This window comes from Lactuca virosa, chromosome 8 (assembly GCF_052849685.1).
Source record: "Lactuca virosa cultivar CGN04683 chromosome 8, Lactuca_virosa_CGN04683_v6, whole genome shotgun sequence".
NCBI classification, from domain to species: Eukaryota; Viridiplantae; Streptophyta; class Magnoliopsida; order Asterales; family Asteraceae; genus Lactuca; species Lactuca virosa.
In genome coordinates this window covers 28,792,857-28,864,945 of record NC_136433.1, presented here as the reverse complement: position 1 = coordinate 28,864,945, position 72,089 = coordinate 28,792,857, and the positions used below count along the sequence as shown (strand labels likewise).

At 37.8% G+C, this 72,089-nt stretch overlaps 1 protein-coding gene across 1 annotated transcript; it reads left to right on the top strand.

Annotated features, from left to right (window-relative positions):
- The first annotated feature begins 61,999 nt into the window (after positions 1-61,999).
- Positions 62,000-64,912, top strand: LOC145133248 (uncharacterized). The gene is made up of 5 exons (XM_079068170.1): positions 62,000-62,659; positions 62,939-63,050; positions 63,136-63,250; positions 63,326-64,303; positions 64,454-64,912. Exons 1-5 carry the CDS (start codon positions 62,458-62,460, stop codon positions 64,709-64,711), a joined length of 1,665 nt encoding a protein of 554 aa, XP_078924296.1. The 5' UTR covers positions 62,000-62,457; the 3' UTR covers positions 64,712-64,912.
- Positions 64,913-72,089: the final 7,177 nt, after the last annotated feature.

The window sequence follows — 72,089 nt, the reverse complement described above, 5'->3', positions numbered from 1 at the left end:
GATGATTATGAGATATTGTGCCATTGGTATACCAATAGTTTGGACTAGAATTAATGGATGGGCCTTAAGGAAAGACCATGTAGAGGTCTGGGCCCAATTTGTAAAATTGGGCCATATGTTGGGCTTTGGCCCATTACTTGACTATTGCGCCTTTAGAATGTGAGTTGGACCTTGGGCTTGGAACCCAATTATTAATTGGGTATTGTTTGATGTTGGCAGTTCGGGAATCTGTCAACCAGCAGCTGGAGTTTCATCCGCGGGACTTCAGCACTGCCAGGTGAGTTATCCTCACTATAATAAGGGGTCGAAGGCACTAATGCAGGCCCATTGGATTTGATATCCCAATATTTAGTTGATTACGTGTTGAGTATGAGATAGCTATACATGCTAGTTTGCAATGCCGGTTTGGTAGACTTGTAGGACTACATGTGTTACTATTTGATTATCAGTATGTGCAATTAGCTGTATATGTAGACATGTTGTGTGGGTAGGGTTGAGGTTGCACTGCTTCGTGACCAACAAACCCTAGAGTATGCCAGATATGAGCTGAGGGCCGGGAAGGCATACCAGACTCATACTGAGGACTCATTAGCATACCAGATACGAGTTGAGGACCGAGTGGTATGCCACACTTGTACTGAGGGCTTGAGGGTATTGGAGCATACCAGATACGAGATGAGGACCGAGTGGTATTCCAGACTCGTACTGTGGGCTTGATGGTATTGGAGCATTCTAGTTGCGAGCTGAGAGCCAGGGGAGCATGCCAGACTCGCACTGAGGGCTGATCCGTTACAGTCCAGTCGTAGGACTGAAGGGGGCAAGCCAGTCATAAGTTGTGGGCTCGAAAGAAAACCAGACTTATGCTATGGGCTCGGAGGCAAGCCAGATGTGAGCTGTGGGCCCGGAAGGCAAGCCAGACTCACATTGTGGGCCCAGGGGGTAATCCAGTCGGTAGAGCTGTGGACCCATTACATGCTGTTATTATGTGCATTATTTGTTATGTATCGGTCTTTTGGGGGAACTCACTAAGCTGTGTGCTTACGGTTTCAGTTTATTGTTTCAGGTGCTCCAGATGTTTCGGCAAGGCGAAGGCATGATCGTACACATCCTCGTGAATTGGACTTATGGTTTCTGGGATACTCTGATATTAAACTATTTTGAAATCATTTTCGTAATAACTAGGCTTTTGAATGTTTGAAAAAGTTTTAAATTGGATTGATTTTTATGGGTGTTACAAGTTGGTATCAGAGCCTTGGTTTAAGTGAATTGGAGGAACACTCGTGTGAATCCAGTCTCAAACTAAGGAAAATATTTTCAAAATGATTTTTTTAAAAATGGTTTTCAAAATAAAGAAAAGATGATGCAGAGGGTACGATCAGCCAGAGCCAGTAAGTAGACCCCAAAATACCATACGATTATGTGATATTGTGATATGTTAGAACAGCATAATAGTACTAGGCTAGGGATTTCAGGAATTGCATGATAGAATTGCCTGATAGCCTAGAGTTTTTCCTTATAAGAAATTGACATCATTACTGTAGTTGCTTAGTGTATGCATCACGAATGTACATAATTAAGATCTTATAGCCTGAGAATGTTTGGTTTGGCCTTATTTCTTGTTCTTGTTTGATGAAGGGCTTAGGGTAGGATCAGGTATTCGAAAGTCTATAGGGTCCAGCATTATGTATGACTAGCATACACGAGTGTTGCAGGGTTGGTGGAAGTTTCATGGATGGTTGAGTTGTGCGAGGCCGGTAGGCTAGCTATGAGATATTTAGCATTCCTCTAGGAGTGAGGATTGAGCGCTCGCCATGTTATGTATATAATTAGGGCGTTGTGGTGATACTTGAGACAAATATGGGTAGGTGTGGAAGGTAGTATGGGCCCGTACTACTGAAAGCACAGGACCCATACGCGTATCAAGGAAGTCACAACCCCTGGGGTTTAGTTGGGAGTTGGTTCCCTGTTATTATATGGATTATCCGAGACCTCTCTGGTGTATTATCAGAATGGTGGTTACGAGACGTTTTGAGACCGGATCTGGGTCAGGATCGGGAGCTGGCAGCCATCATAGGCCAGTATTGTCAGAGGATCGTGTCAGTGGGATCATCCGGGATGAGGTGATCGAGATTGTCCGAGACAGTTGCCGGAGATGTTTAGGTCTATTAAGACCGCCATGGTTGAGTATTTCGATGAGCGTTATGCAGCCCTTGCTGAGACGGCTGCCGCAACAACTACAACAGTTGTAATGATGGCAGGGGGAGGAGCTGGTCGAGCTTTCCACTACCGGGACTTGTTACTGGAACATATTCTGATGAGTAGAGGGTTGCAGTTACTTGGGATCAGGGAGATGTTTCGTACTCGTTACATTTCGCGGGTTGAGCGGGAGAGGCTAGCATAGGAGTTTCTAGATTTGAGGCTTTGGGGCTTTTGCTGGAGGCCGGGATGCGAGTCGCGGGACTCAGGAAGGGAGGGATGACTATGATTAGCTCGAGTTTTGCAGCTAGGAGTAGAAGGATTGATTGTACGATCTATTGCACTTCCGGGATTAGGAACTATGTCTTGGGAGTAGTGGTAGCCCGGTTTAGGACAGAGTTTGCTTCAGCTACTACTGTTCAGATGTGTATGATTGAGCCGGTGAGTGAGTTAGGGTGCGAGACCCTGAATGATATGATTTCTAGAGCCTGAGAGTGAGAGATTTGTTTGGAGCACTTTGGGAAGAAGGGTATTATGTGGGAGGTCTGCGGACAGGGCCCCACAGGATGGTTATTCAGCATTGTCAGGATTCAGCGGTTTTAATAACCGTTATTGATTGGCGGATGAAAGCGCCAAGGGAAATAACTCGTTGCTGAAGTATTAGTTGGAGCATCTATCTTTTGGTCTTCAAGATCTGAGTGTGGGATCATTCAAGCATCAGGGACTGTCGGTTAAGTTATGTTTGGGTTTCACACCAGTGGGTGGTGGTTAGTGTTCTAAGTGGGGGATAATTAGGAATTTTCAGGTTGAGCGTCAGCCATTGAAGGTTTTGTCTGTTGTTGTTCATATTATGGTTTCCAGAATGGTCGGACAGGTGTTAATCGGTGAACCCCTCAGGGAGCGGGAATTCTCATAATGAATTCAAGAGGCGACAGTTGAGAAGCTAGGAACGCGTCACCAATTCCCTTATGCATTGTGTTTATGTTTCCTAAGTCTTTGGGGTATGTTTCCCCTCGATGATGGAATATAATTTTGATTCGTATTGGACTCGGATTTCGGTAACCTTCGGGATAATCGTGGAAGTCTTCTCGGACTAGTTCTGTATTAGTAGAATCGGATCAGTCTCGATCTAGTATGGGCTTTGTGGTGTGTGAATATGGAGTTAGGGATTCCCCAAATATGTGCATGGTAGTGATTCTTCGTGTGTATCTGTGGGTATTCAAGGTGGCAATAGGGTTGGTTCGGCTTACGTGTTTGATCAGGTCTAAGTTATAGTCTACAAACTAGATCTAGAGTCTGACTATCATCCTATTCTAGGGTCATGAGCATTCCAGTCATGAGCTGAGGAGCTGGTCGAGCTTTCCAGTACCGGGACTTGTTACTGGAACATATTCTGATGAGTAGAGGGCTGCAGTTACTTAGGATCAGGGAGATGTTCCGTACTCATTACATTCCGCGGGTTGAGCGGGAGAGGCTAGCACAGGAGTTTCTAGATTTGAGGCTTTAGGGGTTTTGCTGGAGGCCGGGATGCGAGTCGCAGGACTCAGGAAGGGAGTGATGACTATGATTAACTCGAGTTTTGCAGCTAGGAGTAGAAGGACTGATTGTACGATCTGTTGCACTTCCGTGATTAGGGACTATGTCTTGGGAGTAGTGGTAGCCCGGTTTAGGACAGAGTTTGCTTCAGCTACTACAGTTCAGATGTGTATGATTGAGCCGGTGAGTGAGTCAGGGTGCGAGACCCTGAATGATATGATCTCTAGAGCCCGAGAGCGAGAGATTTGTTTGGAGCACTTTGGGAAGAAGGGTATTATGTGGGAGGTCTGCGGACAGGGCCCCACAGGATGGTTATTGAGCATTGTCAGGATTCAACGGTTTTAGTAACCGTTATTGATTGGCGGATGAAAGCGCTAAGGGAAATAGCTCGTTGCTGAAGTATTAGTTGGAGCATATATCTTTTGGTCTTCAAGATCTGAGTGTGGGATCATTCAAGCATCAGGGACTGTCGGTTAAGTTATGTTTGGGTTTCACACCAGTGGGTGGTGGTTAGTGTTCTAAGTGGGGGAAAATTGGGAATTTTCAGGTTGAGCGTCATCCATTGAAGGTTTTATCTGGTGTTGTTCAGATTATGGTTTCCAGAATGGTCGGACAGGCGTTAATCGGTGAACCCCTCAGGGAGCGGGAATTCTCAGAAGGAATTCAAGAGGCGACAGTTGAGAAGCTAGGAACATGTCACCAATTCCCTTATGCAATGTGTTTATGTTTCCTAAGTCTTTGGGGTATGTTTCCCCTCGATGATGGAATAGAATTTTGATACGTATCGGACTCGGATTTCGGTAACCTTCGGGATAATCGTGGAAGTCTTCTCGGACTAGTTCTGTATTAGTAGAATCGGATCAGTCTCGATCTAGTGTGGGCTTTGTGGTGAGTGAATATGGAGTTCCTAATCTCCTTTCAAGAAAAGAATTATAGGTAGCAGTGTGTGATTTGTGATTGTGTTTTCTCGTGGGAACCTCAGGTTATTAGCAGTTGAGTAGCCAGTTGGGAGTTAAGTGCAATGAATTCGGCAATGATCCAGTGTGGGCGGTCTGTCAGGGAGCCAGACCATCTCGAGACTTCAGATTTCGGATTGAGTAAATATGATCATATTGCAAGGAATTAGTTTATCTTCAGGTTTCAGAACCCTGCAAGGATTGGTTACGGTTGTCTTGGAAAATCTGGGGTATGCTTGGGATTGTGGCCATGTAGTTCAAGTTGTCTAGCGGGTAAGGAATGGTGAGAAACGATTTCGAGGACGAAATCAAATTTAAGTGGGGGAGAGTTGTAACATCCCGTTTGAAATATAATAATTAAATAATAAACCAGTAATCCCGAGAAGTAATTATTATTATTATTTTACATTATTATTGTCCAAAATTAAATAATAATTAGCGGGGTGTTGGTTTCGGGAAGCTATATAATATGATTTGGATTTTTGGGGGTTAAAGTGTAATTCCGGGATTTAAATTGTAAAGAATTTTGAAGACTGAGGGTTGCTTGGTAATTAGTAGGGCTTATTATGAGAGGAATTATGGAAGCAAGGGGCTAAAGGGTAATTTTGGGACCTAAGTTGAAAAGCTTTTGGATGGCTGGGGTTAAAAAGGTAAAATGTGGATTGAATTTTTAAAGAAAAGGGAAAGGAGGGACTATATCTGCCATTATGGAAACTAGTTAAGGGATTGGGTATATAACCCATCACCCCTTCCGGAACCCTAAACCTAAATGAACAACAGTCGCCGCTCTCACTCCCTCAATCTCCGGCGCCGCACCACCACCTCCGTTGAGGTCGCCAACCGTCGGATGCCGACATAGCGCTGTTGTCGGACGTCTTGGGTCGCTGAGACCGAACATCGAAGCTGTGATCGGAGCCCGCTGCCACCGCTCCTCCGTCTCGCCATCGTAGCGCCACCACAGTCGATGGCTGAGGGCTGCTGATTCACGTCGTCTCTTGCGTGTGTGACATGTTGTTGGGCAGTGAATCAAGAATCAAACCGCCGCGGTGGTGGCTTTCATCACAAAACACTGCTGCTGCAGCCTTCTTGTCCCAATTCTGTAACGCCCGCAGATCCGGTCTAGTCAATTTAGAGACGATGAACATCAAAAATAAGTTTTTGATGGAAGATTATTTAGAAGGATTAATCTTAACCAAGGTTTAGTATATGTTACAAGGGTTCCGTACATATAAAGAACGCCGAAATCCGAGTTATAACGAAGAAGTTATGGTCCGTCGAAGTTTTACGGCAAAACCGGCACGGCACTAGGAGACGTAAATATTGAATTTTTGGTAGAAGACTTTTTACCCTTAGTGATCTAAACAAAATTTGTAGTATATGTTAAACCGAGAACATACAAAAAAAGAATTTGTCTAATAAATAATATGTCCAGTACGGGAGAAGTAAACTTTCGATTCGTAGAAAAAAAGAACTTTTGATATAATCCATGAAGTTATCCCATCGTCTGGCATTTCCACCACCAACCGAGTTGATGCAGAATTGATGATTGAAGATATACATGGAAGAAGTCCTGGTAGAGTTTAGGGGAAAATTTTGTGATTGTTTGGACACATTTGTATGCGTTAAAACTGTTTTTGTGATAATAACTTGGAGAACTGCGAGACAATACTTGGGACGAGTATGAGTAGGTGTGAATGGTGGTAGAGGCCTATACTACCGGAAGCACATGACTCACGCTTGGATCAGGGAAAGTCACAAGGTTACCAAGGCACTAGTAATTGATTCTGTTTTGCTCATGTCTGTCGTTACCATCGTTTCGGTAATGACTAAGAATATGATTGTTAATCCGACCCTAGTGGTCATATCAAATTGAGACCGACTACACTGAGTATGTTATGTGGTTCAGAGAATCAAGTTCGATGTAGCATCTGACTTAAGACGGAAAATTGAAATAAAAAGCGATCAGTAGAGGTATCGTGAAAGGTTGCTTGTAGCTAGAAATGCTACCTTTTAAGATGATATTAGAACATGAACGAAAGTATAGTCTGTTCTGGAAGACTCTAAGAGACATGAGTCTAAGCGTTGCAATATACGATGATAGGTCATTAGAATATGACACATCGTTCCATTGTAGTAAAAAAAACTTATCCTATGTTCGTATCCAATGAGGATCGATATTGTGACTTGAAGATCATAATTTGGAGACTAACGTGAGATAGGGAGCAAGTGCAAGATCGAGCACCGCCTGCAGTCGAGAAGTCCAAAAATTAGATACTCATTCGAAGGAACATAGAAGTTACGATTATTACCTAGGATAAAGAGATAACATACGGAGTCATTATACAGCCCTGTTTCGTTGATGATTCCGGGACGTAATCATCCTAAGGGGGAGAAAATTGTAACGCCCGCATATCCGGTCTAGTCAATTTAGAGACGATGAACATCAAAAATGAGTTCTTGATGGAAGATTATTTAGAAGGATTAATCTTAACCAAGTTATAGTATATGTTACAAGGGTTCCGTACATATAAAGAACGCCGAAATCCGAGTTATAACGAAGAAGTTATGGTCCGTCGAAGTTTTACGGCAAAACCGGCACGACACCAGGAGACGTAAATAGTGAATTTACGGTAGAAGACTTTTTAGCCTTAGTGATCTAAACAAAATTTGTAGTCTACGTTAAACCGAGAACATACAAAAAAAGAACGCCCAAATCTGACTTCGTATGAGGAAGTTATGAATTTTCTAAGATTTGGCATAGGAGTGCACGGCCCGAAACTCGAATTTTAGTTCGAGCGGTTTTTGGCCTACCCGACCTAAATGAGAGTTGAATATCTCATTAATAGGAACTCAACGGTAAAAAGACAGACGAAAACGGAGTCTGTATGTAGAAGTTATGAATTTTACACGGACATTTAACAATATATATAATCTCCTCCTACTGTTAAATTTAAGATCGTTCGAGAATTAGTCGACGGAGTCTAAATGAAAATTTTAGATCTTGTTTTCACCTACGCGTGGATATAAATAATGTCGAGAGTAGATCTTGTATGTTAAAGATATGGACGACACTTGGTCCCTACTTTTCGAGGGCGATAAATTTGATACAGTTTTGTAAATCTGAGATAGAATGAGAATTAGCTGACGGCGTCTAAATGAAAGTTGTAGTACTCGTAAATACCAACGTGTGGATATAAATAACGTCAAAAATGGAGTTCGTATGAACGAGTTACAAATTAAAATAACATATTTACTTATTAAAATAAAGTATAAATCATATATATGTACACATATATATACAAATGTATATATCATTAGAAAGGTATCGGCGATGCGGTTATTATAAGACTAGTGTTGAGTACTTTCGACATTAGTTTAGTAAAAATATCGTTAAATCTATTTAAAATAGTATTATGAAGGGGTGTTTAGTCGTTTGTATAACTATAAGGTCATTAAGTAATTATGGAGGGTAGTTTTTGTAAATTCAATTACTATAAATAAGAGGCTTGGGCTCTCATATTTCTTGCACCATTCTCTTGATTCAAGAGTCTTTCTCTTCTTATCCCCCGTACATTTCGGTCCCTCGTGATTCGACTTCTCTTTCTGTAGTTTTAGTATAGTAAGGTGAGTGCTGAAGCGCTGCACGAATCTTTCTTAGAAAGATTCAGCGACGAAGTTCTGCCCCTGCAGAGCCCGACTCCTAGCTAAAACCCCCTTCTAAGTAAGTTATGCTTACCTATTTTAATATAGCTTATATTTAAAATTAGTATTGTTATTATGAACTTATAATAAATATTTGAGCTATTATTATAACTTATATAAGTGTCGTTATAATATCTTTTTAACTACTTGCGGTATGGGGAATCTGGTTTAAAGGGCCGCATAGGGTTGTTGGATTTCAGAAGTGATATATGCCAAAATGGTCCTGCCCTCCGGTGTTTTATGTTTGGCCCCTGTCTGTACATAGTGCTTGGAAAGTATTGTTTAAACGCTTATATAATAATAATAATAATAATAATAATAATAATAATAATAATAATAATAATAATAATAATAATAATAATAATAAGACTAATAATTAGTCACGGTAAATATTAGACTAAAATCTAGTGGTAATAATACTAGGCTTCGTCGAAGGAAATTATTTTAAAGTAAACCAAGCGCTGTCCAAGTACCGAGTCACCACCTTATCAAGTGAGTGCATAGTCACTTTCATCTTACACATAGATATGAAGTATTTAATATAAATTATGTACTATGTGTGCATATTGTCTGTATACTGGCCGTCTGTGCTGGGTAAAGATTTTTATACATGTTTTAAATGATTTAAACTGTATATGTATTTTATATCTACAAAATGTGTTGGGTAAAACATGGGTAGATGAAATAGTTGTTGTGTGACAAAAACAAAATGATGAGAGGTGATATAGGCCATGAGATAAGGGTGAGAGGTAAACCATGAGAGAAGCCTTTTACCCGTGTGTTGGCCCCGTCATTCAGCAGAGTATGGATGACAACCACGGACTATTCTAGACAGTCCAGTGGACACTAGCAGGCTCGCAACCTGTAGGTGTTTTGAACTGTGTGCTCACCAGCTATACTCTAAAAAAACCACTTGACATGTGTTGTGAGAGGAGTCTCGAAAACGACATTGTCGATAGACGAGATTAATCCTGGCGACTATGCAACGTAGTGCCTAAACCCCTTGACATGTGTTGTGAGAGGAGTCTCGAAATCGATACTGTCGATAAAAGAGAATAATCCTGGCGACTATGAGACTTAGTGCCTACTGAGAAAACCATAGCATCGATGGACTTCGTGCCGATTCCTTAGGATAATCCTTAGGAATGAATGAACGATGAATAGCTGATTCTTAGGGTAGATCCTTAAGAGTAAATACGATAATGGGGATGGGTAATTGGGTTGATTGATTGTTTGATGATTAAACATAATGATTATATTATTGTGGGTTGAAAACCCTATGTACTCACCAGGTTTCCCAACCTGACCCACTCAGTTTATTTATATCATAGGTGTTGATATGAAGTCACATTACATTGAGAGATTAAGGAGATATAAATCACTAGTGATAATGAATGTAAGTTCTGTTTATGCTTATGTTTCTGTATTGACGATGACATCCTAAATGTTTTAAAAGGAATAAAAATACTTTTCTTTGGAAATGCCTTGATAACGTATTTATCATGTTTTACTGGGAACAAATTCCACAACATTTTCTTAAAAGAGGTACTCTGATTTTTATAAAGCATAAACAAAATCGGTCTTTTCTGGCCTTGAAAATGGGGATGTCACAGTTGGTATCAGAGCATTAGTTTAAGCGTACCAGGAATAAGGATTTATTTCTAGACTTAAACTTAGAATGCTAAGCGATGATCGTGAGGAGTGTGTCTAATATATTTTAGGTAGTACACCTAAATAGACACTAGCACTAGCTAATTTAGGGAAAATGCCTAACATGCTTTTATGTGTTAAATGAATTGTGATGTTTTATGATGCTATCGTTTGATCGGATCTATGGTCTGTTGCCGACCGGATCTGGAAATTTTATGCGTTCAGATTTCTAAACGTTTAATTACGGTATTAGAACTAGCATGTAACTTTTCGGAGTAGTAAGGAGTATTACACGTCTAAATCTTCTCTATCTATATTCTCGTCTCGATGCGCTGAACACATGCTTTCGTGAATGTAGCGTCATGGTGAAGGCTCGTAGCAAAGTGAGTAAATGGAGGAAACGAGGAGGCTTGCGAAAGTGAATGACGCTTATTTGAAGATATCGTAAGAGAGGTATCTTGCCTTTAGAATTTGTCTAATAAATAATATGTCCAGTACGGGAGAAGTACACTTTCGATTAGTAGAAAGAAAGAACTTTTGATATAATCCATGAAGTTATCCCATCGTCTGGCATTTCCACCACCAACCGAGTTGATGCAGAATTGATGATTGAAGATACACATGGAAGAAGTCCTGGTAGAGTTTAGGGGAAAATTTTGTGATTGTTTGGACACATTTGTATGCGTTAAAACTGTTTTTGTGATAATAACTTGGAGAACTGCGAGACAATACTTGGGACGAGTATGAGTAGGTGTGAATGGTGGTAGAGGCCTATACTACCGGAAGCACATGACTCACGCTTGGATCAGGGAAAGTCACAAGGTTACCAAGGCACTAGTAATTGATTCTGTTTTGCTCATGTCTGTCGTTACCATCGTTTCGGTAATGACTAAGAATATGATTGTTAATCCGACCCTAGTGGTCATATCAAATTGAGACCGACTACGCTGAGTATGTTATGTGGTTCAGAGAATCAAGTTCGATGTAGCATCTGACTTAAGACGGAAAATTGAAATAAAAAGCGATCAGTAGAGGTATCGTGAAAGGTTGCTTGTAGCTAGAAATGCTACCTTTTAAGATGAGATTAGAACATGAACGAAAGTATAGTCTGTTCTGGAAGACTCTAAGAGACATGAGTCTAAGCGTTGCAATATACGATGATAGGTCATTAGAATATGACACATCGTTCCATTATAGTAAAAAAAACCTATCCTATGTTCGTATCCAATGAGGATCGATATTGTGACTTGAAGATCATAATTTGGAGACTAACGTGAGATAGGGAGCAAGTGCAAGATCGAGCACCGCCTGCAGTCGAGAAGTCCAAAAATTAGATACTCATTCGAAGGAACATAGAAGTTACGATTATTACCTAGGATAAAGAGATAACATACGGAGTCATTATACAGCCCTGTTTCGTTGATGATTCCGGGACGTAATCATCCTAAGGGGGAGAAAATTGTAACGCCCGCATATCCGGTCTAGTCAATTTAGAGACGATGAACATCAAAAATGAGTTCTTGATGGAAGATTATTTAGAAGGATTAATCTTAACCAAGTTATAGTATATGTTACAAGGGTTCCGTACATATAAAGAACGCCGAAATCCGAGTTATAACGAAGAAGTTATGGTCCGTCGAAGTTTTACGGCAAAACCGGCACGACACCAGGAGACGTAAATAGTGAATTTACGGTAGAAGACTTTTTAGCCTTAGTGATCTAAACAAAATTTGTAGTCTACGTTAAACCGAGAACATACAAAAAAAGAACGCCCAAATCTGACTTCGTATGAGGAAGTTATGAATTTTCTAAGATTTGGCATAGGAGTGCACGGCCCGAAACTCGAATTTTAGTTCGAGCGGTTTTTGGCCTACCCGACCTAAATGAGAGTTGAATATCTCATTAATAGGAACTCAACGGTAAAAAGACAGACGAAAACGGAGTCTGTATGTAGAAGTTATGAATTTTACACGGACATTTAACAATATATATAATCTCCTCCTACTGTTAAATTTAAGATCGTTCGAGAATTAGTCGACGGAGTCTAAATGAAAATTTTAGATCTTGTTTTCACCTACGCGTGGATATAAATAATGTCGAGAGTAGATCTTGTATGTTAAAGATATGGACGACACTTGGTCCCTACTTTTCGAGGGCGATAAATTTGATACAGTTTTGTAAATCTGAGATAGAATGAGAATTAGCTGACGGCGTCTAAATGAAAGTTGTAGTACTCGTAAATACCAACGTGTGGATATAAATAACGTCAAAAATGGAGTTCGTATGAACGAGTTACAAATTAAAATAACATATTTACTTATTAAAATAAAGTATAAATCATATATATGTACACATATATATACAAATGTATATATCATTAGAAAGGTATCGACGATGCGGTTATTATAAGACTAGTGTTGAGTACTTTTGACATTAGTTTAGTTAAAATATCGTTAAATCTATTTAAAATAGTATTATGAAGGGGTGTTTAGTCGTTTGTATAACTATAAGGTAATTAAGTAATTATGGAGGGTAGTTTTGTAAATTCAATTACTATAAATAAGAGGCTTGGGCTCTCATATTTCTTGCACCATTCTCTTGATTCAAGAGTCTTTCTCTTCTTATCCCCCGAGCATTTCGGTACCTCGTGATTCGACTTCTCTTTCTGTAGTTTTAGTATAGTAAGGTGAGTGGTGAAGCGTTGCACGAATCTTTCATTGAAAGATTCAGCGACGAAGTTCTGCCCCTGCAGAGCCCGACTCCTAGCTAAAACCCCCTTCTAAGTAAGTTATGCTTACCTATTTTAATATAGCTTATATTTAAAATTAGTATTGTTATTATGAACTTATAATAAATTTTTGAGCTATTATTATAACTTATATAAGTGTCGTTATAATATCTTTTTAACTACTTGCGGTATGGGGAATCTGGTTTAAAGGGCCGCATAGGGTTGTTGGATTTCAGAAGTGCTATATGCCAAAATGGTCCTGCCCTCCGGTGTTTTATGTCTGGCCCCTGTCTGTACATAGTGCTTTGAAAGTATTGTTTAAACGCTTATATAATAATAATAATAATAATAATAATAATAATAATAATAATAATAATAAGACTAATAATTAGTCACGGTAAATATTAGACTAAAATCTAGTGGTAATAATACTAGGTTTCGTCGAAGGAAATTATTTTAAAGTAAACGAAGCGCTGTCTGAGTACCGAGTCCCCACCCTATCAAGTGAATGCATAGTCCCTTTCATCTTACACATATATATGAAGTATTTAATATAAATTACGTGCTATGTGTGCATATTGTCTGTATACTTGTCGTCTGTGTTGGGTGAAAGACTTTTATACATGTTTTAAATGATTTAAAATGTATATGTATTTTATATCTACAAAATGTGTTGGGTAAAACATGGGTAGATGAAATAGTTGTTGTGTGACAAAAACAAAATGATGAAAGGTGATATAGACCATGAGATAAGGGTGAGAGGTAAACCATGAGAGAAGCCTTTTACCCATGTGTTGGCCCCGTCATTCAGCAGAGTATGGATGACAACCACGAACTATTCTAGACAGTCCAGTGGACACTAGCAGGCTCGCAACCTGTAGGTGTTTTGAACTGTGTGCTCACAAGCTGTACTCTAAAAACCCCTTGACATGTGTTGTGAGAGGAGTCTCGGAAACGACACCGTCGATAGACGGGATTAACTCTGGCGACTATGCGACGTAGTGCCTAAACCCCTTGACATGTGTTGTGAGAGGAGTCTCAGAATCGATATTGTCGATAAAAGAGAATAACCCTGGAGACTATGAGACTTAGTGCCTATTGAGTAAACCATGGCATCGATGGACTTCGTGCCGATTCCTTAGGATAATCCTTAGGAATGAATGAACGATGAATAGCTGATTCTTATGGTAGATCCTTAAGAGTAAATAAGATAATGGGGATGGGTAATTGGGTTGATTGATTATTTGATGATTAAACATAATGATTATATTATTGTGGGTTGAAAACCCTATGTACTCACCAGGTTTCCCAACCTGACCCACTCAGTTTATTTATATCACAGGTGTTGATATGAAGTCACATTACACTGAGAGATTAAGGAGATATAAATCACTAGTGATAATGAATGTAAGTTCTGTTTATGCTTACGTTTCTGTATTGACGATGACATCCTAAATGTTTTAAAAGGAATAAAAATACTTTTCTTTGGAAATGCCTTGATAACGTATTTATCATGTTTTACTGGGAACAGATTCCACAACATTTTTCTTAAAAGAGGTACTCTGATTTTTATAAAGCATAAACAAAATCGGTCTTTTCTGGCCGTGAAAATGGGGATGTCACAAATTTCGTCGTCCCCGCCGTTCAAAGGGTTGTCCATTAAAGTGCTTTTATTCGGTTGCCTTATGCTGCCACCCCAAAGCGACCGAGGTGGGTGCGTGACTTGCGACTGGGCTTGGGTTCATGTGTTTTTTGCTCGTGTGGGTCGAAGTCGCTTGGATGGGAACCAAAAGAAGTCACCACCACCGTGAGGTGGTGGCTGCCATCCCAAAACCGCTGCTGTCGCCTCTGTGAGCCACCAGGTGGGTGGTTGGAGTGTATATTGCAATCTGAAGTGTGTGTATGTGTGGATAGAAAACCAAGGAAGCCACCACCACCACCGTGAGGTGGTGGCTGCCGCCATGCGCCACTGCCGGCCGCCACAAGGTGGTTGTGTGTGTATTTTATTTTGATGTGTTACTTGGGATTAAAGCATTGTAAAGTGTAATAAGAGATTAGGATAATAAAGAAAACTCAAAACCACCACCGTGAGGTGGTGGCTGCCGCCACCAGCCGCCGTGTTGGGTGGCGGTGTGCCTCGTTTTCTTTTTGACTCGTTTGGGATGCTTGGACAGAATGGGCCTAATGAAACCCTAGTGGGTCCAATGAAACCCTAATGGGCCCAATGAAGCCCTAATTGACCTAAAAGCCCAACCATGTGACTAATGGGCTAGTATTGGGTTGGAAACCCTAATTAGGGTTTGGAAAACCCTAATGGCATAAAACCCTAATTTTGGGAATTATCGGGACCCGCACTTGAATTAATTACGAAACTGAAAATGTTAATTAATAATCATTTGCAAATTAACCTAAGGCAATATTTTACTTAATGGATTAAGTCCTTAATGGGTTAAGTAGGAACACTTAACCCTAATCGTCATTTTATGTGAAAACCCTAATTTCACTTGGGCCTTGATTTGGGCCTTCCTATTGGGCCGTGGTGATTGGACTATTGATGGGCTATCCAAGAACAAGTAAATGGACCAAAATAATTGAATGAGTTTTAGGATATGGCCCATGTGAAGGACTTGGGCCCAATGGAAAATTGGGCCATGGGTGGGCCATAACTGGGCCTTGATGATTATGAGATATTGTGCCATTGGTATACCAATAGTTTGGACTAGAATTAATGGATGGGCCTTAAAGAAAGACCATGTAGAGGTCTGGGCCCAATTTGGAAAATTGGGTCGTATGTTGGGCTTTGGCCCATTACTTGACTATTAGGCCTTTAGAATATGAGTTGGACCTTGGGCTTGGAACCTAATTATTAATTGGGTATTGTTTGATGTTGGCAGTTCGGGAATCTGTCAACCAACAGCTGGAGTTTCATCCGCGGGACTTCAGCACTGCCATGTGAGTTATCCTCACTATAATAAGGGGTCGAAGGCACCAATGCCGACCCATTGGATTTGATATCCCAGTAGTTAGTTGATTACGTGTTGAGTATGAGATAGTTATACATGCTAGTTTGCTATGTCGGTTTGGTAGACTTGTAGGACTACATGTGTTACTATTTGATTATTAGTATGTGCAATTAGATGTATATCTAGACATGTTGTGTGGGTAGGGTTGAGGTTGAACTGCTTCGTGCGGTGACCAACAAACCCTAGAGTATGCCAGATATGAGCTGACGGCCGGGAAGGCATACCAGACTCATACTGAGGACTCATTAGCATACCAGATATGAGCCGAGTACCAAGTGGTATGCCAGACTCGTACTGAGGGCTTGAGGGTATTGGAGCATACCAGATACGAGCTGAGGACCGAGTGGTATTCCAGACTCGTATTGTGGGCTTGAGGTTATTGGAGCATTCCAGTTGCGAGTTGAGGGCCAGCGGAGCATGCCAGACTCGCACTGAGGGCTGATCAGTTATAGTCCAGTCCTAGGACTGAAGGGGGCAAGCCAGTCATAAGCTGTGGGCTCGAAAGCAAACCAGACTTATGCTATGGGCTCGGAGGCAAACCAGATGTGAGTTGTGGGCCCGGAAGGCAAGCCAGACTCACACTGTGAGCCCAGGGGTAATCCAATCGGTAGAGCTGTGGACCCATTACATGATGTTATTATGTGCATTATTTGTTATGTATCGGTCTTTTGGGGAAACTCACTAAGCTGTGTGCTTACGGTTTCAGTTTATTGTTTCAGGTGGTCCAAATGTTTCGGCAAGGCGAAGGCGTGATCGTACACATCCTCGTGAATTGGACTTATGGTTTATGGGATACTCTGATATTAAACTATTTTGAAATCATTTTTGTAATAACTAATGGCTTTTGAATGTTTGAAAAAGTTTTAAATTGGCTTGATTTTTATAGGTGTTACAAACATACTTCAAAATATATTTCTTTCCACATTCCATTTCATTATGCATAACACAATTCAAAAGACATTTCTTTTTACTTTTCATTTCCCTTCTAGCATTAAGGGCTAATTTCGGTATTGAACCGTTAATATTTTTATACATATAGTCTAGCAATATGCCCAAGTATATACCAAGGTGAAAAGAACATAATCAGCTCACCCAAGCATCATACATGTAAGAACCCAAATTTAGAGAGAGTTGACTTTTGGTTAAATATTGACCAAAAGGGAAAAATGGTCATTTATGAGAAATAGATTTGATTATGAAGTTGTGACTTCATGAAAATGGTCAAGAAGAGTTTAAGTCACTAATACGATATTAGATGAGTAAGTTCAAGAGAAAGAATACATGAGAAGATGCATTTTGGCCAAAAGGGTAAATTGAATATTTTTATGTTCTTAGGCCAAGTTTGTGATTTAATAGATTAAGACCTGTATTAAGTCAGTGAGAAGTGACTTAACATAGTTGTAGAGTTTGTTGCCTCCATCTCGTAGATATAAAGATAATAGAAAATAGGTTTAAGACGAAGAAGATATGAAGGTTTGAAGACTGAAGAAAAATGTCGTTGGACTGGAATTAGCTAAGAACTATTGTCGAGTAGTTACCGCGACACGATGAGTGGAGAAAGGGATGCAAACATTGTTCTTCTTCATAAGAAAGAAAGGCAATGTAACTTTCCCCACGACGTGGTGTATGGGTGCCACGATGCGGGGGCCAAAGTATAATGCTAATGGAGAAAGAGCACCACGACGTTGCAAGCAGATCACTACAACAAGGCAAGTAAGTGGATGTCATTGACCGAGGTTAACAGGCCACCGTGACACGGTTACACAAAAACTTAAAGGTTGTTAAGCCCTTCATTCTCGCCATTCAATACTATAACATCCCAAAAACCATGCCAAAATTTTTCATTTTTGTTAAAACCATTTTCATAAAGCCACAAGATAATCAATCATTGTTTTCAAATCAAATCCATAGAGTCAGAGTATCAAATAATCTATCAAGTATAAATCTGTAGGAGGATGTGTACGATCACACCTTCACCTTCCCTCAATCACCATTGGTACCTGAAAAACAACTGGGTAAGCACAAAGCTTAGTGAGTTCCCCCAAAATACCTCATATAACAATACATATACAAGCATGCACATTGGGTCCACAGTCATCGGACTAGATTACCCCTGGCCCACAGTCATCGGATTAGATTTCTCCAGCCCACAGTCATCAGGCTGGATTTCCCTGGGTTTGTTGGCTTACAGCACAGAGCAGTAAAGCCTCAACCCAACCACACTATGTTGACATATGTAACAGATAAACAATAACCAGCAAGTACAAATAATCATACAGATCTACCAATCTAACAAATCACTAAAACATATCATCGTCCTATACATAAGGATACATAATACAACCTAGTGGGCCGGTATTGGTGCCTACGACCCACGAGTACAATGAGGATAAATCACCTCAATCCTAAAGACAAGATAAACCACCCACTCGATCTGATGATATCAAGCCTCCTCTTGCTAAACATATCCATAATAAAACCCTAATTAACAGTTAAGGAAATGAATGTCCCACGAAAGTTCTAGGCTCACAATTAAACATCCTCTGGGAAAAAGACCATTTTGCCTTTCCAATACTAAGTCCAAAAGTCAAACCGGCAAAAAAGTCAATGGTCAACTCTCAGTTGACTTACGCCATGCGTAACTAATCTACGCCTTGTGTAGAGTTACACCATGTGTACATATATTATGTCATGCATAGTGCCCCTAATCCCAAAAAGTTCTATTAAGCTCATAATACAGCAAGCCAAACTCTCAAACTCCCATATTTGATCTAAATGAATGTCTTGATGGTAAAAGTCTCTAACTTTATCCATTCGAATGGTCATAAGGAGCACAATACCAAAACCTATGTCCATAAAGTTATTTATTACTGAAGAACTCATGCATGGATGGATGAGAGTGCCCAAGCTCTCATTTTTATGACTCAAAATCTTCAAAACATTAGAAGGAGACACTCAAATGGTCTGGAGTCACCCATACTCACAAAAACCAAAATTAAGGGACAAAATACAAAACAAAACCCATGAGCTAATTATATCTAACAAATGGAACATCAAGATGCAAGCTTTATATGTAACGCTCGCAAATTCAGGCTAGTCAATATAGAGATAATAAACGTTAAAAATGACTTTTTGATAGAAGATTACCTAGTACAAATAATCTTAACAAAAGTTATAGTATATGTTACAAGGATTCCGTACATATGAAGAACACTAAAGTCCGACTTCGAATGGAGAAGTTATGCTTCTTCGAAGTTTCACGATTAAACCAGCACGACTCCGTGTATCATAAAAAGTGATTTTTTTGATAAATTACTTTTTAGCCTTAGTGATCTAACAAAAGTCGTAGTAGTCGTTAAACCGAGAGTGTGCATATAAATAACGTCCAAATTTGATTTCGTGAGAGGAATTTATGATTTTTCAAAGTTTCAGCGTAGCAGTGTACGACTCAAAAACCAATATAGAAATCGGTCGTTTGTTAGAAAAAACAATCTAAACGAGAGTTGAAGATTTCATACATACCTATTCGTCGATATAAAGACAATCAAGAATGGATGTCGTACGAGAAAGTTATGATTTGTATACGGAATTTAACAGTCTAAGCCAGTTAAAAATATAACTTTAAAAATAAAGTCCAAATCAGCCAATGGAGTCTAAATGAAACTTTTGGATATCGTCGATAACTATACGAGGATATAAAGAACATCAAAAATGGAGCTCGTATGCGAAAGTTATGAATTTTTGAAAATTGAAATTTTACCTGCGTTTTTGCTTGCTGCCTACACAAGGCCATGATGTGACAAGAATGTGTCATGATGTGAGGTCATGTATCACGACGTGAGAGGCATGTCTCATGACATGAGAGGCTCATGGACAGCCTATAAATAGCATTTGAAGCTCATTTGATTTCCACACCAATTCAATTCACTTTTCTCAAGTTTCTCTCAATCTTGAGCCCATTTACCCTTAGTTTTAAGTATTTGGCGAGACTATGAGGTCCTTAAGAGCCCGACATCTGGTAGCCGGTAGGTCGGAGTCTTGCCAGTGCAATTTTATGGTTTTTCTCTAAAACCTCTGTAAGTTAAGCTACACTCTTTTGCTTTTGGTGTAACTTATATTTATAGTCATAAGTCGTTATTATGAACCTATAAATAAGATTTATCAGTGATTCCAAGAGCATAATACTGATTGATCTACTTACGAGAGAGGTGTCTAGAATGGTCGCGTTGGTTTGGTTATTGGATTTCAGAAAGGCTATATGCCGAAATGGTCCTGCCTCCCAACTGTCCTGCCTGACTGATCGTTACTTGATAGATCTTGATGTAGACATTGAGATTAGTGAGGAATCTAGACTATAATTATTATGGTCACCAGGATTATGAAACTAGACTAAGGCTTAGTACTTTATGCATCTAGGTCTTTTCAAATTTTAAAGCGAAGCGCTGCCAAAATAGTTAGTCACCCATTTTCGTCAAGTGAGTGCATAGTTACCTTCATCTTACACATAGATATGAAGTATCTATATAATTACGTGCTTATGTGCTTATCATTTGTGCTAAGAATATAATGTGTTAGATAAGATATTATGAGATGATGTTTAACTGATTTAATCATATAAGTATTATACACTTATATATATATATATATATATATATATATATATATATATATATATATATATATGTATTGGGTAGTAATAGGTGATGGTAGATAGGAGATGATAGATAGGTGATGGTAGATAGGTATTGATAAATAGGTGATGATAAATAGGAGACGACTAGGAGATGCCTTGACCTTGACTTACGATGTTGTAATGTAGTCATCTACCGGAGTATAGATGGCGACCACTGAATAATCTAAACAAGTCATGTAGAAACACCGACAGACTCATAACCTGTAAGTGATGAATTACGAGTTCAGGCAATGTAGTAAATACGTATTCATGCGATGATACTGTAACTATTACTGGATACGTATTGGAGGAGTAATCCCCGAAACAGTATTGTCTATGCGATGTAGGCGATGATCCTTAGAAAAAATCCTTAGCAACAAACATATAAGGAAATGCAATGTAGGCGATGATAGGTAAATGCAATGTAGGAGATGACCCTTAGGATAAATCCTTAGGGAATAATAAATAAAGAAAATGGGGATGCGTAATCGGATTAATTGTTTGACATGAAATATGTGAATAAAAAAATTAACTATATTATTGTGGGTTGAAAACCCTATGTATCTCACCAGGTTTCCCAACCTGACCCACTCAGATTATTTGTATCACAGGTATCAATACGAAGATACATTACACTGAGGGATTAAAGAAGGTGTATATCATGAGTATAAATTAATGTAAGGTTTGTTTATGTTTATGTTTTGTATCAACTATGACATCCCATGTTTTCAAAAGATATCAATATCGAATGTTTCTTTGAAATGTTTAATGTTTATATTATCTCACATTAAAATAATATTTTTGGGACCAATTCTGCAACAAAAGAAATACCTTGTTTTAAAATAAGCATAACTATTTTTTTTAAAATATGACCGTAAATTTGGGGATGTCACATTATACCTTCTGGATATTGGTGATGAAGTGCAAAGTCTCGATCTACAAAGCTTGGAGCTCACACTTGCTTCTCCAATGGACTCCTTCTTCAAGGATGCACCCAAAAATCACACTAATGCTACCAAAACTCATAATTGGTGGCTAGGGTTTCAAAGGAATGATTTGAGGTGATGGAGGTTGGTAATATGAAGTGTTCCAAGAAGTTAGAGCCCTTAAATAGGGCCCAAAACCTTAGGGTTCGGGTTTTGGTCAACAGTAACTACGTCATACGTAGCTTAATTTATGCCATGCATAGGTCGTTTAAATCGCGATCCTGTGTAGCTTGCATACGCCCTGCGTAGGGTAAAAACCCCAACTTCCAATTAAACTTCAAACAACCATAACTTCTTCGTTTCAACTCCATTTTCGATATTCTTTATATACACTGAAAGATATTGAAGACCCCCCCCCCCCAATCTTATCTAGTTACTTTTGACTAAAAATATATCGAACTAAAATTCTTAATTCATGCAATAAACCCGAGATATCACCTTTCCGGTTTTACCCTTTGATTCATGGTACAAATCGAGGGCTTTAATCACTTAATCCAACATTACCAACATCCGAAAAGGGCCTAAAACCTATTCCTTTGAAGCCCAACACTATCACTTAATCAAATTCCGACCCAACATCTTCAAATTAGAATATCACTAAAACCAGATGTTACAAACACCACCAAGCCAATAGAAGCGAAGTTTTGACGATTTTGAGGATGGAAGTTGATCAAGAGGCTATCAAGGGTGTTTATGGCTTGGATTTAAGGTGGAATGCTCAAGAGGTAATAATTTTAACCATTTTCTAGCTTATTAGGGCTTTCATGGTGTTTTGATGAATTGATACAGTTATGTTAGATTATGTTAAGAAAGCTTGTTAGTATTGTTAATGAAAGTGTTTAGATGCCTAGAACAAGCTTCGTATGTGATCCCCATGAGTGGGATCATTCCAATGAGAGTGAGGGTTTGGAACCCTAACTATTGATTATGTTGATTGATGCATTTGATGTTAGATTATAATGAATTAGGTATCATGGGGTGCTTATTTCTTTATTTGGAGTAGATTAAGAGTTAGAGAATGAAAAGATAGAGTTTTGAATTAGGTATCATGGGGTGCTTATTTCCATTAAGTGGTTATTTTGACTTAGAGAGTCAAAATCTCTTCATAGGCAAAGAAAAGTATTAAGATGCTTGTCTATGTGTATGATTAGGCCTATGAGCAAAAAAAGATAGATCCATACTGCATCAATGGTAGAGTAAAGGAAAATAGGACAGTTGGTCTTCACTAACTGATAAGGTGAGTTATAGCTCTCACTCTTTTCTCTTTAAATTAGATTATACATTATATATATATATATATATATATATACATATATATATATATATATATATATATATATATATATATATATGTATATATATATATATGTGTGTGTGTATGTGTTTGTATGAAATGAATCATGTATTTGAGCATGACATAAATGAAGAAATGATAGGATTATATATTATAATCCTATGTAAGACTAAGTGCCTGTGGTTATACATGTAAGACAATGTACCTAAGCATGTATGTATAACAAAAGTATGTGTATATGTACAAGGAAATTATATTGTTATTATGAGTAATAATAATAAGAGTAAATGAAAAAGTAATAGGATTATATGTAATATAATCCAATGCATGGTTAGATATGGAAAATGTATTTGTTAAATACTTAAGAGATTTATAAGAGAAAATACTAGGGTTATATCCTTTATAATCCTATGTGTGTATGCAAGTATGTCTAGACATTAAAGGTATTGTATAGAATACCTATATGTTATTAGACATATATAAAAATTATGTATATAACCTATTAAGTACTAGATGAGTAGTAGAGTATCTCTTGATGAGATAAGGAAATAGATTGTCTATGGTACATGTGTTATGTGATGAGTCACATGACAAAGATATATATGTAGAGAAAGATGGTTCCTTCGGGGACAATAGATAGAGGTTCCTTCAGGGACAATAGATAGAGGTTCCTTCGAGGAAAAGAGTATGATTCGTTCAGGAATAAGAGTATGGTTCTTTCGGGGAGAAAAAGTATAATTCCTTTGGGAATGAGATTATGTCCCTGTAGGGAAAGAGATGATGATCCCTTTGGGGAGATAGATAGATGATGATCCCTTTAGGGATGTAGATAGATGGTTTCTCTAGGAATCCAAATTATGTATGATTAGAGAGGGTAGAGAAAAATGTTTCTTAAGAGTAACACGATAAGATAACTCTTTTTGAGAACTTAGATATAATCCATGAGAGATTAAAAGTAAGGAATACGTGAGGGATTTAAGAGAAGAAGGAAAGATTAAGGATCTACGAGGGATCATAAGAGAGAGGTGATCGTTGGGTCTAGATGGGAAAAGAATGTTGAGACATTAAAGACGAGAAAGGGTGAAGAGAGATAGAGTAGAAAAGAGATAGAGCATATAAGAGAAAGAGTAGAGAAGAGACAGAGTAGAGAAGAGAAAGACTAAAGAAGAGACAAAGTCAAGAAGAGATAGAAGCAAAGAAAATATAGAGTATATGTAGAGAGTGAAAGGAGTTGAGAATAGGCTAAGAAATAGTAGGAGATGAAAAGAGATGTGTATGAGAAACATAGTAGATGAAAGAGAAAGAAATAGATGGAATGAGAAAGAATATAAAAGAAAGATTAGAGAATAATGATAGAAGATATATATGAAAGAAGAAAGAATAACAATGTATGATATTAGATAAAGAGATTAGATAGTAAAGTATGACAAAGAAAAGAAAGAAAGGAGATAAGGGAAGCAGAAAGAATATCTCACCAGACATGTTTGTCTAATGTAGTAGAGATTTTATGTTTTGCAGGTTCGGGTAGCAACAGTTGTGGTACCAGAAGAGATGACAAGAGCACAAGGTTGAGAAATAGATAGTGGGATGCTATTTGTGTATTTCCTTGTTCAATTAATTGATATAATTCATTGTAAAACCGTGACTAAACTTGGGATTTAATGGGTTTTAATAGAATTCCGCATTTATTATATAGAACTCTGATAATTCCCATATATATATATATATATATATATATATATATATATATATATATATATATACACACACACACACACACACATATATATATATATATATATATATATATATATATATATAGAGAGAGAGAGAGAGAGAGAGAGAAAAAAAATTGGTTTGTTACAGTTAGTATTAGAGCCATAGTTTAAGTGAATTAGGTTTGGTGTATCCATTCCTAATCTTAAATTGTGGAAGATGGATGAAAGTTGAGGGTGTGAAAGTGACATTTTACAAAGTTCAAAGCCGAGGGGATCAAAGTGATATTTTACAAAGTTAAGGAATTGTAACTATACGAAAATCATATATATATATATATATATATATATATATATATATATATATATATATATATATATATATATATATTCTAATAAATCAATAGATTTATTCTTCTATTGACAATTGTCATTATATTAGAACTCTTTATTAATATTATATGTCCCTTATCATGCTACTTGTTAACATATTAATTATCCATTTCAAATTTCAAAATTTAAATTTTCCATCCTAATTACATTAAATTTTAATTTTTTTCACTTTAATTATATTAAATTAAAAACATTAGATTAAAAAATAAAATAAAATTAATACAGATTATAAGGTGATATAACTTCACGTATTTATTTAAATCAACGATTATAAATTTATATAACTAAAAAAATATCTCTTAAGTAATAATTTATTTAAAATAATTGATTAATAATTTTGATTTTTTAATATAAAAGTTTAATTAACTTTATAATCGTGGTTCTCACGGGTTATAAACTTTTATATATATATATATATATATATATATATATATATATATATATATATATATATATATATATATATATATATATATATATATATATATATATATGGGTTAAACGAAATTTAAAAAGTAGAATAGTTGAAAATGACATTTTAAAATGTTCAAAGTCGAATGAATAAATGAGATTACAAAGTAGATTGTTGAAAAATGTCATATTAAATAGTTTGAAACATTGTTCATTAGAATTTCTTTTATATATATATATATATATATATATATATATATATATATATATATATATATATATATATATATATATGGGTCGGTTTTGGACCCAAACCCAACCCAACCTATAAATAGTCGGTTTCTGGTTTTCTGAACTCAATAGGATCGGTTTCTGGTCGGTTCGGTCTCTCGAGTTCTGATGTCGGTTTTTCGGTTTCTTGGGTTCAACCCATACACTCACGGGTTCTGGGTTTAAATCCATGGGGTTTGGGTTTTAATCCATTTTCCATAAATGAAGCAACAAGTTAAATACTTCAAAAAACACCAAATTAAAGTTAAATACTTCAAAAAACATGAGTCTTACAACAAATAGTCTATTACAAGTTACAACCAAAGCCCGAAATAGTCTATTACAACCAAAACACAATCAAGTATGAGTCGGTTTCTCGGGTTGGATGGGTCGGTTTCTGGGTAAAAACCGAAACCGAACCCGATTTTTCGGTTTTTAAAAAATTCAAACTCTAACCTTCGGTTTTGCTCCGGTTTCGGTTTTTTCAGTTTTAGTCGGTTTATTGGTTTGGGTTTGCTCACCCCTATATATATATATATATATATATATATATATATATATATATATATATATATATATATATATATATATATATATATATATATATATATATATTTCCAAAAGTCTAGTTTAATTACCAACTTTTAATAAGTTCCGAAAAAACCATCATTTTTTAGTAAAACATTTCAGCACTGTCACTGTTACCTATTAGAACCGGTTCTAATTATGAAAAAAACATTATATTTTTTCAAAAGTTCAGTTTAACCACCAATTTACGGGTGATTTTTTAGCACAAAATGAAAATTAGTGGTTTTTTTAGCACAAATGCAGGTCATAGTGGCCACGATAAAACTTTTATCTAAAAACAAATGATTTTTTTAGCACAGATGAAAATTGGGTTGTTAAAAAAAATAATTTTTACCTATATAGTATAATGTTTTTTTTTTCCAAAAATAAAGTATAATGGTTTTTTAGTCATTAACCTATATAGTATGGTATTCAACTATTCAAGTTTACTGTCCTCGTGTTTATATACGATTAGTTTATAACCCGTGGGAACCATGGTTATAAAATTAATTAATTTTTTATAGTAAAAACTCAAAAATTTTAGTTAATTATTTTAAATAAATTATTAATTAAGAGATTTTTGTAGTTATATAAATTTTAATCATTGATTAAAATAAATATATGAAATTATATTTTATAATTTGTATTAATTTTATTTTAATTTTTATTCTAATGTTATTAATTTAATGTAATTAGAGTGAGAAGTTTAAAATTTGAAATGGAGTTGACAAGTGACATGCATTAATTAGGGGACATAATAAGGTGACACGTGGCAAAAAGAGAATAAAATATACATTAATTAGGATGCTTAATAGAGTGACACATGTTAAAAGGAGAATAAAACTATTCTAATAGGGATTTGTTAAATAAAAACATTTATAAGTGGTTTATTTAAAGACGATTTCGTTATTGATATAACTCCTTAGAATTTAAGATATTGATTACAGTATAAATGCACTCTTGACTAGTTCTATATATGAAGATACTATCAACATCAAACGAAATATATCGAGGGAAGTTGTCACATGTGGTTTTGTGGGTATTCATGACAAACAATTTGTGCCAAATACACATGCATGCAAGTGCATATTTACAATTTAATGATCCATATGAAAATGCACGTATATTGAAATGAATAGCTCAGCTGGAATGATGAAGGCAATTTGTACGTTAGTTTAACCAATTATGTCCAAAGCTTAATTAAAAGACGGTCATACAAATTAATAGAATAATATATAAACATATTGGAGGGTTTTCGTATTACCCGACAACCAATTTTTGTAAAAGTATCTAAAATTGATTATTTAACTCGTGGAAAAAGATTTGCAAATTTGTACTTTTTTTTTGCTATACACAATACCTCGAGAATTTTATTAATTTCCGCAATCATAACAATACTTTCGTGATAGTGGAGTTTAAACAATATTATATCGTTAGCTACATAAGTTTTAAATACATTAAACTAACATTTGACAACATCCATTAGTATACTCATGCTGCGAAATACAATGTATGCGATGCATGATTACATTCTAATACAAAAGTTTAAGTGAAACTTTTTTTTTTCTTCCATAAAAGAAGGTTTAAAAGGCCATATATAATTCTAAATTTCCAACTATTTCTCATTAGTTTTGAACTTGTTTTTACATGTTTAAGTTAGTTTCAAACTTGTTCATAAGTTCAAAACTTGTTTTTCATGATAGGAGAGCATGTTCCAATATATAGTGGGCTCAGAACGAAAAGAAAAAATGAGCTCCAAAATCATAAATATAATAAAAATTAAATTGAAAATAAACATACCGTTATAAAATTCATTATTAATATTAACAAACACAAGTATGATCACAATATTAAAAAATAACTAATTTTTAGAAAAATATTTCTCCTATCATTATATATATATATATATATATATATATATATATATATATATATATATATATATATATATATATATATATATACACTCTAGGAATTTTGGGACTCTTAAAGACATAGATCATGGACGACCGCTTGGGTTGTCCACCGTTTGGGCGGGGCTTGCATATAGATAAATTATATAATAAAGATAGAAAATAAAAGAAAAATGAATATTTTTCATTAGAAATTGAAGATTAAAAAAAATACAAGGAGAATGATAATTAGAAATAATAGGAAAGAAGATAAAAGGGAGAAAAAAGATAAAGAAAAGTTTAAATCATAAGTTAGAAAAGTCATATTTTTGAATCAAATGGTTGCTTAAATTATGAGTGTTAAGATCTCGGTTTTGATCTAAGATCTCATGATCTTTAGATTCCATAAGCGAAAACGAAATATGATCAAATTCGTATTTATATATATGAAACAAAATTTATAATAAGACCTTATGGTCACAACTAGGATCTTAATATATTATTCCGATCAATCACATCTCTTTAGTCTTTTTTATGTAGTCGAACCTAAAATATTCATCCATTAAACTTGAAATCGAGAAATACATGTCACAAGAAGTCTTATGAAGCATCACCATTTCATATATTCATATAGAATTAAGTAGAGTACATTTTCCTCATGTTATTCATTTTGTCATCTTATGCTTTTAGTTGTACATAGTCATAATGATTTTGTTTTTTTTTTGCTTAATATGTTTTTCTTTTTAATTTTTTGCGGTTTTCAGTGACAAGAATTATATTTCATGCTTAATAAGCTAAAAAAATTCCACCATTGATGTCTTAATCAACTCCAAGTTATAATAAGTACTGCACAAACAAAACATAACAAACAAATTTGAAAACTATTTCGTTTTGATAGTAAGTTCCGATCTCAATTCAATATTACGATCATGTTCTTATAAAATGTAAAACGAACTTAGGTATGATTATGATATGAACAACACTAATTGACATTTTTTTAGATTATTATTTTCAGTATCCGTAAAAATATAGTAATTTTGATGAATACATCTATAACATAAATAATATATCTAATTATAATATATAAAAGCATTTTAAAATTTTAAAATGTAGGAATGAAATTAATAACTAAAAAATTTATTTTTATTAATAGACAAAAAAATAAAAAAACAACAACTATCTATTTAGATAAATGTAAAAACATATATTATATTTATTGACCTGTATAATTTCTTTAATCATCGACGAACATAACATTTATTTATCAGAGATATGAGGTAAATTATAGACACTTTTATTATTTAAATAGTTAACTTTTAGTTAATATAACGAAAATCGTGATTTATTGTTAAGTAAAAGATAATAGCGCACTCACGTGATGATAATCAATTAAAGTATTCTGCAATCTTTTTAAACAATAATTTTGTTTTTATCTGAAATAAAAAAAATTAATATCAATCAAATTATTATATTATATGGTTTACCATTTTTAAATAGTTATATAAATGGCACAATTATACATAGGGTTAATGTCCTTGGAGGGTAATAAGGTTTTAACTTTGTTCACGTTATATCCTTAAGTTTTGTTTTTTTTTTTTTTTTAATATTACATCAAAATGGTTGTTATAACCGTTTAAAAAGAGTAATAAGATTTTAATTTTGTCCAAATTAGGTCCTTAAGGTCTTTTTTGTACATATTACACCAACATGATTGTTATAACCGTTTAAAAAAGGATAATAAGGTTTTAATTTTGTCCACATTAGGTCCCTATTTTTAATATTTTTATCATTTCATCTAAGTCTTTTACAATTTATATTAGTATGTAGTTAGATGGTTTCATCATTTAATCTTATCATTTTAGTTGCTTATTCACCACAACTATGGTTTCAATTGAAAGGTTACATAACAATTTTTTGTCATTTTTACAAAAGAAAAAAAAAACTAATAATATTCAAAGTCTTAATGATTAAGGTTATGTTTGGTGCGCCACAACTAGCTGATAAGCTAGTTTATTTTACGATATTTTTTAAGTTGTCATGTTTGACAAACCAAAAAGTAGCTTATAAGATAGCGTTTTAAAAAGCTACCTAAACTAGTTTTTTAAAAGTTTTTTTTTTTAATTTTCCAAATATACCCTTTAAGTAATTAAGAAAACATATTTTTTAAATGCTCTTTTATGTCATTAAATAAATTTCAGATAACTTATAAGTCAGTGGCAGAGCCTAGATCGAAGTAAAAAAGTATCCCCGAAAAGTAATGGGGTATCCCGATAAGTAAAACGCTAGCTTATAAACTACCTTTTGGCTTGTCAAACATGACAACTTAAAAAATATCGTAAAATAAACTAGCTTATCAGCTGGCTGTGGCGCGCCAAACATAGCCTTAATCATTAAGAATTTAATTATTATTAGTTTTTTAGTTGTTTTTTTTAAATGACAAAAAATTGTTATGTAACATTTCAATTGAAACCGTGTTTGTGGTGAATGGATGATTAAAATGAGAAGATGAAATGATAAAAATATTAAAAATAAGGACCTAATGTGGACAAAATTAAAACTTTATTACCCCCTCTTTAGACGGTTATATCAACCATGTTGGTGTAATGTGACATCCCCATTTTCACGGCCAGAAAATACCGATTTTGTTTATGCTTTGTTTGAAAATCAGAGTAACATTTTAAATAAAAGTGTTGCAGAATTTGTTCCCAGTAAAACATGATATATACGTTATCAAAGCATTTCCGATGAAAAGTATTTTTATTCATTTTGAGTCAAAGGGGTTTTCTTGTAAAAAAACAAAACAAAAAAAAAAACAAAAACAAAAACAAAAAACTATCATAGAACCTTCCATCAGCTGCTGAGGAACTCCCCATGATGCCAGCCATCCACCTCCTGGATATCGTCATATCCGCTTAGTAGCTGACTCCCATCATTCAAGAGTTCCACAAAGCACAAAGCAAGCAGCATTCGTGCAGTAGCACTCCGATCCAAAGAACTATCATAGAACCTTCCGTCCACATGTTGCGACTTGCTCTGTCCACATACCTCCATCCTCACTGTCGGCTGCCTTATGCATGCAAATTATACACAGAACAGGATCTAATAGACTGTCGAATAATCGACTCTACCCTAGGACCACAACCAGACGAGGAACAGGAAATAAGGCCAAATGAATTATTCTAAGGATATAAGATCCTAACCGTATACAATTTTCAAAACATACACATTGCAGTTACAAATGCCAATTATCATTCTCATTCTAGCATGACATCCAATATCCTCATGGCTATAAGCACCACATATCAGACCAACTTATTGTTGACTACTCAGTACTAGCATGCAAGTCTAAAAGCTCATATAGCATATAAAGGCATCCCTCCTAGCCCTAACTAGCATGCGATATCCAGATTCATAATCAAATCATAACAGATAACAGATGTGGGTATTCTGGGGAAACTTACTTGAGCTCGGCTGATTGCATGCACCACACCCTTTCGTTTCTTAGAAAACTTTTCCTTGAAAACATTTTCCTTTAAAACCTTATAGATCCTCAGTTTGAGTTCAGACACACCCGAAAGTATGTCTGAATCCCTCAAACCAAGGCTCTGATACCAACTTGTAACGACCCAAAAATTAGGGGTAAATATTTCATTTTTGGTTACAGCTAAAACATTGATACCATTTATTTAAAACATGCCAAATTCTCATTAAGTAAAACATTTATCAGAGTTCATCCCAAAATCAATTATTGCGGAAATCATAGGTGTGTGCACTGCGATCAATCCGAGCCCTTCATTTCCAAATTGATGAAACCTGAAACCAAAACTGTAAACCGTAAGCACAAAGCTTAGTGAGTCCCCCAGAGCATACCCCACACACACAATCCACATAACACATATCATGTTAGCTATAAAAGCTACTTGTACCACATTTCCTGCTAGCTATAGAAGCTACATATAACACATAATCCATGCATACCAAAAACCTGTAAGGATGCCGTGGGCTCCCCCCAAGGTCTTACACCATTGTGCCATGGGCTACCCCACATGGTCTTAACCTAGGAATGCCATGGGCTACCCCACATGGTCTTATATCCAATGCCACGGGCTCCCCCCGAGGTCTTCCATGCAAGTATCACAAAGACAACTAGCATAACACATATCACATAAACATATCATATATCACAGAAATAACTACACATAACACAAATAACCTGTAAGGATGCCGTTGGCTCCCCCAGGGTCTTACACCATTGTGTCATGGGCTACCCCACATGGTCTTTACCTAGGAATGCCATGGGCTACCCCACATGGTCTTATATCCAATGCCACCGGCTTCCCCCGGGGTCTTCCATGCAATAACACATAATCACATAGCATATCAAATCACAGATGGCTAACACATAAACCATAATCACATAATGGGCCGGCCTTGGTGCCTTAGACCCATTGGTATTGTGAGAAGACTCACCTCGAATGCAGAAGCTTCCTGAAGAATTCCTTAGTTGCTGCCCCGCCAGCCTCCCGAGCTGCCACTACCAATCAATATACCCAATATTCTCCTTAGTCAATAATCCTGATCCAAATGGCCCACGAAGGCCCACAACAACCTAGTCCAAGAATTGGCCCAATCCTAGGCCCATAAATGTGAAGTCCATTTCTATATTGGGCCACAAGGCCCAATAGGCCCAACTATTCCATTATTGGCCCAAAGATGCATTCAGGCCCAACTATCAACAAATCCAGCCCCAAAATCATTAGGGCCCAAAGGTCCGAAGTCCTCAAAGGCCCAAGTCCTCCTGAGAGCGTACGCCCAGCATACCTCTTCTGTACGCTTAGCGTACTGAGCAAATGGATTGTACGCGCAGCGTACTACATAGTACGTCCAGCGTACAAGCAGCTCATGCACAACATCCATTAAGTGCTTAATACTTGATCCAATAAGTCCAAATCATAGATCTGAGCTATACTTAACATCTAAACCCATAAAGTCACTGACTTGGTGACTTTGCGTGCCCCAAACAACCCAAACTCCAAAAATGGCATTCTACTTCCATAAAAGTGACCCTAACTCAAGCATGAATCCATTAAGACCATCAAGATGGCAACTTTCTGCCATAGGGACTCAAATAGCATCAAGGGTGGCAACCCCAAGCCTAAAAACGGATTTGGAACCATAAAGCCCCATTCTTGGGACCAAAAAGATCCAAAAACTCACATAATAGATCTAAGCATTCAATGGTTAAGTTCAGAGCTTTATACCTTCATTAAGCTGAGAATGAGTCCTAAAAGCCATAAGCTCCTCCTTGATTCCCATCCTTGCATCAAACTCCAACTTCTTGGAAATGGGTTAAACATGTTGGATTAATGTCTAAGTCCATAACTATAATTGGTAAGACTTGACCCGACCCGGCATGGTCCATTTGGGTTGCATGGCATCATGCATTTGGATAGACTATAATGAGAGAAATAACACTTAAGGTTGGTTAATATATTATAAGTTCTAATATATTAATAAGGTTATTTAATTAGTATTGATCAATAATTAATTTGGAATTAATTAAGTGATCAAAAGGAGACTAATTAAATATATGGGTTGATTGTGTAAATCATTCATTCTTATATATGTGGGCTTGTGATCCAAGATTCCTTATGTTGGACTAAGTCCATGGGGTGACCCATGGATACTCCATGGAGGTTAAAATCCATGGAGCATAAGGAATGGGTAAAGTTATGAGTTACATGGTGTAACCCTAATAGCCACCATATAAAAGAATCCCATGGCTCAAGAAATCGTACACTAATGTGTGAGTGTGAGGGCTAGACGATTTCAAGGAGTGTTCAAGTTTCTCTCAAGTTATTCCAAGTGTATTTGGTGTTGTGTGAACCATTTGAGGTGTCACACTTGGGGCACTAGGCACTCAAGCTTCATGAAGACATTCTACATCAAAGAGGTATGTATTCTATCTTGTTATATTTATTATTTTGTATGCTAAATTAGGATAATACCTTGGATGTTCATAATTGTATGTATAATAGAGAAAACATAGATCCAAGGTATTTAGGGTTGCATGTACACTTAGGAGTGTTAGAATGCTCATAACCCAACAGTGGTATCAGAGCCTAGGCTTGTTTTCTTGTTATACTTGCAAAAGTAGCTGAAAAATCGAGTTGGATGCATATATTCGATTGTTTTGGCTGGAATTGGACTAGGAACATTACCCTAAGATGTTTTTGTACTTATAAACTTGTTTTTGATGTGGTAATGTTCATGCTAATCCAATTTCTAAGATAGTTGTCATAATTTCAAGATTTGTATTAGTTTGTATGTTCATGCTAATTTCTTGAAGATTGATGATTTAAATTATCTTGTTCTTATGAGGTTCTTAGATTAATAGAAAAGTTGTGTGAAATAGTTGTTTTCAATCCATTTTAATCTAAGAGTTGATTCCAAAGTGTGTTTTTGTAACTTGTCCTCAAGTTATATGAAAAGTCACATTTAAGAATCATAAAACTCATAAAAGTTGGCAAAGGTTACAAAATGAAGAGTCTAGTTCTAATTAAATGGTTTTATGACTCCATAACTTGTCCTCAAGTTATGGAGGTTCAAGAGTCTCTTCATTAAATTAAAAAAAAAAGTGTAACCTTAATTAGTTCCATAAGTTACAATAAAAAAAAGCTATTTGTTTTATTAATTAGTTTAAAGTCTTCCATAACTTGTCCTCAAGTTATGGAACTTGAAGAGTTTTTTTTTTTTAATTAAAACTACTTTAAACTCATAAGTTATTGAATTAATTAGTTTTGAATAGTTTCAAAACTTGCCCTCAAGTTTTGGAATTTGAAAAGTTTTCACTTATGAATACTTTAATTCCAAGTTAGCCCTTAGAATTTTAAAAGTTAAAATTCAACCCTTATACTTTATAATATTATAAGTTAATAATATTTATATATATGTATAAGAGTAAAGTCAGTCTTACCGTTAGTAGGCCTCATTCACGAAGCCGGTCTATAAGGGGGGTATAAGGTTACTGCCTATAAAATGGCAGTTTAATAGGTGTCCACTCTCACCCACCGCTTCCTTGACTGGTGGAGGGTCGTTAGCCGAACGGGTAGGACAAGGACTATAATTCTCCTTTCATTAAAAGTACTAATGATAAATACTAAGTAACTAAACTCTTATTAATACCCAATCTTAGTTACTTAGGAAAATGTGAATTTGGTGCTAACCCATGAAATTACACTTTGCACTTTGCTTAAGTCGTTAGTGGAGCGTGTGTGGTTAACCGGCACACTAACCTGGACTTAACAAGGTAGGCAAAGGGTAACTTAATATTTATCATAGTATCGGTGGAGCGTGTGTGGTTAACCGGCACACTGATTAAGGGGTAAATATTAAGGGTACCAAGTATATTTGCATGGTTATTCACACCTTGTTTTGTGATCCTCGGCATCCCAGTCACAAAACCTAAAGGGCACACTCGAGATTGAAACATGCCTTTGAACAGTTCAATGAATCTCAAAGATCTAGGACTTTCAAATCCAATTAAAACCTAATAAATTATTTCGTTTTTCATGGTGGAAATTGGTGAATCGTCATTCACCTACCTTCAAATATTTTATAGCTTGGATTACGACATCCCTCTTCTAAGTTATAAAATAGTTTGTTGGGTCCTAGCCTTAATATTTCATATTGGGTGTCATATTAAGGACTTTAAATCAACTATCTTGAATATCTCCCCAAAAGATGTCTGGTCTAGACATTTATGATCTTCCCAAATCTCTTGAAACAAGCTTTCCTAAATGAAGATGATGTCCCATGGATATCATACTTCTTTCACCTCCTCCAATTATTCTCCCTAACCCACAAGTTCCTAAAAAGTTTAAGGTCACTCAAGCCCTATTGGCAAGGCAAAGTCTAGGTGTGATCACATCTTGGAGATGTAGTCACATATTGACAAGTCGGGAGAGTTGGGTGTCAAAGTCTTGAGAAAGTTGGTGGCTCAACTACTTTCTAAGTCACATAGTGAGTTCTTTTGGGAATCCTATGAAACAGACTAAGACAAGACCCTTAATGATCTTATCTATTTGCTAAGATCAACTTCCTAAAACGCTATGGACATTGACAATGATGACATTGGATATCCAGTAAAGCTCTCTCTTCCCAATGGAAAGGGATCGGCCATAGTCAACTCGGTTGACCCAATGGTAAAGAGAGAGGCGAAGTCTGAGATAGTCCCATTATCAAGGGTCCATAGGTAACTATTGCCAAAGGAAGGGGCATTGGTTACGAAGCTGCCAAATTTACCTAACGATGTTAAAGTCAATAAGTTTGGCTCTACTTCAGGTAAAGTCCATTGTCTAACTCTATTAAGTACATGCTGCATCTGATCGCGAAGATGGATTTCAATCGCATGGTTCGGTGATCAGAATTTTGGGCTATTACTTAAGAGTTATGATATTTATATTGCTTAGGAATAGATAACAACAAGGTTTTCATATGGATTGTAAGGATAAGTTTTTCCGCAAAGTTTTAAAATAAAAGAAAAAGGTTTTGATTTTATTTATTTTAAGTATCCTTACAATGGCATTTGTGAAAAGTTGTTGCTTATAAGATTCCATTGATAGCAATATTGGAAAAATGGATTTGATTCTTTCGGTTGTGGTAGTGTCTAATATTACCAAATAAGGAAAGATTCTCATCACCCAAGGTTCAATTGGACCGAAACTTGGAATCATGCAAGTTGTATAGTATGATGAATGAGAACTTTCAGCTTGGAAAATTAAGACTAATTCCTTATGTGAATAAGGAAAGGACTAAGGGATCGAGTACACATTCTTGTGCACTGGTCAAGTCCACCACAAAAGATCAAGAAGACTATTCGTCATGATTTACTTAAGTTCAGTAAATATGGTTATACTTATAAGTTTAAGTATAAGTCTGTAGCATTGAAGAAGTTTCAATGTGAGACATAACGAATAAGAAGAATCAAAGAATGGCAGAAAGATAAAAGTTTCTCAAATCTGAAAAGATGGGAGAGTACTTTAGTATCATGTTTATGATCATCTTAATGATTAAGATATCATATCACAATTGGTCCTCTAAAGTCATCTTAGTGCATTCTTATGACTAAGAAGAGGAGTCATGAATTGTTGAAATGGTTAAATCAAAAAGATGAGTCATACTTCGTTCCAAAACAATTCTTAGAGTCATACTCCAAGATTGTAACTTGAGTGACATATCTTAAAGAGGGTTTGTTAACACCAGTCAAATGTAAGAGTTAAAGGTTATCTACTCTTGTACATTTGAAATTAGTAAGTTGTGATGTTTTGGATAAAACGGAGACCAACTTAGGCCAATTGTGTAAAGTGTTAGTCTTGATAAAGAATCCGCACTATCTCTTGAATATTTGACAAGGGAATCTTATATGTCAAGAGGACAGTGGGAGTCTTAAAGCTCTTGAAAGTTTCAAGACTTAATCAAGAATAAAACCTAAAGTCCTTCACTAGCACACGACTTGAGGTTTATAACCTATCGTGTTGAAATTTTTGTGCCTATTCAAGTTGGCTTTGCATAGGAGTTCTGAGAGTTCTTAATTGGTTGCACAACTACTTGGAAGCAATGGCAGGCACCTGAGCTGCCAAATGGCAAGAATTTAAGATTGCACAAGTTTAATCAATATGAGTTTGGATTTGTCACTAACCTTGTCTTGTGATTATGGTTTTGACAAATCCACATGGATAAGAACACATACACTATTAAATCTAAGTGTCATAAGGTTTCTCTCCGATTCATGAAAATGATGGTGAGGAAACACTTTCACTAAGTAGATTTTAGCTAGATAGCAATTGTGATATTTGCATTCTCAAAGTCGTTAGTGGAGCGTGTGTGGTTTACCGGCACACTAACATGGACTTGTGAGAAGTGGCAAAGGTCTAAACAATTGAGACTATGATTACGGCATCCCTTTTCATAGTTCTAAAATTGTTTAGACACACATGTGAGCTATCTAAGAGAGGTGTATGATTTTGATAAAGTTTTATCAAAACAATCTAGTATCAGAAATCTGAACTTTGGTAAGAAAGTCAGCTGATTTCTGAGTACATGTCAAAGCTAGTGGGAGCATAAGTGTTATGCTAATAATCATCATGTTAGTAGGAGCATGATAATTATGACAAAGGTTGCAAGTTAGCAATGTTGATTATAGAAAACAAAAGTTTCAATTCGTGAGGTTGCAGGGGTTGAAAAAGTTGTTTTGCTATAATTAAGGGAGAGGAAATTATACTTCATTTCAATTCTAAAAGCTTAGATTGAGATTTTAATCGTATTTAATCAAGGATATATATATATATATATATATATATATGAATTTCATGTTGGAATGGCTCAACATAAGGAAATTCTATATATGGGTCCATTATTTGCGTTCTAAAATTCGATTATGATTACGGCATCCCTTTTCATAATCTGAATTTTGAGAACTTGGCAAATTGAAATGGAAATATTATAGCAAAATACTGGTTTAGTCTTTATGTGAGACATCATGAATCGTGTCCCATATGCTTCGGATATAGGATCGATTACATGTGCTATATTCATCCTTTCTAAAATTTTCCAAATGCCTGGGGCATTATGAAGGAAAAAGGTCTAGAATTGGATATGACTAAAATGATTAAGCAATTGTCGAGGACAATCTAAGGTTTACCAAAGATTGGTTGCTCAAGGACAGTTGGAAGTATAATGTTAATTCTGGAAGGACCATATTGACATAATCTGTAAGGAGGCAACTCTTGTTCAGAAGTGATAGTCAAAATGGAATATGGAAATGTTTCAAAGTTAGAAATTATTCAATCTGTGTAAGATTAGGAAACTTAATGAAAGAAGGATGTTTCCAAGGAGCTGATCTCCTTTGGAATGCTCTGTAATGATTGTTGTCAAGTCTTTCTGACTTCGTGCATAATCATTAAGAGGATCAATGCATATAAGTTTAGAATCTAACAGATTTCAGTAAATGGCATGAATTTGGAATTCTTGCATTTGCAGTAAGGATTTGGGACTGTGAAAAGAGGATCATTGGAGTGATGTTCAATTGATCTATTTTACAAAGTAAAGATCATAGACAAACACAGTATGCATACTTGGTGTATGGCATGACTACTGTTTAGAAAACATAGTGTACATGCTTGGAGCATGGGACAACTATTGTTTTAAATTCAAGTATAAAGTTGATAAAACCGAAACAATGAATAATGAGTAATCAGTATGGTGATAAATAAAAGTGTTTATTTATATTCATAGGGTTTGATACCATATTTGATTCATTTATTCTTGTGTTTCACTTTGCATGTTTTGACTTCCAGAATAACTAAGTCGCTCTTCCTGAATGATTAAGTTATTCAAACCATCCACAGTCGGTCATATGTTGGAAGTAGATATGAATCAAGACTGTCATGGGTTGGTTTGTAGAGGTCCAAGTTGGTGGACAAAGTGGTGCTACAACACTCATGAGTGCTCATAAGTTCTGAGTATTGGATTCAACCCGCGCTCATTTGAATCACTTCATGGATTTTATCACGAGTGATCATGAGACGATAATATCTTATATTCTTCAAACCTAGAGATATGAGTTGTTACTATGAGTTGGTTATACATTGATTGCACGAAAACGCATTGGTAACTCGATGTTATAAAACGTGCCTTTGTGTATGATTCAAAAAGTAGTAGAACAAGCCATATGAGTCGAAGTTTATCCATTCCTTTTACCTTCGGGATAAAAGCGATATCTGTGGGCCCCTCGATGATTTAAAGATGATAGATGTGAGTGCTTGGCCAAGCCAGGACTGATTTGATTTGTTCAATCAGTCAGTCATCATGAATCGGAAATCGGGAAACAACAAATGGACAGAGAGAATGATTGATAATCCATGTCTCAGTCCATATGATATCTAGAATGGAGGAATATATGATCCCTTATCTAATGGACAAGTCATTGACAAAGGTCAGAGTTCATCGACAAGGTCAGAGTTCGACAGAAGCTTTTGAAAGCTACGATTGCTGATCGGTTCCTGAAGTCATACGCAATAATAGTTTTAGACTTACCCAAAGTGGGAGACTGTTGGATTAATGTCTAAGTCCATAACTATAATTGGTAAGACTTGACCCGACCCGTCATGGTCCATTTGGGTTGCATGGCATCATGCATTTGGATAGACTATAATGAGAGAAATAACACTTAAGGTTGGTTAATATATTATAAGTTCTAATATATTAATAAGGTTATTTAATTAGTATTGATCAAGAATTAATTTGGAATTAATTAAGTGATCAAAAGGAGACTAATTAAATATATGGGTTGATTGTGTAAATCATTCATTCTTATATATGTGGGCTTGTGATCCAAGATTCCTTATGTTGGACTAAGTCCATGGGGTGACCCATGGATACTCCATGGAGGTTAAAATCCATGGAGCATAAGGAATGGGTAAAGTTATGAGTTACATGGTGTAACCCTAATAGCCACCATATAAAAGAATCCCATGGCTCAAGAAATCGTACACTAATGTGTGAGTGTGAGGGCTAGACGATTTCAAGGAGTGTTCAAGTTTCTCTCAAGTTATTCCAAGTGTATTTGGTGTTGTGTGAACCATTTGAGGTGTCACACTTGGGGCACTAGGCACTCAAGCTTCATGAAGACATTCTACATCAAAGAGGTATGTATTCTATCTTGTTATATTTATTATTTTGTATGCTAAATTAGGATAATACCTTGGATGTTCATAATTGTATGTATAATAGAGAAAACATAGATCCAAGGTATTTAGGGTTGCATGTACACTTAGGAGTGTTAGAATGCTCATAACCCAACAAAACACCCCAAAAATGGACTCCATAAGCTCAAAATGCCACCATGGATGATATATGTCGATTTCTAATGTTTAGAGGGGTGGAGGCTGAAGATGTTAGGGTTTGGTTATGAGATAAGGGGTTTAAATAGGGTCCAAGACCCTAAAATAGGGTTCTGATCTGACGGGATTACTCCCAGCGTAATTCTGGTACGCCCAGCGTACTCCAGAGAACCTTCGCGATCACTCCTGGTCATTACGCCCAGCGTACTCGGTTAAGCCTGAAACTACTAAACTTCCGAAAGCCATAACTTCTTCGTTATAAATCCGTTTTCAACGATCCTTATATCCACGGAAAGGTAACGAGAAGCTCTACACATCTATCAACTCATATATTACTTTAGACCTTCCGAACAAAAATCCATTATCTACAAAAGCCCGAACTCACACATCACGGAAATACCCCTAAGCTTTAAAACACAACCCGAACACCCGAAACACTTCTAATACATCACCCGCACCCAAATGGACCTAGATCTTACCTTCTTTAGAGCCATACTCCTTATGAAGACCAACCTTCGGCCCACAGCCTCAGACTAGAAGTCAATTCGGAACAGAGCGTTACAGATAATGTAAGCATTTGATTATCTTTTGGACTTGGTAACTCTTAGAACTTAAAGCTAATTGATTTTCACAAAATTATATGCTTCATTGATTTTGTGAATTTAATTAAGGAAATGTGTTAAGAGCTCCTCTAGCCATTTTAATAACAATGAAGGGTTGAGGTAATTTGTGCTTATGGATTGCTATAGCCAAGTTAAATTAATTCACAAGTGTTGTTCTATTTAGTCTAATGATAAGTCAACCATGTCATCCATGTGGTGTACCCAAAATCAACCAATTTCACTTCATTGAATTTAATCAAATCTTTTACTTGTTTACTTGTCATATTTACATTCTAGTTAGTTTTAATTTTGTCAAACAATCAAAAAGAACTAAAACCCCCCATTTTACTTTTACTTTTGTTTTACAAGCACTTGAACAAGTGATTTACATAGAGATTTAAATTGAGCCAATCTCCGTGGATACGATCCCTTACCAATATACACTATTTTAGTGTGTAATATTTAGGGTATATATTTTGTTGGCCTCGACAACCACCAAATTTTGGCGCCGTTGCCGGGGATTGGTTTATTTTTAATCAATTTGTTTCTCTATGCCCAGATCTCAACTTACAGGTGACTTGATTTACAACCCAGAAATTGAAAAAGAAGCAAGGCGTTTGGCGAAGGAAAAGCGAATTGAACGTGGTCAAACTTCTAATCCTCACGGGGATCCGGAGGTTGAACCCGCTTCATCAAGTGATACGGAACCCGATTCTAGTCCCGACCCTCGCCAAGAAATTCCTGAAACACCACCTCTACAACAAAATCCACCCATTATTGAACCAATTGAAATGGCGGACGGAGGAGAAGCTCCCGAAAGAACTTTGAGGCAGATGATGGAAACTGATGTTACACAAACTCCAACCGGTATCAATTACCCGGTTTTGGAAGGAGGTTCGGAATTGAAGTCAAGTTTAGTCCATCACCTCCCAACTTTTCATGGATTGGAGAATGAAGACCCACATAAGCATTTGAAGATGTTCCACATTATTTGTACTAGCATGAAGCCACAAGGGTCAACCGATGACCAAATCAAGATAAGGGCATTCCCATTTTCATTGGCCGATAGAGCAAAGGATTGGTTATTTTATCTTCCTCCGGGGTCGATCAACTCATGGACCGACATGGCAAGAGCTTTTCTTGATAAGTTCTATCCCGCTTCAAGAGTCTCAAGTCTTAGAAATGAGATTTGTGGAATCCGCCAAGGTCAAAATGAGACTTTTCATGATTATTGGGAGAGGCTCAACAATTTGTGTTATAGTTGCCCACAACACCAAATTCCGGAACAACTCCTCATTCAACACTTCTATGAGGGATTGTTACCGATGGAGAGAAGACTAGTTGATGCCTCAAGTGGTGGTGATGTCTTTAGTAAAACCCCACAACAAACAAGACAACTTTTCAACACCATAGCCGCGAATTCTCAACATTTTGGCCCGCACCAAGATATGAAAAGAGACACACAACACAAAGTCAATGAAGTGGGATCATCGAACCTCGAGTCTCAAATCAAAGATCTAACCTCTGTTGTCCAAAAGCTAGCCATGGGACAAACTCCACAAGTGATGGTTTGTGGAATATGTGCAACAATGGGACATCCTACGGATATGTGCCCCATTCTTCAAGAAGATGCGGAACATGTAAATGCCACAGGAGAAGTCCAAAACTACCACAACAAGCCATCCGGTTATCAAAATGCATATAATTCGAGTTGGAAGCCAAATCCCAACATGAGCTACAACCCAAGACCATTGCCTCAAAATGCATTGGTTAGACCATCCTATCCACCACCACAACCTCACTACCAACATCCACAACCACACTATCAATCCAAACCACACCCTCCACATCACCAACAACCTCCTCAATCCCAACCAAGTAGCTCCAGAATGTCTCTCGAAGACATCGTCAAATCCCTAGCCACTAGTACGCAACAATTCTAAAAAGAGACAAGGACTAGTATCTCCAACCTTGAAGCACAAATGGGAGATATAGTCACATCCATAAGCAAGTTGGAGTCCCGTGGTAAACTTCCTTCCCAAACCGAAAACAACCCAAATGTCAATGTGGTGACTTTGAGAAGTGGCAAACAAACTGGGGAAAGTAGTTCAAAGAAGAAGCCAAGGGATGAAGAGGAAGAAATAGAAGTCATTCCCATTGAAGAATCTATAGTCAAGAATGATGCACAAGCTGTAACATTCGGATTTCCAAATATCATAATTTAAATATTTATTTTGAGTTGAGAAGAGGGACTCGACGAGTTGACGCCTAGACTCGTCGAGTAGGATTGCGATTGATGACTCGGATTAATGAATGGACTCGACGAGTCGGTGAGGCGACTTGACAAGTCCGCGCTATTGGCAGAAACCCTAAATCTTGGGGCCTGAGCCCTATTTAAAGGCACTTATAGCCTTCAGTTGCGGATACCTTCCCAGAAGAAAGAACCCTAGCATATTTGAGCGTGTGTAGTGAGAGAGAGAGAGCCATCTTGATCCATTTGTTGTGATTTTGCTAAGGAGGAGAAGTGATCCAGCAAGAAGGACCAAAGGAGGTTGTTGTTCTGAGACTTTCAAGCAAGGAGGCTTCACTTTGAGGTAGCAATTTGTCACACCTCGAAACCGTGATGGCGGAATCGTTCCGGGGTGGAGGACGTCATGTGTAGTACCACAACATTTGTATAGCAAGCATAGTAAACACAACCAAACATTGAATACAATCATGAAAAGTGTTTACATCGGTTTGAAACTTGTCTTAAATACATCTAAAGTATGTAAAATATAGAAAAACATGAATCTTATTGCTCCGGCTCCTCTAATCCAAGAAGTACCTGTCTACTGATTCCCTGAGAATACAAGCAGTTTTGAAAGTATATCAGCATAAAGCTGGTGAGTTCATAAGCATTTAGTTTTGGTGGAAAAATGTTTCTTGAATCCTTTTGAAAAGTGTTCCTCAAGAAAATCCTATATTTTCTTATGAAAAGCGTGTTTGAAAACCCATTCATTCCATGACTTCCAGGTTCGTACAGAACATGTACAATCCAATGAGTCGTGGAAGGAATATGAATATCCGTTGGTTGTAAAACAATCCGTTTTGAATAGTCGGTTTATCCCGAGAAAATCCTATATTTTCCCTGAAGGTTGAAGGTTGATTATCCGTTTTAAACTGAGGTTTGCAAGTATCTACCATACTCGTGTATATAAAAGCAGTTTTCTTTTAAAAACCCTGGTTACACCCAGAGAAGTATATTAGCCTTAAAAACTAAATAAAAGAAAACCGTGATGAACTAAGTCCTGAAGATATTATTATTAATACCCTCCAGTAATTAAATCGGTTATTACTTTGAGGTTAGTTCACTTGATTCATTATTACAAAAGTAAATATCTGTTATCTAGGTTTTGAGTTTTATAACCATAACTGACTGGATATATCCCGCAACGGCCTGTACCCTTAATGACTTTGTCACCCGTAGACCTGCCGGTCCGGCTGTAGCTAGCAGCGAGGTGCGGGGTTGTCAGTCCCGTATAGATCTATACACAACAGTCACACTCTCCCTACAAGAGATTCTGGTTACAAGTGCTAGTCCTACACTCTGATTCTGTGGGAGTGTTACCAAGGACGTGTCTCCAACTTAGCCTAACAAATTTACAAGTAATAATACTGAAAATCCTGTTTATGCTTTGCACGAATCCTTTATAAAATAATTCATTTTACTATATGATTCAAAAGTTCGTTACCCTAGTTTGGAAAACTGTTTCCACGTGTTGATTTCTTAATCGGTTGGTAAAACTGTTTTCCTTGTTAAAAGCATACTGAAAATATAATTATCTTAAGCAAAATAGCATATTTTGAGCACAAGTTTCCTTATGCTTTTGCTTGTATTCCCCCCTGAAAACGTTAAAAACACGGAAAATGTAGGGGTATGAACTCACCTCGGGTGATTTGAATGAAGGATCGACACGAAATGCTGGATGTTCAAGCGAAGCCTCGAACACGATTTGATCCTAAATTACATGCAATGACACATAACGAGTCAAATGGAGGTATTTCCCCACTGAATGTGATGGAGAACCACTCTAGGAACTTGGGACTACTTGCACTAAGTGTTAGGACCTTAAAGGATTGCATTAGGTGAGTGTATGGCCACCTTTAAGGTGTGTGCAGCCATGGGTGTGCGGTCGTACACCCATGATAGAAAGTGTTCTTGGGGTGTTTCAAGGTCCATACTTGCAATCCATGAAGTGTCCTAGGCCTATACTCAATTGTAGTGCAAGTTAGGGTCCTAGAAGTGTGTTTGTGGTCCTAAAATGAGTGTGTGGTCGCACACTTGGGTGTGTGGTCGCACACTTGGGTGTGCTGCCGCACAAGGGTGTGTGCGGCCGTACACAGGTGTGTGCGGTCGTACACCCCACACAAAGATGTCCAAAACGTCAAATCCAGGGTGTAGCAAGGCTAGGTTCATGTCCAACTCGAATATGGGAGTCCAACTCTCACTTTGGAGGGTCTTTTAGGAGTGTGCGGCCAACCTTATGAAGGTGTGCGGCCGCACTCCTTCAAGAGATGAAGAACATGATGAAATTTGATGAATCAAGGCTTAGATGAAGTGGTTCTTCAACTATAACAAGCTAAGGGATGGATTACTCACGTTTTTGAAGCCTTGGGAGGGTTTGTGGTTGAAGAAGCTTGAGAGAGAGAGAGGTGTGTGCGTTTGAGGAGAGGGGAAATGAAGTGAAAATGAGCCTCATTTATATATAGATAATGGGTGTGCGGCCACACACTCATGTGTGCGGCCACACACTCATGTGTGCGGCCATAAACTCGGGTGTGCGGCCACAGACTCATGTGTGCGGCCATACACTCGGGTGTGCGGCCACACACTCATGTGTGCGGCCATACACTCGGGTGTGCGGCCACAGACTCATGTGTGTGGCTACACACTCCTTTTGATGGAGTGTTTGGCCTTTTTGCAACCCTAAATCTTAAGCTAACCCATCCCTAATTCAAACTTTGGTTATACAAGGCTTTAGATCATCCAAACAGGCTCAAAACAATGCTAAAAGATAGCTGAAATGAGTTTAACATTGATAGAATTTGACTAAGGTACAAGGTAGAAGTTTCGGGTTGTCACACAATTCGGCCCTTTCTTCTTTATTGTGTAGGCTTCTTGAATCAAGGGTTTCTTTACCCTTTCTTGAGTTGGAATACGAGCATGAGAGGTACCAATGTGAAATAGACCTTAGATTTGGACCTTGAGAGGTCCAGAGATCCCCAAACATCCAGCTTTATGCAGTCCCTTTTTGGGTTTTGGAACATGGTTGTCATATTAGGGCTAAATCATCATATAGAGCCATATGAGTGTTGCATGAGCATAAAGTTTGAACCTTTACGTAACTTTTGAGTGTTAAAAGGCCAGATCTATAGGTTAGAGAAACAGATCTGACCTCAGAAGGTCGTTTGAGCATTCTCATGGAAGAAACTCGCCGAGTCCATGCACAGACTCGGCGAGTCGGATCGTGTTGCACCACAATTCGTGATCAGTGGTAACCGTCGAGAGAAAGGTTAACTCGACGAGTCGAGTGAGGCCTTAGGAGGATTCAGAGGACACGTATGGACTCGCTGAGTCATCCGAGGGCACTCGACGAGTCTGGTCAAAGTTGGACCGTTGACTGGGGTTGACTTTTAGGGTTTGGTCAACATTTGGACATTTGATCATTGGAGGGGTAAAATGGTCTTTTCCCCTTCTGAGAGAATATAGGGAGGGATTAGTCTAGCCTTTGAGAGCCGTGTTAATTAGAGATAATTACTTTATGTGATTAAGCGGAGGCTAGATCAGATATTCGAGTTCGAGACTTTCCGAGATTACCCGAGGTGAGTCTTCTCACTATACATTACCTAGAGTGGTAACTATGTGCAGACCGGAGGGTCTTATGTGTTATGTGTATGTTGAGTTTATGTGCTTTGTGATATATGTATGACATGTGTTATATAGACCGGACCGGAGGGTCCTACGATTTAGACCGGACCAGATGGTCCAACGAGCTAGACCGGACTGGAGGGTCCAACGAGCTACAGGACTGGAGGGTCCCGTTGAGACACATTGACCGGAGGGTCATACCGAGTTATAGCCTCGAGTGGCTTATGTGTTGTATGTGGTATTTTGGGGAACTCACTAAGCATTTATGCTTACCGTGTTATGTGATATGTGTTTCAGGTACCAGCGAGGATCGCGGGAAGGCGCCGGCATGATTTGTACACACTCGCAGAGGATTATGTTTTGAGATTATGGGATATGTTTTATTATGATGACATTTGATACATGAGATTTTGAGAATATTATATGAGTTTTATTATGTGGAAAAATCAAAAATTGTTTTTAAATTTACGTCGTTACACAAGCCGGAGCCCCAAAGAAGACAACCCCTCTAGTGACTCCAATAGCCACTCAACTGCCAATCCCCTCCCGACTTGCAACTTCGAAGAAGAAAATGGAGGAGAAAGAGATTTTGGACACCTTCCAAAAGGTGGAAGTAAACATCCCTCTACTTGATGCAATCAAGCAAATCCCGAGATATGCAAAGTTTTTGAAAGAACTTTGTACCAACAAGAGGAAGTTGAAGGGAAATGAGAAAATTTCGATGAATGAAAACGCATCTGCGGTTTTACAAAGGAAGCTTCCACCCAAGTGCAAAGATCCGGGAATGTTTACGGTTCCTTGCAAGATAGGAGATGTCAATTTTAGTAGTGCCATGCTTGACCTTGGTGCTTCTATTAATGTCATGCCCTATTCGGTGTATGAATCATTGAATGTTAGACCTTTAAGTGAAACCGGTGTCATAATCTCTCTTGCGGATAAATCAAGTGTCTTTCCTAGAGGTGTTTTGGAAGATGTCCTAGTGCAAGTAAACCAATTGGTCTTCCCGACGGATTTCTATGTGATTGATCTAGATGAACAAGTGTCCTCAAAGTCGGGTATAATTTTACTTGGGAGACCTTTTTTGAAAACGACTAGAACAAAGATCGATGTGTATGCAGGAAGCTTAACAATGGAGTTTGATGGTGAAATAATAAGTTTTAACATTTACGATGCTATGAGATATCCTAGTGATGTTTCGTCATTGTGCTTTGTTGATGTTGTTGAACCATTAACCCAAGAGTTGTTCGAGTTGTCTAATGGTGACATGTTGGAAATGGTTTTGAGCAAAGGGTTTGATTGTGGAAAATTAGCCAAGAAGTTGAAGCTCTACTCACTAGACCCCGAAGTTGAAAGATTGGTTAATAATTTGGAGATCAAGAAGACCACTCAATTTAGTGTGAAGCAAGTTGAATTACCTCAAACTCACACAAGATTACCACCCTCCCTTGTTCAACCGTCGGAATTAGAATTGAAGGTCCTTCCTCAACATTTGAAGTATGCGTACTTAGGAAACAACGAGACTCTTCCGGTCATCATTTCAACTCACTTAACCGAATCTGAAGAAGAGCAACTCCTTAAGGTGTTGAAGGAGCATAAATAAGCCATGGGATGGACGATTGCGGATATAAAAGGGTTGAGTCCCTCCACTTGTATGCACAAGATCTTAATAGAGGATGAATGCAAGCCAAGTAGAGACGCGCAAAGAAGGTTGAATCCGTCAATGATGGAAGTGGTCAAGAAAGAGATTTTGAAGCTCTTAGATGCGGGAATGATCTATCCAATCTCGGATAGCAAATGGGTGAGCCCGGTACAAGTCGTGCCGAAGAAGACGGGGATCACGGTGGTCGAGAACAACAAAGGTATGATGGTTCCCACCCGTGTGCAAAACGGGTGGAGAGTATGTATTGACTACCGCAAACTCAATGCAAGCACAAGAAAAGATCATTTTCCATTACCCTTCATCGACCAAATGTTAGAAAGGTTGGCCGGGAAATCTCACTATTGTTGTCTCGACGGGTATTCCGGTTTTCACCAAATCGCAGTGGCACCGGAAGACCAAGAAAAGACAACATTTACATGTCCATTTGGCACTTTTGCATACCAGAGAATGCCATTCAGATTATGTAACGCCCCGGCCACTTTCCAACGTTGCATGGTTAGTATCTTTTCCGAATATGTCGAAAACATAATTGAGGTTTTTATGGACGATTTTACGGTATATGGCAACTCCTTTCAAGAGTGTTTGACCAATCTCACCAAAATTTTGAAAAGATGTATTGAAACAAATTTGGTTTTAAATTTTGAAAAATGTCATTTTATGGTGAGTTAAGATCTTATTTTGGGTCACATTGTGTCAAAGAAAGGAATTGAGGTAGATAAGGCCAAGATTGATGTTATTCAAAGCTTACCTTACCCGACTTGTGTTCGGGAAGTTCGTTCTTTTTTGGGCCATGCAGGTTTCTACCGGAGATTCATCAAAGATTTTTCAAAGATAACAAGACCAATGTGACAACTCTTGCAAAAGGATGTTGATTTCGAGTTCAATGAGGCGTGCAAAGAAGCTTTCGATAAGCTCAAAGAGTTGCTTACATCCGCCCCCATCATGCAAGCACCAAATTGGGATCTCCCCTTTGAGATCATGTGTGATGCAAGCAACTATGCAATAGGCGCTGTTTTGGGTCAAAAGAATGGATGAGCCTCCCATGTGATCTACTATGCATCCAGGACACTAGACAATGCGCAAAGCAACTACTCTACTACGGAGAAGGAGCTATTGGCCATAGTGTTCGCCTTGGAGAAATTTAGACAATATCTACTTGGTACCAAGGTCATTGTGTATTCGGATCACGCAGCTCTTAAGTACTTGATGACGAAGAAATATGCAAAGCCTAGACTCATCCGGTGGATTTTATTGTTACAAGTTTGATTTGGAAATCCGGGACAAGAGTGGATGTGAGAATCTTGTTGCCGATCACCTAAGTCGGATCACTTCAAATGAAACTCCTCTCCCTTTGCGGGACGAGTTTCCGGATGAGCATCTATTTTCCCTTACTCAATCTATTCCTTGGTATGCCGATATCGTTAACTTTTTGGTCACAAAGAGGTATCCCGACACATTTTCACATGCTCAAAAAGACAAGCTCAAAAGTGATGCAAAATACTATGTGTGGGATGAGCCTTATTTGTGGAAACATTGTCCCGATCAAATCATTAGGCGATGTGTGCCCCAACAAGAGCATCAATCCATTTTACAATTTTGTCATGAATTTGCTTATGGGGGACACTTCGGACCTAGCCGGACCCTGAGGAAGGTCCTTGAGTGTGGGATATTTTGGCCAGCCATGTCACGCGATTGTTACTTGTTTTGCAAAAGTTGTGAACGGTGCCAAAGGACGGGGAACATTTCACAAAAGAATCAAATGCCACAAAATCCAATCCTTGTTTATGAAAATTTTGACGTATGGGGGATTGATTTCATGGGCCCATTCCCCGTTTCATTTGACAACTTTTACATCTTGCTCGCGGTTGACTATGTTTCTAAGTGGGTTGAAGCCAAAGCCACAAGATGTAACGCCCGTAGATCCGGGCTAGTCAATTTAGAGACAATAGGGGTCGAAAATGACTTTTCGACAAAAGATTATTTAGAATAAATAATCTTAACAAAGTTTTAGAATATGTCTCAAGGGTTCCGTACATATAAAGAACGCCGAAATCCGAGTTATAACGAAGAAGTTATTCCCCGTCGAAGTTTTACGGCAAAACCGGCACGGCACCGGGAAACGTAAATAGTGAATTTATGATAGAGGGATTTTTACCCTTAGCAATCTAAACAAAAGTTGTAGAATATGTTAAACCGAGAGCGTCCATAAAAAGAACGCCCAAATCTGACTTCGTATGAGGAAGTTATGAATTTTCTAAGATTTGGCATAGCAGTGCACAACCTGAAACTCGAATTTTAGTTGGAGCGGTTTTTGGCTTACGCGACCTAAATGATAGTTGAAGATCTCATTAATAGGAACTCAACGATAAAAAGACAGACGAAAACGGAGTCCGTATGAAGGAGTTACGAATTATTCGCGGTCATTTAATAGTCTAATCTCCTCCTGCTGTTAAATTTAAGATCAGTCGAGAACTAGCTGACGAAGTCAAAATGAAAGTTGTAGATCTTATTTTTACCTACGCGTGGATATAAAGAACGTCGAAAACAGAGCTCGTATGCGAAAGTTATGAATTTTTGAAAATCGGTTGATTTCCACCCTGTGTGCGATGCCACGTGTCAGCACCAGGCTGTGACTTGGTGCCCAAGTTGGCTCACGACGTGAGCATCATAAAACTCACGACGTGAGTGACCCTCCATCCCCCTATAAATAAGAGGTGAAGCCTCCATTCTTCCTCACACCTCCCATAACTTCCCTCTCTCTCTCTCTAGAACCTCTCTCTAGCCCCCGAAACCCCCCGAAAAGCCTAGGGAACCTCCCTAGCACGAGGCGGAAGCCTCGGAGCGCCCGACGGCTCCGAGAAGAAGAGCCTTTCGGCTCAGGAACGCTGCTCCAGCGGAGCCCGGTTTTGAGAAAAACTCACTGTAAGTGAGCTACGCCTAACCTATCTTTAGTATAACTTATGTTTTAATATAGTAATGTTATTAGGACCTTAAAATAATTATTTGGGGTATTATTATGAGTTATATAAGAGTGTTTCTTAACGCTTATATAATAATAATAATAGCTAGACTATTAATTAGTCGCGGTTAACGTTAGACTAAACCCTAGTGGTATTGATACTAGGTTTTGTCAGGGGAAAATTATTTTGAGATAACGAAGTGTTGTTCAAGTACAGAGTCACCACCTTTCAGGTGAGTGCATAGTTACTTTCATCTTACACATAGATATGAAGTATTTAATATAAATTACGTGCTATGTGTGCATATTGTCTGTATACTTGCTGTCTATGCTGGGTGAAAGATTTTTATACATGCTTTAAATGATTTAAACTGTATATATATTTTATATCTACAAAATATGTTGGGTAAAACATGGGTAGATGAAATATGATTCGGATGATGAGGTGAGAGGTGAAATAGACCATGAGGTGAGGGTGAGAGGTGGACGATGTAAGAAGCCTTGTACCCAAATGCTGGCCCCGTCATCTAGTAGAGTATAGATGACAACCACAGACTATTCTAGACAGTCCAGTGGAACACTAGCAGGCTCGCAACCTGTAGGTGTTGTGAACGATGTGTTCACCGGTGTACTCTAAAAACCCATTGACATGTATTGCGAGTGGATTCTCAGAAACGATATTGTCGATAAACGAGATAACCCTGGCAGCTGCGCCTAAAGGACAATACCAGCAGATGCGTCTCGTAGAGAATGTCACAATTTTGGCAGATGCGCCTAAGTGATAGAACTAGCAGTTGTGCTTGATAGATGTGTCATTAACAACGATGAAATTCATACCTATTCCTTAGGATAACCCTTAGGAATGAATGAACAAGAAATAGCTGATTCTTAGGGTAGATCCTTAAGAATAAAGAAGATAATGGGGATGGGTAATTGGGTTAACTGTTTGATGATTAAACATAATAATTATATTATTGTGGGTTGAAAACCCTATGTACTCACCAGGTTTCCCAACCTGACCCACTCAGTTTATTTGTATCACAGGTGCCGATACGAAGTTACATTACACTGAGAGATTAAAGAGGTGTAGATCACAAGTGTAAATGAATGTAAGTTCTGTTTATGCTTATGTTTCTGTATTGACGATGACATCCCAAATGTTTTAAAATGAATAAAAATACTTTTCTTCAGAAATGTTTTGATAACGTATTTATCATGTTTTACTGGGAACAAATTCCGCAACATTTTTATTAAAAGAGGTACTCTGATTTTTATAAAGCATAAACAAAATCGGTCTTTTCTGGCCATGAAAATAGGGATGTCACACAAGATCGGATGATGCCAAAACAGTTATCGACTTTTTAAAGTCTAATGTTTTTGTGAGGTTTGGTGTGCCTAGGGATTTGATTAGTGATCGAGGGACGCATTTTTGCAATAAGATGATGGAGGCCTTACTGAAAAAGTACAACGTGACCCATCGTGTCTCTACCGCCTACCACCCTCAAACGAATGGTCAAGTGGAAGTTTCAAATCATGAGGTGAAGAGTATACTTGAGAAAACGGTAAATCCCTCAAGGAAAGATTGGAGTTCAAGGCTTGATGATGCCTTGTGGGCCTATCGGACCGCGTACAAGACCCCGATAGGAATGTCTCCATTTAGGTTGTTTTTTGGAAAACCATGTCATCTTCCCGTGGAATTGGAACACCGTGCATTTTGGGCGGTCAAGCAATTCAACTTCAACATCGATGAAGCGGGAAGGCATAGGAAGCTTCAACTTCAAGAGTTGGAGGAGTTGAGAAATGACTCCTATGAAAACTCAAGAATTTACAAGGAGAGAACAAAGCTTTTCCATGACAAGTCCATTACCCGCAAGCATTTCGAGCCGAGACATAGGGTTTTGCTTCGCGATTGAAATTATTTCCTGGAAAGTTGAGGTCAAGATGGATAGGTCCGTTTGTTGTGTTAAAAGTCTTTGAGCATGGAGCGGTTGAGATCCAAAGTGAAGAAACGGGGAAAATCTTTAAAGTCAATGGGCATCGTTTGAAACCTTTTTATGAAGGTTTTAATGCAAATGTCCTAGATGTCATCCAATTGGATGCCCCGGTGTACTGAAATCAAAAGGGAAGCACGTCTCGCCAAAGACGTTAAAGAGGGGCATTTTTGGAAAACTTAAAGTTTTCATCTTTTCTAGTTCCGAATAAATGTCGTAAATAGACCATTTCTGCATTTAACATCTCTTCTTCTTCCTTCTTGCGGTAAAATAATGTTGGATTTGAAGACCCGGTGTTCGTACTGGTCAAAGAGCAAAAATTGAGAAAAATGGCAACATAATTCACGCGGACCGCGTGTACTCTAAGGGCCGTCCGCGTTAATAAACAAATGGTCCGCGTGTGGTCCCCTAAAGTGTCCGCGTCCATCATCAGAAAACATAAGAGTTTCAGGCCTCTTCACGCGGACCGTGTGTACTCGCAATACAGTCCGCGTGTTTATTAAAACGGACCGCGTGACCTCTTCGAACTTGTCCGCGTGCGATGAAGGAAAGCAGAAGAATTTCGGGTTTATTCACGCGGACCGCGCGTACTCGCGTCCGCGTGTGTTGTTGACCAACGTTGACTCGCTTTTGACCAAGTTTGACCGCGATTTTTGACTAATAGACACCACCAGCCGGCCCTTCTACCCTTCTTCTTCTCTATTCTTCTCCCCTTAACCTCCATTAGAGCACCTCCTTCTCCACCACTAAAACTCAGTTTCCCGTCAAACCGCCGGTCGGAATTCCGCGAGACCACCGCCATTCTTCACCAATTTCCGAGCTCTACAAACCCCAAAAAAACCGGTCCGATCTGTTGCTGTAACTCCGGGCGCCACCACCACTCAACCGCCACTTTCCGGCCGTTTTCCGGCCAACTCCGGCCACCTCTCGCGATTCCGACACCACCATTGTGCTCCCCTTGGACAAGGCTACAAACCCCACCAAAAATATCTCTCAAAGCTCGCCGGAAATTTCGCCAGAATTTCAAGCCATTGCCGGATTCCTCGGGTTTTCGCGGTAAAGTTCTCCTCACGGGATTTTGAACAAAGCTTAAAACTTGGGGTAGAGAGTTGCAAGATTTTCAAATCCCGATTTTTCGCGCGCAAATTTTGAACTTTCAACAAAAACGGGTACTTTCTTTACTTTATTTTAATTGAACAATATGCATGTCTCTGAACAACAATTCATATGCTATTGCATCAAATGAGTTTAGGAATTATTTCTTGCTTTGATTGTTGAACTGCGCTTTAGAAGTCCATAGGGAGTCGGTTGGTGATTTGGATTGAAATATCGTTTGTTGAGATTGTGGTTCGTGTAGTGGTTATTTTTCGTGCAGGTAGACCATGTCCACATCTAGGAAGCGTCCGGCTGCCGCCCGAGGCATGGCCCCCGCCAGAGCTCAAAACGTTGCACCGACATTCCAAGATTCCGGGATGCCAGGGCGACCGAAAATTACATGAAGAGCTTGCCTAGAAAGGTTGCATCCACAAAATTTGTGTGCAAACCCACGCTTATCTCATTAGGGGTTCTTGAAGGGGTCACCCAATTGTTCCGTAACATTGGGTGGGAAAACCTTCTCAATCTCATGGCACACACTTACGAGCTCCCTACTAGAGAGTTTCTTGCCGATTGCGGATACGATAGCGAAAAAAGAAAAGCCGCATTCCAACTTCTAGAGGACCGAAGGTACATCGATTTTGCAACAATAAACGACATCTTGGGTTTGCCTTCTTCAAACACATCCATAGTTTTCGACGTCTTACCTGCTGAGTTCAATCATGAGACCTTTTGGACGGAAATCACCCGGGGTATCTTTTCATGTGCCGGTCGGGATAAAGCAACATCCATCATTCACCCGTGCCTCCGCATTGCCCATCGCATCTTGGTGTGTACGGTTTTTGCCCGCAAAGAAGCCGACCAAGTCACAAAAAATGAGCTCTTCTTCCTTTAGTGCATGACGCGACATGAAAACCCACCAATCCCGGACTTTGCTTCGTCTTTTTCCATAAATGCGCACTCATGAGAACCAAAACATCCAGTGATATTTGCATTGGGGGATTTGTCACCCTTTTGGCTCGCTGTCTTGACATCGAGCTCCCAGACGAATATCAGTCTGTTGACAATTAAAATCTTTTGGATGAGCGCGCTCTCATAAACATGCACCACATCCGTCGTAGGAACAGGAACAGCTTCACATGGTATTGTCCTCAAGGGGTCGGATATCTCATTCTTCCCGACCCACGAGTCATCAACTTCACCTTCCACGATCGCACTCAGTGGAGACTCGCGAGGACCATCACTCAGTCAGTCAATAAGGATGTGCTCCAGGATCAAGACGATGACACGATGCATGTGGATGACGAGCCCAGCGATGAGCCCACCCATGGTCCACAGCACGCCCAACCCCAAGCACCTCCAGGATATTACCCGCTTCCCCCCAATTTTGCCGAACGGTTCGAGACTCTTTGCGTCTCCAACCAAATCATGTCCCATCAGATGCACCATATGTGGGGGTGGCACCAATCCCAAAACCACTTCGAGAACGTCTCACTTCCACCTCCCTATCCATACCCTCCCCCCACCCACCCTTATCCCCCTCCACCTTACCCTTACCCCTACCCCCAATACCCATACCCTCCTCCCGATCCCCCGGTTTAGGTACTTTCGCCTCGCCCCAAGCATTGAGGACAATGCTTATTTCTAAGCTTGGGGTGAGGTATTCCCTTTTCTTTTTAATTTATCATGCATTTTAATTAGGTTGCATATCATTTTAGTATAAATTGCATTCATTTTTTTTATAAACCTCCAAAAAGATTTTATTTTCTTCTTTTTCACTTTTATTTTTGCATGGCATTTAGCTTAGGGCATTAGCATTCATGCATTTTTGTTGTCTGTTTATTCTCACCTCCCTTGGATGTCATGGAACAGGTTCACAGTTATTGTATCATTATTGGTCCAGGATCTTGTTGCTACCTCACCCATCGAATCGGGACTACTAGCTGTAGTTTGGGATTTCATACTTGGGATCAGATGCTGGTAGCTTAAAGGGTAAGTGATCATGGTCAGGTAGTTTTCATGAAGAATTATGCATACAATACTAACAACTGTATGATATACTATAGCAATGGATGTCTTAGCCTTGCGGTCACTACCGCCGAGAGGATCACACTTGATCATGTTTGAACCGTTAAGATGAAGCACTGGCGCTTGTCCCCGAGTAGAATCCATATCCGGTCTCTTTACATCACCATATCTTTTCGCGATTTTTTTTAGGATTTTAGAGTGTCTTTTAGCCCACATTAGGGCGTTTTCCTTATTTTTGAAAAATTGCAAGTTTGAAAAGGAGCTTACATTACATCTTTATGCTCCACACATGATCATTTTCACACTTAGACCATTCGGATTAAATTACTACCCTTCCGGTTCCACTTACACACTTTTGGGAACCAAATTTTGAGTCAAAGGGGTTTTCTTGTAAAAAAAACAAAAAAAAAACAAAAAAAACAAAAAAAAAAAACAAAAAAAACAAAAACAAAAACAAAAAAAAACAAAAATGGCAGGCAAATTTCCAGCTGCAACAATCTGAGAAGGGTGACCGGTTCAATTATTGAACAAAATTTTCCAACATTTTGGTCACCCAGCGTTTGATATTCATTTATATAGGCTTGTTTTATTGTATATAGATCGAGTTGTTTTTCGCAAATTGGTGATGTTACGGAGACTGTCGAGTCGGATACTACGGGAGGTTTGGGCCAACACTAAGTGAATAGATTCCTACAACGGTGCCCGAGCGATTAAACCCGGTTACACATGAGAGAAACCGGCAGACGTGAGATTAGAGTGTACACTTAAAGAAGAGCTCCACCCGAGCCCATCCAGCTGCTTTCTCCCTACTACAGATGTTCTTCGTTGTATGCATGTTCCATTGAGGCTGCGACTGACCATCCCTCCTTACTCACCTAGAGGAGTTGTCCTGGCTGTGGTTTATGGTCCCATTGTCATCGGATGAAAAAGTTGTGAGATAACAGCGAGATCAATTCTGACCATGTTGACTAACGTTGAACAGGTTCCATGGTTCTGTCCATTCTTTTTATTTTTAGGGTAGTTCGTCCCAAGTTCATTTTAGTCTTGTCTTACTTGAGGACAAGTAAGGTTCAAGAATGGGGTGATTTGATAGCTTCATTTTATTACTTCTTTCCGTAGTTTATTTTTAGTTAAAACCATCTCATTTTAGTTAATCTTCATGCATATTTTCTCTTTTTGTTATTTTTCTCCTTTACCGGGTGCTTTCTAGTCTTTTGAGCTTATTTGCAGGAATTATCGAAGATTGTTTGTCATTGGAGGCGTGGAAGGAGTGCGGGACTTATGGAGGCTTGCGGGTTGCTTGTGGATCTGAAGTGGTGCGATTGAGTTTGGTGTTAGCATAAATAAGAAATCAATTTGGACTTAATTTTTGAGCGAGAATGATGATGAGGCGACGCGGACTCGAGCTATGGAAGATTGAAGGAGCATTGGATCAATCATTAGAGGCTTTGGAATGACACAAATGGGCTCTAAAGAGTTATGCATGTGGGATGAAGTGTGAATGAGAAGATTGGGCTAGATTGTATTTTAAATAGCCCAATTCCCACATTCAGCGTGACCCACGCGGTCCGCGTCGACCCATACGCGGTCCGCGTGAATTGTGATGAAATGAACCCGGGTGTTGACTTGTTGACCCTATTTGTGGAAGGTTGGTGGGTGGCTTTTGGCACCTTTTTGAATCCGGAAACCAGCTCCTTTTTGCTGGGGATTGGAGGTATTATGGCACATGATCACTTGAAGAACACACACCATTTTCTCTCCAGAAGGCTTTGGAAGATTTGAAGATTTTTGAAGATTAGTGTAATTTCTTTCCATCTTGCAACTAGAACAATATTTGGTACCACTAAACTATATTGCATTTCTTTTACTTTGGCCATGCTTGGCTAAACTTTCATTTGGTTGATTAGGGTTTAATCCCATGGATGATTGGTTGTTTTGAAGACTATTATTATCTTGTGTTTGAAATTTATGGAAATGTTTTCTAGTTAAACATCTTGTTGTGTTTATTTATCTTTGATCATGAGCTTAGATGAATGAATGCTTTTTTTGTTGATTAATTTCTTGGTTAAGTAATGGACCCTCAAATTACTTAGCAACAAATGGTTTATATGTTTGTTTTCATTTCATTTAGACCATGGAAATGTTTCCTCCATAATGATAATGTAAGCATTTGATTATCTTTTGGACTTGGTAACTCTTAGAACTTAAAGCTAATTGATTTTCACAAAATTATATGCTTCATTGATTTTGTGATTTTAATTAAGGAAATGTGTTAAGAGCTCCTCTAGCCATTTTAATAACAATAAAGGGTTGAGGTAATTTGTGCTTATGTATTGCTATAGCCAAGTTAAATTAATTCACAAGTGTTGTTCTATTTAGTCTAATGATAAGTCAACCATGTCATCCATGTGGTGTACCCAAAATCAACCAATTTCACTTCATTGAATTTAATCAAATCTTTTACTTGTTTACTTGTCATATTTATATTCTAGTTAGTTTTAATTTTGTCAAACAATCAAAAAGAACTAAAACCCCCCATTTTACTTTTACTTTTGTTTTACAAGCACTTGCACAAGTGATTTACATAGAGATTTAAATTGAGCCAATCTCCGTGGATACGATCCCTTACCACTATACACTATTTTAGTGTGTAATATTTAGGGTATATATTTTGTTGGCCTCGACAACCACCAATACTCCCGGACTAAGGAGAACTGACTATGTCTTAATCCATACTCCCGGATTAATGACATTTGACTATGTCCAATCCATACTCTCGGACTAGGGACAATGACTATGTCTAATCCATGCTCCCGGATCAATGACATATACTAAAGTTCTATTCTCTGAGTATAACTCACTCGTACTCGTAAGAAGATACTACCTAATATTCCTCATAATTAATTTAGGTTTACTCTTTATCCTAAATCATCATATATAATCAGGTATGTTCTTTAACACATATTTCAGGCAACATCAAATAACTCGCACATAAACATATATTTAATACTTCAATCAATATTTGTATTAAAATGATGTTCATGAAAGGGACTATGCACTCACTTGATAAGGTGGTGACTCGGTACTCGGACAGTGCTTCGTTTACTTTAAAACAACTTCTTTGACAGAACCTAGTATCATTACCACTAGAGTTTAGTTTAATGTTCGACGAGACTAATTAATAGTCTAGCTATTATTACTATTATATAAGCGTTAACACAATACTCTTCACCCACTATGTACAGACAAGGGCCAGACATGGAACACTGGAGGGCAGGATCGTTTTGGCATATAGCACTTCTGAATCCAGCAACCCAAGCGGCCCTCCAAACCAGATTTCCCGTACCGCGAGTGGTTAAAAAGACATTATAACGACACTTATATAACTCATAATAATAGCCCAAATACTTATTATAAGTTCCTAATAACATTACTATATTGAAACATAAACTATACTAAAGATAGGTTAGGCGTAGCTCACTTACAGCGGGTTTTCTCGAAAACCGGGCTTCGCCGGAGCAGCGTTCCCGAGCCGAAAGCCTATTTTCTCGGGGCTTCGGGAGCCTCGGGGCTTCCTTCGGGTGCTAGGGGGTTTACCTAGGCTTAGGGGGGTTTTGGGGGCTTAAAGAGAGAAAGTAGAGAGAGAAAGTGAGTTTGGGAAGGTGTGAAGAATGAGGGAACCTGACACCTCTATTTATAGGCTGGAATCCTGCTCTACTCGTCGAGTAGGAGGTCCTACTCGTCGATTCCATGGCCAGGTGTCACCATCTGGTGGCTTTCCTTGGGGAGAAAGCCTTGGCTCATATTCAGCCACGTCACCCGATTTCGCACAGCACCCTGCCGACTTCTAAACCTCGTAACTTTCGCATACGAGCTCCGTTTTTGACGTTCTTTATATCCACGCGTAGGTAAAAACAAGATATACAACTTTCATTTTGACTACGTCGGCTAATTCTCGACCGATATTAAATTTAACAGTATGAGGAGATTATACTGTTAAATGTCCGCGTAAAATTAATAACTTCTACATACGGAATCCGTTTTCGTCTGTCTTTTTACCGTTGAGTTCCTATTAATGAGATCTTCAACTCTCATTTAGGTCGCGTAGGCCAAAACCGCTCGAACTAAAATTCGAGTTTCGGGTCATACATTGCTATGCCATATCTTAGAAAATTCATAACTTCCTTATACGAAGTCAGATTTGGGCGTTCTTTTTTTGTATGTTCTCGGTTTAACGTATACTACAACTTTTGTTTAGGTCACTAAGGCTAAAAAGTCCTATATCGTAAATTCACTATTTACGTCTCCCGGTGCCGTGCTGGTTTTGCCGTAAAACTTCGACGGACCATAACTTCTTCGTTATAACTCGGATTTCGACATTCTTTATATGTACGGAACCCTTGTAACATATAATACAACTTGGTTAAGATTAATCCTTATAAATAATCTTCCATCAAAAACTCATTTTTGACGCTCATTGTCTCTAATTTGACTAGCCCGGATCTGCGGGCGTTACATGTAATATGTACAAAAAAGACCTTAAGAACCTAATGTGGACAAAATTAAAACCTTATTACCCTTTTTATACGGTTATAACAACCATATTGGTTTAATATTCAAAAAAAAAAAAAAAAAAAAACTTGAAAAGCTAATATAAACAAAGTTAAAACTTTATTACCCTCGTTAACCATCCCAACAAATATTATAGTTTCTTTTCTTATAAAAGAACATACAATACTTATTTGTCATTTTTCCCCAAATATAATTATTTGTCTTATTGTTTATAAGGAAAAAGCCTTCTAACAATCCTTATTTACATTCATTGCCACTGCTCTCTGTTTCTGTCTCTTTCTCTCTCCATCTTTCAAATTGACTCAACTCGTTCCAACTTTCTCTCTCTAAGTTGTCTTGTTCTCTTCCTCTCTCTAACATTTCCATCTTCGTCACACTTCCAAGCTCAAAGCTTTCGTCTTCATATATATGTTTCTCTGGAACCTCCATTTACATTTTCCTTATAATCACTTTTGCTTCTGTTGTTATTTATATGCGTAGACGAGTTTCATTTTTTTTTTTCAAAAAATTTGAATTTGAAAGTTTGTTTTCCCTGCATCGAAAGAAGCATTTCAGCTGGATTTTCAGATCCGGAGCTTAAAGTTTGAGGACTCCAGTACGCAGTCATTTGTATTTTAAATTTAAAAGTTAGGGTTCTTGACATTTAAGGATTTAGGCCTGTGCTTTGGGTTTCGTGAATACAATGTGTTTTTTTAGGGTTTAGGACTCCGGGCTTGTAAAACTGCTGATACTGTTTGTTTGAGGCGATGAATCGGAGTTTCCGGGCACCGGAGAAGGTAATGCCGGGAACAGCGGCTGTGAAGCAACGGCAACAGCAAATGACGGGTAGTTTCAGGAAGTCTGTAAAAGAGAAAGAAGAGGAGCTAGGGTTGTTTTTGGAAATGAGAAAACGAGAAAAAGAGCGAAATAATCTTCTTCAGAACTCAGAAGAGTTCGATTCATCACTTGGTAAATCACTATTTTCATTTTTTTTTCTTTTTAAAAAACTTTAGCTATCGTTACTTTCCAATTATACTCGTCAGTTTCACAAAAAGATTTGTGTTTTCTTCCCTATATATGAAGTATTGTTTATAATAAAAGTACGCTACTGAAATTAATGAGGATTAAGATTCTGATTATCAAATTGTTTAACTACAATTATTCTCTTGACTAATTACCCTGTTCAAGGATCGGAAAGATTCCATTTCAAGTTGAGATAAATTAAACTGTATTATATTGATTTTGCAGGATCAATTGAAGGATGTTCACCAATGTTTGGTATGCCTGCAGCAACACCAGCCAGAAAGACTGGTGCTGATGAGTTTCTCAACTCTGAAAATGATAAAAATGATTATGATTGGTAATAATTTATATCACATGATATAAATTTAGATAAGATCATATCATTGTGTTATTGTTTCCTGAAATTTGTTTCATGTTTTCAGGCTTTTAACACCCCCTGGTACCCCTCTATTTCCTTCACTGGAATCGGAATCACAGAAACCAGTCATGGGTCAAATTGGAACTCCTAAAGCTCGCCCCACTGCACTAAAATCTCGTGTAAGACCAATTCTTGATTCTATAAACATTTTAAAGTATCAAACTTTTGAATTAATAATCTCATTTTCTTGATAGCTATCAAATACCCACCCTCACCTTGAGACAAATGGTAGGAATAACATGACACTATCTAGACAACCATTGTCATCTCCTGGATTAAACACTTCAAGTGGTGGACCCCGTAGACCCACCTCCTCAGGTGGGGCCGGTTCAAGACCCGCCACCCCAACCGGAAGATCCGCTACACCAACCGGAAGACCCACATTGGGTGCACCATCTAGACCCTGTTCAAATTCAAATTCAAATTCGGTTCCCAAAACAACAACTAGACCTACAAGATCTTCTACCCCTACACCCAGGTCTTCCACCATGGGTCCAACCAAACCCACCCTACCCGCCAGATCATCCACCCCTACCCCCAGGTCTACCCCAAGATCTTCAACCCCCACAAGGGGACCCACACCAAGGGCACCCACCCCCACTCGTAGACCACCGCCCACACTAACAAAACCAGTTCCAAATACAAGAAATGTGGCGGCACCACCACCACAACAACCACCACCACCGCGTGCAAGTTCTCCAACTGTAAAAAGACCATGGAAGCCTCAAGAAATGCCTGGATACACCCTCGATGCACCACCAAATTTAAGGACATCACTTTCCGACCGGCCGACCTCCGCTACCCGGGGGCGGCCGATGGCGGTTAGCCGGTCAACATCGGTGGAGCCGGTGGTCAACGGAAGGGTAAGAAGACAATCCTGTTCACCTTCAAGAGGCCGCCTCCCTACGGGTGTGAGCCATATGAGTGGAAGCTCTGTTCCTGTCCCTGCATTGAATCGTGCATATGCTAAAGCAAATGACAATCTTAGCCCTGGTTTGTATGGAACGAAAATGGTGGAAAGGGTAATTAACATGAGGAAATTGGTCCCACCTAAGAAAGACGACAAACATTCGCCACATAGTAATTTGTCTGCCAAGTCATCGTCTCCTGACAGTTCGGGTTTCGGGAGATCACTATCAAAGAAATCACTAGATATGGCTATACGACATATGGTATTTTTCTTCCTATTATTAAACATAATATTTGTTACATATCTGTAAAAAAAAATGAAAGATAAAGTGTGCATATAGCCCATATTGATTTAATAAAAGTAAAGTAGGTTGCTATTTTTTTTATTATATATATTTTTTTATTTGGGACAGGATATAAGGCGGACGGTACCGGGAAATTTGAGGCCGTTGATGAGTAATATACCGGCGTCGTCTATGTACAGTGTGAGAGGAGGAGCGGGTCCCACGAGAAGTAGAACAATGAGTGTTTGCGATTCACCACTTGCAACGAGTAGCAATGGGAGCTCTGAAATGAGTGTGAATAATAATAATGGAGTGTGGTTGGATGGGAATATCGATGATGAAATCAGTAGTCTTGTTCGTTCGCCTGCAAATATTCGTGGGAGATGAGAGATTATGAAATTGTTATTATTAATCGTGATGAAGTGAATGGTGGTGATTTACTCTAATTTATCTGGATTAAGGTGTTTGTATGTTTAATTATTAGAGAATCTCTCTAATTTGCTTACTTAACCCATGAAGGAGAGAACCCGTGTCATGTAATTTAGTTATTACTTGTTAGTTTTATGGAAAGCTTTTGTCAGGTGTGTATTTGTGTTTTTGGCCTCTAAAAAGTTGGCTACATAATAAGCCTCATGTTGCTTAATTTAAATTATGTTTTCAATTAAAATGTTTTTTTTTTTTTCTCTAAATCAAAACGTGGCCATAACTAGACAAAGGTGTGTGATATCCTCGTTTTGTCAAATGGAAATGATTCCTTTTTGTCGCATTTTTTTGTCGTTTCAACCTTTGATAAACACCACCTCCACCGGTCAACACCACCACCAACATTGGTCAACATCGTCGCCACAACCACCGGTCAGCTCCGCCATCACCACCGGTTTAACACACATATACAAGCATCATATTATTTTTTCACCAAGGGTTTGCAGTTTTGTTTAATTAGAAAATAAATATAAATAGTTGGATAGTCATCGTTTTAGTAGTGTACCACCACAACATAACCAAGGTCGAATGCCAACGTAGGATCTTGGGTTGCCCACGATCACTATTCACTTGCAGAGTGCAGAAAGCAGACACATCGAAGGCATACAAACATATGTAAACATGATGGTAATGTACTCGCCATCACTAGTGAAACAACATTTGTCCTATCTTGAATTATTTAATCGAATGATTTTCTATAAAAACATAAATTTATAAACAAAATGTAATCAAGAAAATAAAATAATAATAATAAAATATTTATACGGTTTAATGTTTAAAAAGAAATTGTTAGTTAATTAAACAAGTGATCATGTTTAATTAATTGTAGTTAGAAAATTTCAATTTAAATCACTATTATTGGGTTGGGTTTGAAACTTTTGATCATGTTTAGTTAGTCGGAGTTAGAAATTTTCAATGTAATTCACTATTATTGGGTTGGGATTTAAACTTTTGTCCCTAATGTGTCTTCGGCCCACATTCTTCCATTTTTTTTTTCTTAAATTGCTTGTATTTGTGGCTCACACATTTTTGTCCATTTAGAATCAGGAACCCACTAGCCGAATTAATTTAGTCCATAGGCCATACCATGTTATTTGATTTTAGCCGTGGATTTAAACTTTCAAGCTTCTTGCTTCGACCTATTCATACACCAAGTTTATATTATTGACAACTATCAGCAAGAAATTTTCACAGAAGCAACAATTCATTTGAAATTGAAAGTATGAAATAAGAGATTCACTCTTAGTAGTAGTTATTGTACAACACGAACACCTGGACCATCAACGAGATAAGGATTTAAAAATTAAGGTACCCTAACAACCAAATTTTCTTCACATCTTGAGATCTCTTAGGGATTTATATTGCAGACACATATGTATTTATCTTATAAGCTAAATCCTAGGCTAGTCATGCTTTCCTTTCATACATACACTCTTGTATATATATATACATGTTATTAAAGTATTACTCAGAGATAGGTATCGAAATTTTTAAACTTACAATCTTCAACTTTAAACATTCGTCTTCATTCAACACCTTACCATCTTACTCTGGCATCCATCAACCACCACCGGTGAATCCAACATGTAGAACCAACTGTGATGAGTGCTTAACGATTCCCAGCCTACGCATATCATTAACCAAACAATTAAACCTATTGAAGGTTTGAGTAAGAGACTCACCTTGTTGAGCAAAGATATGCTCGTATCTTCGATTAAGATTGTTGGTGGTCGTAGCCTGGACTTCCACAGTGCATTCATAAGCCACCGTCAGTGTGTCCATCATCTCTTGGGCTGATTCACAATTCTATACGAGATGATACACATGGTATGGAAGAGAATTCCTAATAGCAACCCTGGCTTTTACATCAAGACTGAACAGTCTTTTGTCATCGTCATCCTAACTTGTTGCTAGCTTTTGCTTCAGAGGGCCAACGGGAGTGCTGTTTGCCATGGGTTGGTACATAGAAACATGGGGACCTTTTTCAACAATATTTTTCATCTCATACTCAATGGTTTCAAGAACCACCATGGCCTTGGTTTTCCACATGGCGAAGTTGTGTTCATCGAAGGGAGGAATTTTGTTGAGACCAAAGGATTTGGAATTGCTTGAATTCGACATGATAACTTGAGTATATCACAAACCTGCTCTGATACCAATTGAAGGTTTGTGTTTGATCGGATACACTTCAAGTATGAACAAGAAAAACAAAACGAATCTAAACGAAATAATCAACAGAAAGTAAATGACACAGAAGTTCTCCAAATGTTCCTTTCACCAAGAAAAGAGGTTTTGTCTTCACCAAGAAGACGCGTTTGTCACAAAGACAATTGATACAAAGCCACGAACAAAACTACTCGACCTCTACCTCTACTACATTAAGGTTTGCCCTAATGTTGTATATATACTAATCTATACATGTATATCCCTTGATCGACGGGATTGTATCTAATCTATACTAAGAACCGATCTTATCATAAAGATACGGGATCTTGTGACATCCCCATTTTCACGGCCAGAAAAGACCGATTTTGTTTATGCTTTATAAAAATCAGAGTACCTCTTTTAATAAAAATGTTGCGGAATTTGTTCCCAGTAAAACATGATAAATACGTTATCAAAGCATTTCCGAAGAAAAGTATTTTTATTCATTTTAAAACATTTGGGATGTCATCGTCAATACAGAAACATAAGCATAAACAGAACTTACATTCATTATCACTAGTGATTTATATCTTCTTAATCTCTCAGTGTAATGTGACTTCATATCAACACCTGTGATATAAATAAACTGAGTGGGTCAGGTTGGGAAACCTGGTGAGTACATAGCGTTTTCAACCCACAATAAATAAGTTTATTAACTTTATCAAACCAAACAAACCCGATTACGCGTTCTCGTTATCCTCACTTTACGTCCCTAAAACATCTAACACAAGGGACCTAGTCTAAGGGACTTTCATCGGGGTGACAACACATGTTTCAGGGGTTCCTCAGCAATTCATGTCAAATAAGGCAACCATGTGGGGGATGGAGTACTGCTGGTGAGCACACAGTTCAAATAAACACCTACAGGTTGCGAGCCTGCTAACGTTCCACTGGACTGTCTAGAATAGTCCGTGGTCGTCATCTATACTCCGCTAGACGACTGGATCATCAATAACATCTATATCGAGGCCTCTCATTATTTTATTTGGTCACACAACAACTATTACATCTACCCATGTTTTACCCAACACGTTTTGTAGATGTAAAATACATATACAATTTAAATCATTTAAAACGTGTATAAAAATATTTCACCCAGCATAGACAGCAAGTATTCAGACAATATGCACACATAGCACGTAATTTATATTAAATACTTCATATCTATGTGTAAGATGAAAGGGACCATGCACTCACTTGATAAGGTGGTGACTCAGTACTCGGACATCGCTTCGTTTACTTTAAAATAATTTCCTTCGACGAAACCTAGTATTATTACCACTAGATTTTAGTCTAATATTTACCGTGACTAAGTATTAGTTTTATTATTATTATTATTATTATTATTATTATTATTATTATTATATAAGCGTTTAAACAATATTTTCCAACCACTATGTACAGATAGGGGCCAGACATAAAACACCGGAGGGCATGATCATTTTGGCATATAACACTTTTAAAATCCAACAACTCAGGCGGCCCTTCAAACCGGATTCCCCGTACCACGAGTGGTTAAAAAGATATTATAACGACACTTATATAACCCATAATAATAGCTCAAATAATTATTATAAGGTTCTAATAATGTTACTATATTTAAATAAAAGCTATATTAAAAATTAGGTAGGCATATCTTACCTACGAGGGGGTTTGGCTAGAAGCCTCGATCTGCAGGGGCAGAACTTCCGAGCCGAAAACTCTTCTTCTCGGAGCTGTCGAGCGCTCCGGGGCTTTCTTCTAACGCTAGGGGAGTTTTGGGAGGTTTAGAGAGAGAGAGAGTAGAGAGAGAAGGGTGGAGGTGTGAAGAAATGAGGGTGGAAGGGTTTGTATTTATAGGGTGAAATATGGCTGAAATTAGTGCCACATGTCACCATCTAGTGGCAAGCCTTGGGGAGAAAGCAATGGCCAGGATTGTGCCACATCACCCCTTTTGCAGCAGCACCTTGCCGACTTCTAAACCCCGTAACTTTCTCATACGAGCTCCGTTTTCGACGTTCTTTATATCCACGCGTAGGTAAAAATAATATCTACAACTTTCATTTTGACTCTGTCGGTTAGTTCTCGACCGATCTTAAATTTAACAGTACGAGGAGATTATACTGTTAAATGTCTGCGTAAAATTCATAACTTCTACATACGGACTCCGTTTTCGTCTGTCTTTTTACCGTTGAGTTCCTATTAATGAGATCTTCAACTCTCATTTAGGTCGCGTAGGCCAAAAACTGCTCGATCTAAAATTCGAGTTTCGGGTCGTGCACTATTATGCCAAATCTTAGAAAATTCATAACTTCCTCATACGAAGTCAGATTTGGGTGTTCTTTTTTTGTACGTTCTCGGTTTAACGTATACTATAACTTTTGTATAGATTTCTAAGGCTAAAAAGTCCTCCATCGTGAATTCACTATTTACGTCTCCCGGTGTCGTGCCGGTTTTGCCGAAAAACTTCGACGAGCCATAACTTCTTCGTTATAACTCGGATTTCGGCGTTCTTTATATGTACGGAACCCTTGTAACATATACTATGACTTGGTTAATATTATTCATTCTAAATAATTTTCTATTAAAAAGTCATTTTTGACGCTTATCGTCTCTAAATTGACTAGCCCGAATCTACGGACGTTACAGATCTGATATATATTCTATATTTATCTATAATAACCACCTAATATACAAAATATTACAATCGGACAACTATAAGTTGACGCTGTTGAACTTGTGATGCTGGCACGATTGACTTGTAGACGTTGACGCTGATGGATCAGCATGTTATTTGTTTGACTCATCAGATCATAAGGTGTGACCTTAAGATATATATATATATATATATATATATATATATATATATATATATATATATATATATATATATATATATATATATATATATATATATAACTCTAAACCATGTATGTATCGACAAGCTTTTTATTCTTACCTATTACATTGATGTGTGTCTCAAGAGACTGTTAGTAGGTGACGCTTACCGATGCTTGAGATTTTAGAGCTTTTAGCTATTGTGTCATATTTTGGCTATTACTGGTAATATTTTGCATATGGTTTGATATATCGAGTTGATGTCCCGATAGATTTGAATTCATAAATGCTTGTTTAAAAAACTATTTTCGAAATCTAGGATTTTCCAGTTTTAAATACAAAGATATTTGTTTTAAATTTGGAATTAATTTAAAAATACCCAAAAGTGAGGGATGTCAGACAATTGGATGTCAACCACTCACAGGACGTCATGCAAACGCTTCTAAATACTTATACCTTGAGGAATGTGCAGGGCCACCAACCATACACCTGGGACGACTTCGTCATGAGTGGAGCACATTTTCTATGCATGCAACACCTTCTCACCAAGAACACCTTTAGAACATGAGAGCACCTTTGCACCAAAACAAGACCTTTACACCAAGATAGCACCTTTGCACCAAGACAACACCTTTATACAAACATAACACCTTTATACCAACATATTGTTTCCTTACATGGCTATCAACGCTTTTGGCTATGTAGGAGCGCCTTTAGTCATGACAACACCTGTAACACCCGTAGATCCGAGCTAGTCAATTTAAAGACAATGAGCGTCAAAAATGACTTTTTGATAGAAGATTATTTAGAATAAATAATCTTAACCAAGTTGTAGAATATGTCTCAAGGTTTCCGTACATATAAAGAACGCCGAAATCCGAGTTATAACGAAGAAGTTATGACTCGTCGAAGTTTCGCGACGGAACCGACACAATACCGGGAAGCATAAATAGTGAATTTACGATAGAGCGAATTTTAGCATTAGCGATCTAAACGAAAGTCGTAGAATACGTTAAACCGAGAGCGTCCATAAAAAGAACGCCCAAATCTGACTTCGTATGAGGAAGTTATGATTTTTCGAAGTTTCGGCGTAGCAGTGTACATCCCGAAATTCGAATATAAGATCGAGCGGTTTTTAGCCGAAACAACCTAAACGAGAATCGAAGATCTCGTTAATAGTAGCGTAACAATAAAAAGACAGACGAAAACGGACATCGGATGAAGAAGTTATGAATTTTTAACGGACCAACCCTGTCCCGACCTTTTAAAAATATAACTTTTAAAATAGATTCAAAATTAGCCGATGGAGTCTAAACGAAACTTGTAGAGTACATTCCCGCCTACGCGTGGATATAAAGAACGTCGAAAACGGAGCTCGTATGCGAAAGTTATGATTTTTAGAAGTCGGGAAGCAAAATTGCGAATCTGCGAGAAGGGTGATGACGTGGCCGCATCTGAGCCGTTGCTTGTTGCACAAGGCCTCGCTTCGGATGGATGACACGTCCCCTCGCATTACGACCATCGTCCGAGATCTCGTACACGTAGCGTACAACTGGTCTCCTCGGCCCAGCAGCGAACACGTCGCACCACCGAGCCTTCGCCACCTGTCGTCCCTATCCGAAGTTACGCCCCGCGTAACCTGCTGAACGCGCAGTGTAGTCCGAGTTGCTGGCCCTATAAACACCATGCGAATTCTCCCAGATTTCTCACACATTTCTCCACTCTTTCTCTCACTACTTTCTCTCTCTGTAGGGTTTCTAACCCCCCCTAAAGCCTAGGTGGACCCCTAGCTCCCGAAGGAAGCCCCGAGGCTCCCGGAGTCCCGAGAAAAAGGGTCTTTCGGTTTGGAAACGCTGCTCCAAGCGAAGCCCGGTTTTCTATAAAACCCGCTGTAAGTGAGCTACGCATACGCTATTTTTAATATAGCTTTTATTTAATTATAGAAACATTATTAGGACTTTAAAATAATTATTTGGGCTATTATTATGAGTTATATAGGGTGTTGTTTAACGCTTATATAATAATAATAATAGCTAGACTATTAATTAGTCACGGTTAACGTTAGACTAAACCCTAGTGGTATTGATACTAGGTTTTGTCAAGGGAAAATTTGTTTTGAGATAACGAAGCGTTGTCTGAGTTCCGAGTCACCACCTTTCAGGTGAGTGCATAGTCCCTTTCATCTTACACATAGATATGAAGTATTTAATATAAATTACGTAATGTTGGGTATAACATGGGTAGATGAATGATGAGAGAT

Excerpts from the sequence above, each read along its gene's own strand:
- LOC145133248 (XM_079068170.1), top strand. The coding sequence starts at position 62,458 with ATGAATCGGAGTTTCCGGGCACCGGAGAAGGTAATGCCGGGAACAGCG. Across the intron at positions 62,660-62,938 it reads AGAGTTCGATTCATCACTTG|GATCAATTGAAGGATGTTCA; the intron begins GTAAATCACTAT and ends TTGATTTTGCAG. Across the intron at positions 64,304-64,453 it reads ATATGGCTATACGACATATG|GATATAAGGCGGACGGTACC; the intron begins GTATTTTTCTTC and ends TATTTGGGACAG.